At 41.3% G+C, this 72,089-nt stretch overlaps 2 protein-coding genes and 1 long non-coding RNA gene across 4 annotated transcripts; 2 read left to right on the top strand and 1 right to left on the bottom strand.

Annotated features, from left to right (window-relative positions):
- Positions 1–224: 224 nt before the first annotated feature.
- On the top strand, positions 225–15,550 carry LOC144529893 (transmembrane protein 106A-like). Of its 2 annotated transcripts, none has more exons than XM_078269253.1 (8): positions 225–397; positions 3,189–3,388; positions 4,170–4,233; positions 8,094–8,247; positions 8,921–9,061; positions 10,756–10,799; positions 12,548–12,601; positions 14,736–15,550. In XM_078269253.1, the coding sequence occupies exons 2-8, from the start codon at positions 3,211–3,213 to the stop codon at positions 14,854–14,856; spliced, it is 756 nt and encodes a 251-aa protein (XP_078125379.1). In that variant the 5' UTR covers positions 225–397; positions 3,189–3,210; the 3' UTR covers positions 14,857–15,550. The 2 variants fall into 2 exon arrangements, with proteins under 2 accessions (XP_078125379.1, XP_078125380.1); XM_078269254.1 differs by lacking the exon at positions 225–397 and adding an exon at positions 414–748.
- Positions 15,551–15,565: 15 nt separating this feature from the next.
- LOC144529894 (uncharacterized) lies at positions 15,566–34,168 on the bottom strand. Its single transcript, XR_013503061.1, has 6 exons — positions 33,772–34,168; positions 28,268–28,401; positions 25,083–25,175; positions 20,936–21,002; positions 19,741–19,820; positions 15,566–17,708 (listed from the first exon to the last, which is right to left on the bottom strand). It is a non-coding gene; the product is annotated as an uncharacterized LOC144529894 (long non-coding RNA).
- A 698-nt stretch (positions 34,169–34,866) lies between these two features.
- LOC144530247 (ADP-ribosylation factor-like protein 4D) lies at positions 34,867–38,709 on the top strand. Its single transcript, XM_078269734.1, has 3 exons — positions 34,867–35,046; positions 35,806–36,452; positions 37,683–38,709. Exons 2-3 carry the CDS (start codon positions 36,027–36,029, stop codon positions 37,845–37,847), a joined length of 591 nt encoding a protein of 196 aa, XP_078125860.1. The 5' UTR covers positions 34,867–35,046; positions 35,806–36,026; the 3' UTR covers positions 37,848–38,709.
- The last annotated feature ends 33,380 nt before the right edge of the window (positions 38,710–72,089 follow it).

Genomic DNA, 72,089 nt, shown 5'->3' on the forward strand with positions numbered 1-72,089 from the left:
AGGTACATAATTAATTAAGGACATTGTGTGGGAAATTTGGGACACTAAACTGCACGTATACCTTAATACAGAATTGTACATAAGTAAATCAGACCATATCAAAATACACTACTCACTGTATCGCTAAAGTAAGCTAGTTAAACCTGAGTAAAATCATGGATAGTCTTCTGCATAAAAAACGATATCAAAGAGATTTACTTTGAAAGTTTCGACAGGAAGTGTTTGTGTGTTGTGTTCCGTGTGGAGAGACGGAGGAGAGTAGGAGGTGTGTGACAATAAACGGCCACCTGCACCACCAAATATTAGCAAACAAGAAGACATCGTTGATTCCCAGCAGACACGACTGAAACTAAGGACGCTGTCAACATTTTAAAAAAAAACGAAGCTCAGCTGCTAGGTAAGCGTTCAGCACACAGTGACAATATCCAACTACTGAGGGACATCTGGAGAGAGGCGGAAATGAAAGTACGACATAAAGAGCTTGTTGCGACTGTAGACTACCGTTACACTGCAGAAACTAACCTTAACAAGAACCGACAAGAATAACATGACGTCTAAAAGGGGGATGTTATTTCTTCTGTGCGCAGTTGACAACAAATACACAAGTAACCATGTTTTTATAACTCGTTAAATGAGACTTAAAGAACGCCACTTTACAACGTATTTACCCGTTCAAAACGTGCCTGTTCCAAACGGGCCGAACTCTTTAGCATTATTTTAAAGTTGAAAGCTCCAACTTAAACAGACGGTAAGTAACTTTACATGTAGCTAGCTAAAGACATTGGGCTGATATAATGCCTCTCTTTTCACTTCAGTAAACATGTGAATGCAGGACTTGTACTGTGCGGTATAAATAGTTTTGCTGTTAATAGTTAGCCTAAATAAATACTTAAACGACTTGGTTGAATAGGGCTGGGCAATATATCGATATTATATTGATATCGTGATACAAGACTAGATATCGTCTTAGATTTTGGATATTGTAATATCGTAAATGGCTTAAGTGTTGTCTTTTAATGGTTTTAAAGGCTGCATTAGCCTACAGTAAAGTGATGTACTTTTCTGTGTTACCAGACACTTCTATTCTAGCTCTGTTTTCTAGCTCTTCTATTGTTTTTACCTTTACCCACTTAGTCATTATATTTACATTACTGAAGATTATTTATCAAAAATCTTATTGTGAAGATATTTTGTTAAAGCACCAATTGTGTATAACCCTATATCGCCACAATATCGCCATCGAGGTATTAGGACAAGAATATCGCGATATCTGATTTTCTCCATATCGCCCAAGCCTGATGGTTGAATAAAGCTTTATTTCAGATCTCACCTAGGTATTAGAAATTCTACCACATAGTCCAATACCCTTATCATACATTAAGCCATCATTTTAGTTTCATTCAAATAATTAAATTTCCATTTCCGTCTCTAACATACACTCACACCTACCGTTCTGTTACATGTAAATGCACTGATAATAGCGTGACATCACAGGTTTTTAAATTGCTTTTCTCGGCTAGGGGGAAGTCTTTCAAATATAAAAAAGTCCATGGGTTAAAAATTCAGAATATGTAATCCTTTTTTGTTGCCACAGGAGGATTTTTCGTTCCGATATGTAATTGCTGAACGTGTCAATTCAAAGGACAGGTTACATTCTTCCAGTCTGTCAACAAACAATAGTCAGGTGATCATGTAAAGATTTTTCCTCCTGTCCATACTGGAAAATACGAGATCCCTTCTAAAAGTGACTTCAGTGTAAGTGATAGGGGACAAAAGCCACAGTCCTCATTCCATGCAAGCATACATTCCAAAGTTCAGAGGAAGCTAATGTCTGGCCCACACTTAAAGATTTGTCAAATCTTAAAGGAACACGCCGACTTATTCACCGTATCCCCCAGAGTTAGATAAGTCCATACATACCCTTATCATCTCCGTGCGTGTTATAACTCTGTCTGATGCCCTCAGCGCTAGCCTAGCTTAGCACAGATCTTGGAGGTAACCGGTTCCAACTAGCCTACTGCTTCCAATAAGTGACAAAATAACGCCAACATGTTCCTATTTACATGTTGTGATTTATATAGTCACAGCGTGTACAAATAACAAGGTCACATGAGACACGGCCGTCTTCTAACCGTATACAAACTGGGAACTATATTCTCAGAAGGCGAAGCACTGCTACTTTGGCGGAGTGATTAGCGCCTGAAAACACCTGAAAAGCACCGTTGTTAGTCTCTGCTCCTCACCACGGCGCTTCTCAGGTGCTGCGAGCAAATCCCTCCGTCCAAGTAGCAGAAGTAGCCGTGCTTCGCCGCTGTGTTGCTTTTTTTTAACGAAAATATATGTTCAAACTCGCTGTATGTGCGCATGAGTATTTCCGTTTGTGGTTGTTACCATGGTGAATGAATGATTGCTCCATTCATGCTGCCTTTTTGTAGTGGTGGTGCAGGCGCTTAACTCTGGGTGAACCTACTCTGAGTTGATTGAACCAACTCGCATCAGCTGTTCTGGAACCGAAAACTCAGAGTTTCCCATCTCAGGGTAAATCAACTCAGACATCAGGGTTAGACTCAGAGTTTGTTGAACCTCCTTCCTGAAACGGATCCCAGGTCTTCCTGTTTCTCCAATATCATTCAACACGCCGTCATAACCCCAGAATTCTTTTCAAAACCCTGAAACCGTTAACGACCCTCCTAGCCAACAGACTGAAGCCACCCCAATGATCTGTGAGACATTTTTTAAGACTTCTTTACAACCAAAATAACAACTGTGCCTTGTTCAATAACTTTCAGCACCTTTCACTGTGCACTTTAAAGGACATAACGGCCAAATCAAAGTCCTTTTTAGATTTTATGGCTGCAAGCGTTCTCAGATTTGTTGAACAGTGTTGGTCCGATGTTGGTAGCGATTGTAAATAGATCTCTGTCTACTGGTTTTAGAGAAGACTGTTTCATTTGAGTTGATTTCTTATATTTTTGATACCTTTCAATCAGGTTTGTGTGCACGCCATAGCACTGAATCTGCTCTAAACAAAGAAACAAACAACCATTTACTTACAGTATCAATCAGCTGGTGTGCTGGCTTAGGAACTGTCAGCTATGAGCTGAGATAATAGCCGAGCTTGACTCCGTGACCTGCCAGAACTTACGCTTATGCTTCATATCTGACCGGGGTCTTTTTTTTTTTGGTAGTTTTTTTTGTGTCTCTTCAGCTATGGGGGGAGTTCCCAGCAGGTGTGATGGTGGCAGCGGGGGGGCGGGGTCACAGCACAGTGGGAGTCGCCAGGACAATGACAGCCGGCCTATAATTGAGAAGGATGACAGCAGGAGACGGAGCTCTGGAGAGACGGCGCACTGTCCCACCTGCCAGGGTACTGGACGTATACCCAGAGGTAACACACACACACACACACACACACACACACACACACACACTCACACTCTAATAAGGAGAAATAAAGACGTTTTTCTCTGGCAGGGTGCTGGGGAGAGCTTTAGCTTTGTTACTGGTTGCACGGCATTCGTCGTTGGACTGCTCATGACTGTTATCCAAGATGGCGCCCGCATGTAAACATGAACGCTACTGTCTTAATAATCTATCTTTTTAATAAACTGTCTGTACACTTACAAAGTTCTCAATGCTTCGGTTTGCATGTAGGGACCCTCATTATACTACCGTTGAAGTGTGGTGATATTTTGAGCCTTGTTAGTGGTGTAGAAATAGTGACTTACCATGTGCCCCGAAATCTAGCGTTAGCAGCTAACCACCGGTTTGCGGTAGCTTGTTTAAAGCTAGAGACGCATTCAATTAGCATGAAATCATGTCCCAAAGAACTTTCGACTCGGTACACACATTGTTATTAACCCCTAGGTTCATTTTGCGCCGCAATTGTCGTTTTAAATAGAGCTCGACTGATAAATTGACAGCATATCTGAGTTTTTTTCAGCCTCAAAATCGCTCCGGCTCCAGCGCTTACACAAAATGAAACGCTGATGCCAAAACTGTTTTTAAGAACTAACGCAGGATATCGTGGTTATTGTTGTGGCTTGGCACTGACACTAGCATTTCACTTTGGCAGTTGAACACAAACCTAAAAGGATCCAACTTCTCACAATATCAAACCTGCTCCTACATCATCCTTGATATGAAACCATGTTCCATGTGTGTTACAGGTCAGGAGTGCAAGCTGGTGGCTGTCATCTCCTGTAATGACCAGAGGCTGAGACCCAGACACACGTAAGAAATAAATACTCAGCACCGTAATCACGCTGTACATCTACGGAGAGATTCAGACAGCAGACATGCTTTTAAAGCACGCTGGGACCCATTCGTGTCAGACTAGTGGACACTGGTCAAACCCAGGAAGTGACCTTAGCAGAGGGGACAATATGGTTTTGATGTCATTCTTTGGTCACGCATGCAGACTCTTCTCTGTTTCTGTCTCTCCTCTACTCTCCGTGTGGGTGTCCTCACGTATATACAGAGTGGACAGCAGAGCAGAGAGGCTGCAGAGGAGACAACGGGCCTCATTCACCAATCGTTCTTAAGAACAAATTTGTCCTTAAACCCCACTTACGCAGTTTCCACGAGAGTCTGGCATTCACCAATGTCGTGTTAATTTCGTCAGACGAGACTAAATATGTTCGTCAACGACCTTTTTTTCTTTTCTTCCCATGACTAAGACGAGACGATGACGAGACTGCGCCAATGTCCAAAAACGCTGACTGAAATGGTTACCAGAAATAATCTCAGAAATAATTTATTTAAAAAAAAAAAAGACTAAAATGTTTTGACTAAAACTTGACCAAGATGCCTTGAGTTCTCTTTTGACTAAAACTAGACTAAAATGGCGAGACTTTTAGTCGACTAAAACTCGACTACCAAAAAAAGATATGTGAATGACTAAATATGACTAAAACTTACAAGGACGTTTGGCACAATTCAATCCAATTCAATTTTATTTATAGTGTCAAATCATAACAGGAATTATCTCAGGACACTTTACAGATAGAGTAGGTCTAGACCACACTCTATAATTTACAAGGACCCAACAATTCCAGTGATTCCCCCTCAAGAGCATGCATGAATGCGTAAGTGCGACAGTGGCGAGGAAAAACTCCCTTTTAGGAAGAAACCTCGGACAGACCCAGGCTCTTGGTAGGCGGTGTCTGACGGTGCCGGTTGGGGGTGTGATGAACAATGGCAATAATAGTCACAATAAAGATATTGTAATAGTTAGAATAGTTCATGGTGTTGTAGAGCACAGCAGGGCGTAACAGGGTGTGGCAGGGCGTTGGCCGGACATAGCAAGTCGAAGCCGGGCATTGCAGTGCGTAGCAGGGTGTAATAGGGCACAGCAGGGCGTAGGGCAGGACCACGGCGACAGCTGCCACCATGATGTAGGTGCCATCATGATCCAAGATGATGATGCTGGGCGGAAAAAGAACATAAGGACTCCGGGGAATAAGCTCCCCGGAGCTATGTTAGTAACAAGCATTTCTGTGACACGAATACACACAGATGGAAAGAGAGAGGAGAGAGAAGCTCAGTGTGTCCAAGGAGGTACCCCGGTAGTCTAGAACTATAACCGCATAACTAAGAGCTGCAGAGAAGGGGAGATAGGGAGGCTGTGTTCCGTGATTGTGGCTACACACCTTCCCCCGCCGGTCTAGGCTAACGCTGCGACTCATTACTCCCTAAGTATATGTAAGACTAAGACTAAATTAAAAATAGGTGACAAAATGAACACTACGCCAATGTTTTCTTATTTGGGATTTGTTCTTAGGTAAGAACAAAATCTATACTAGGCCTGCACGATTCGGGGGAAAATATGAATTACGTTTTTTTTAGCTTAGAATTGATATCACGATTCTCTGCCACGATCTTTTTCTCACAAAGTGTAATGTTTATTGCACACATGAACCATGACAAAACAAATTGGCAGTACCAAACATAGATTTATTTTGGCACCTATAGCACGTTGAGCATCACCACCAGCCTGTAAACACAGAGGCTTCAATGAAGAGAAGGGAGAGCACTTTAAAACCTTTTTTATACAGTCTATGTTTAAAACTCACAGAAGAAAGTAGTAGCGTTTGTGATGCAGTCGGCTCGTAAAATGAAATGAGAATCGAAGTCATAAAAAAACAATTATATAAAAAAAAATTTAAAAAAATTATTTAAAAATGTAATCGTGAACAGGGTGAATCGAGATCGCGATTTTATAACGATTAATCGTGCAGGCCTAATCTACACACACTCAAGAGCACTCTTATGCACAGTTGAGAGCGGACATGTTTGCCCCAAATAAGTAGTTATACCGTTTTCATCCGTTCTAATTTAAAATATAAATATTTCTTTTCTTATTTTGTAACTAATTATTTTCATTATTTTACACATAACTTTGTTTGTTTTAATAAATACACACTACACTACTACTACTACTACTACTCATTCGTAAAGCACTTTGAATTGCCATTGTGTATGAATTGTGCTAAGCCTGTCTACAGTACTTCATCAGTTCTGCACCCTTCTCCGGACACAGCGTTCACTGCACGAGTAAATGCCATAGACTGGTAACGGTCTACGGTAATTTCATTCCATGCATCGCTTTTATTTGCTGCTCTGTATCCACTGCCTACGCTACTTAATATGATGTCTCGTTTTTCGCTAACTCCCTGCAGCAGTACCTCCACTTCAGAATTACTAAAAGTCTTTCTTTCTTTTGGAGTCGAGGCCTCCACCGTCTTTGCCACGTCTTTTTCGACATTTCTCTAAGTGTGCACACGGCCCTGCCATCTCATGCCTTTTTATGGGAATTAACGGGGCGTACAAGCTTTCAAACTTACGATTACATTGGGATTCATCAGTCTAAGAACACACCTGCGAACAATTGTGCTGTTTAAGAACTTTTCTTAGGATCTTTCTTAAGGACCAACTTAAGGAAAAAACGTAGGAAGATATTGGTGAATGAGGCCCAGTGACATCTGGTGAAGTGATGAAGCTATTATTCGAGTTAACGCCAATTTTGCTTGTTACTGTGCGTGCAATAAAAACCTTCCGTGACTAAAAAGCCAATAAGAGTAATTTACCAAAGCGCGGGCTCAACAAGCATAAACTCGCAGAAAAAGCTATATTTTCAACCGTCATGTCTGCAGTCTGACGTGCACAGCTGATAGCCAGAGACAGCCAGATGTTGCAGTGTATGATGGAGACAGACATAACAAAGGGTTGTTCACGACCCAATAACAGTCTGCCGCCTACGTTACATTAAATACCTCATCACATACAAAGTTGTCTCTAGCTGTTTAACAGGCAAGTTCTAGCAGTTCCACGTATAAAGTATGTTTTTGATACTGAAACATTTTTCCTTCGGTTTATGAGAATTAACACTTTGCAAAGCAGTGTTGTGTAACAGTTTTAATCTTAGCTTAACCTCCAGACGCCCAGAGCAAAGTCTCCCAACGTACAGCCTGCCAAAGGCCTAGCATGAAAAGCCTAAGAAGCATATTTTTGCTGCAAAAGCCATGAAGGAGGGTAGGCTGACGCATGTTGAACCATAAAGATAGACCACCAACACAGGTTTAACCTGCGTTCTGATTGGGTTCTACGTTATAACATGAGCATGCTGGTCTGAGTTTGTTTCATTGGACTGAAATGGACTGATGATGTTTTGTAGGGCTGGGACGTAATGCATTCGGTTTGCGTTGCGATTCCAGAATTATTGCGATTCGCTAGTATTGCGATTATCTTTTCCTTCTTTAACAAAAACAAAAGTTGAATAATACATTTCTAGAGACAATATATCATGAGACATTTCTTAAAACTAACTGTTTTCTAAGAATCACTTGTCAGTCAGTCAGCCTGACATTTATTTACTTTGTAAAGAAGAACGTAACATTTTCTGCTTTCACTCTGTTTTGCTGGAAACAGATATGATGTAGTCGCGGTACCGTAGAAACAGGAAATATTTAGGTCAATCATTGGTAAAAAATAAATAAATATCTATTCTAGGGAAAAGAATCCATACATTCATTGATTTTTTTTCTTTTTTTCCCACCCCTAATGTTTTGATGATCTGTTTCCTCCTCTCTCAGGAAGCTTTACGTTACCGTGTCTGTTGGTGTGTGCCTCCTGGTCAGCTCCTTGGTGTTGTTCTTCCTGTTTCCTCGCTCTGTCCTCCTTTCTCCGGTAGCCGTCAAGTCGTCCTTCGTTTACTTCACTGACGACTACGTCCAAATTAACATCACGGTGGGTAGAGAGAGAGGGAAAGAGGAGTGAAAGCTGGGTTGGATGAGGAAAGAGAAGTGAAAGGTGTGAATGGACCAGGGGCAGCTGTGTAAACTGTACACAAAGTGAAGCCAAAAAAAATCTGGGTCGCCCCCTGGTGGCTGGCTGCAGTGTAGGTCATAAACCCCGCCCCCTCCACGTTAGTGGATGGGACATGGACCACACTAAAAGTGCACTTTTCCAAAGATGGGTTCTGTCATTTTAGGTAGTTCTGATCGCACCGATGTTTGTTCAAGTGTTCATTTTTTTGGATCAGTTTGGTATACTACTTATTTGATGCTATAAAAACTGGGTGAAACGTCATGATTGACTGCTGGGATTGACCGCCGATTGGCCAGGCGGGTGTGTGGGTGCGGGACTTTGATACCGCGGCTCCACCGCCCGATCACTACTGCGCAGAGTCTGGCCGCAAAATTACACGATGGCAGCTCCCGTATCCGGGACAATTTGGCTTCACTTTTGCACAGTGGGAGGACGTGGGCGACGCGTCCTCCATCTTGTCTATGGGATGGAAGGATTGATCGAACGAGTCGTCATTTCTTTAATTGTTATTTCTTGTAGTAACAATGTAACCTTTTCTCATTTTAGGGCGATGAATTATGTGTCCTAAAATCCCAACTGTGTTTCCATGCAGAATGTCCTGAACATCACCAACCACAACTTTGCGACGGTGCATGCCTACAATCTGACGGTACAGGCGCTGAACTTCGAAATGGTGGTGGGAACCGTTTCCATTAAGAACGTCACCTCTCTCAAACCTCTATCCATCATAATGGTGAGACATCCTCCCAACCTCACAGGAACACATACGTAGTATCATCTGGGGATTGAACACTATACTCTATCTTAAAACATAAGCAAGGCACTAAACCCCCAACTGGGCAGCTTCCAGGTGTGGATGTGGAACTATGTTTTTTTTAGTCAACCTTTATTTAACCAGGTAAGCCGATTTGAGAACAAATTCTCATTTGCAACGACGACCTGGCCAAGACAAAGCATAAATGGTGCGAGGCAACATAAACTTACTAGAGACGGCCCGATACCATTTTTTTCTTCCCGATACCGATTCTGATACCTGAACTTGCGTATCGGCCGATACCGAGTGCTGATCTGATACCAGTGTGTCATATATTTAATTATGTTTTAACAACTGTATACTACTATCCCTGTATGGATATGATATTATTTCTATCTTTGTCAGTCTGGCTCAGGTTAAACTCTTTGTGAAACATGAACAAACACAAACAATGAATGCCCCAGAACGTTCTTTTTAGTTTGACAGTCAGTTATAACGGAAAAAGAACATAAATAAACTACTTTAACGTAGATTTTCTTTAGGGCTTTATTACGTGGTATCGGATCGGTGCATAAACTCCAGTACTTCCCAATACCGATACCAGCGTTTTAGGCAGTATCGGAGCCGATAGCGATACTGGTATCGGTATTGGAACATCTCTAAAACTTACACATTAAATACACAAAATATAAACATAACAAAATACAGTGAAGAATCTACCAAAAATACCGGTCTAATATAAAGTCAATAAACAGTGCAATGTGATGTCTAAGTAGTATGGCATTAGTCCATTAATGAGCATTAATAGTCCAAGTAAAAATACTGAGTGAGTACAGAGTCTATATACAGTTTGTGCAAATGGAATAATGCAAAAGAGCATTAAACAAATATTAAACAAATATGACAAGAGTGAGAATGTGCCTCTATGCAATGGAGCATAACATGAGTGTGAACAGGGAACTCCTGAAAAATAGAGCCTGGCTTTCAGCAAAGTCTTCCTGGTTCAATTAAGGATAACCTGTAGGCGATATGGGATGGGGGGGTATGAGGAAAAAGCATGTCCCTTGTTAACCTGCCATCTCCCCTCTCCATCCATCCATAGTCTAGTCTGCCTGACACAATGGTCCTTTATTTGACTGAGGGGCTGTGTAACCCTGGATCTCATCTATGTTGAGTTGGAACATCTCCAAGGTCTTGCACAAATTGCACATTCCTTCATGTCTAATACATTTCTACCCCAGAGATGGACTGACATATTATTGGTTCGGGTCTTGTCATAGGATTTGTTGACAATAAGAATAATATAGACTCTCACCAGCATTAGCCTTTAACATACTCTTTACACGGTGAAAGGTGGCGCATTATTTTGTCTGTAGAGACAGGAAAATATACGTAGAATGCAGAAAACTTCTGATTTTGAAGTAATTGTACAGTCATTCAGTAAAAGTTGTTGCTTAACATGTCTGATGTAATGAAACAGTGGAACGTTGTTCATTACATTGTAGCAGTTTGATTATTTCACGTGATTTCACATACACTTTGCCATATTGTGATGTGGGTTGATCCTCTTATTCATATTGTGCTATTTTAATGAATGTAACTTGTTGGCAGTGTAAATACTTGTGGGGTGAGGCATGGGAATGATTTGCTTTTGCCTCTTTCCTTCCTTCCAGTACTCCTTTGTGATCCCCATCAGGCTGAAAGACCCTGACCTGAGGTGAGCTGCCATTCTTACTCACTTTATCTTCTTCCTGATTGTAAAATTCTCTCAGGCACATCTTTCGAAATAACAGCAAGTTGTGGCGCCGGGCCTGTTTTGACCTGGTAATTAAAACATCTAATCTGAGTGGTCGGATCACAGTGTGGACAGCTTCAAGGACAGGTGTGAATGCACCCAGGACGCATTGAGATCTGATTACTCAGACCACATTCGGAGGTGGTCTGGGCCGCATGTGGCCACATACTGTATTTACAGCAGTGTGTACATACGGGAGTGTGTCCTGGTCCACATTAAGGACCGCCTACTCAACTGTGAGCAGAACGATGTACTCGTTCAAAGTATTTCTCATGTGACAGAAACCACAGAGTGAATCATGTCTCAGACAGACTGTCGCCAGCGCTTTTTCAGAGGAACAGCTGATCTTTATACTGTACACATTGACACAACCAGCCTATATGCAAGATGTTTTTTTTTTTTTTTGCATATAGAGCAGGGAAGTGAGATCTGATAACAAGTGGTCACTCATGGCACATGTGGAGATGGCCAGGTGTGAACCAATGTTCGTACAGCTGTCCACTAGTGATCTGATCACTCAGGACAGATGTTAAAACCAGGTCAAAACAGGCCCTTTGTCTGAACAACGAAGATGTTAAAGGTCAGAAACGTGTTAGGAGGTTGGCCGTGAAGAGAATACCTTAGGCCAACCCCTGTAAGTGTCTTTGGTCTGAAAAGAGAAAGGGAGTTTTGAAGAGTTCATTATTTTTGTCAACCTTTATTTCAAAGGTAAAAAAACTAAATTAAATGTTGATTTCAATTTTATAAAAGTTGTAAAACATTAAAAGAAAAATGGTGCTCATCCAAGTGTATTCCAGCTCTGTTTACAAGATCAGATGGAGTTGTTGGTTTTGAATTACACATGTATGCTGCACACTGGTAGATGACGGGTGGGACAAAATATCGGCAATATATCGTTGTCCTTTTTCTTGCGATATGAGAATAGATATGCTGGCGCCAAATATGTATTTTTTTATTAATAAAATAAAATGCTCTGAATAGATTCCCCTGCTCCCAGCGTCGCTACTTCTCGGCTCCTCAACGAAGAGGAAGAAGATCTCGGACAGCCGTTTGAGGAAAATAACAGATGCACCAGCCACGTTTAAGTCTAAAGTCTGGTCCCACAGTTGCTCTATGGTTCTGTAATTTTAATATACAGACTGGAAAACTTGTAGAACCTGTTACAGTAGCTTACCCAGTGGCAGTAGTAGAGTTAGCTTTGTCTTCCTGGCATATGATGAGTTTCTGTTTTAGCTTAGTGTCTGTTTGGGTGTTTACCATCTCCTTAATCAGTTCAAAACATGAATTATTCTAGTAATAGTGTATAGACTCTATATAAAGCCCACGATACACAGATACAGGAAACTACTCTGAGTTGGGTTCGTCTCTGACTTGAACAAATATCAGCGTGATCAGAACTGACAGAAACCATCTTTGGGGAAAAATGTATTTGACGTGTGCTTAGATTCTTTTGTTCCATGTCTCATCTGCTAACATTGGGGGGGGCAGGGTTTATGACCTATACTGCAGCCAGCCACCAGGGGGCGATCCATATGTTTTGGCTTCGCAAATACAGTCTATGCATCAACCCCTGGAATAGTGTGATTATTGCGTTGTATAAATACTGTACTATGCCATTTGTTTTGACACCACCACTCATTGGCTGTTTTTACCACTCTTTTTCTCTGCAGGAACTACTGTAAGAAAGCTTCCTTGCCGGTCCACATTCTGTATCTGCACTTACAGTAAGTATTGTCATGTGTTCAGTAATGCAGGGCTTAAAGTATTCCGGCACTGTGCCAGATCTCCGGCGTGCGGCTGTGAGGAAAAAATAAATACAAAATTGGGAACTTGCATGCGGTTTATTATTTTCGAGTCAATTCATTTCACCTACCAATCATATGAGAGGAGCGCAGCTCTAACTAACGCAGTGCTTAAGTACTAAGTACCTGGTGCCCGATTTCTGGCATATGACTATTTTAGAAAAAGTTATTAAATTAAAAACCACCAATGAAACGAGTTCTAGCCAATCAGATGCAAAGTAGGGCGGGCCGAAAAGCGCGAGTGTGCTAAAGGAGGAGCCAGACCCACAGTGCCCAGAGCCTCTTAGCGTCGCCCACACCAACCATCAGCATTCTACTGGCCGCTACTTTGGCTCTAAAGATAGAAAGGTAAGAGCGGTCGCCTAAAATTCAGAAGGTTGGTGGTTCGATCCCTGGCCCTGCAGTTCCATGTCGAAGTGTCCTTGGGCAAGACACCGAACCCCAAATTGCTCCTGATGCTGCGCCATCAGTGTGTAAAGATGTGTGAATGCTGCCATACGGGGTGGCACCTTGAATGGCAGCCTCGGCGTGAATGGTTCCTGTACTATGTAAAAGCGCTTTGAGTAGTTGTTAAGACTAGAAAAGCGCTATATAAATACAGTTTCCATCAGAGCGACATCTACATCAGAGCTGCTCCACCTGCTTTGGAGGCCGAGGCCCGTGTCCAAGTGGCAAAAGTGGCGAAAAGACCAAAGACACCCAGTATGTGCATCACAAGATGTATTTGAGAACTAAAGTTATAGAGAAATACTAAAGATTTCAAACCGCTTTAGGGTCTTTAAAGGACCTCCTGTAAGAACTGTCCAAAAAAGTAGTTTGTGCAATCAAAACTCTTGAAAACAATATGAATATTCTCCATGTTTCCACTTCTATTTACTTTGCTGCTCGAATCTTCAAACAGAAGTTATTCAGGATCATTCTAAAGGCTAGTTTCACTGTTAGCAGTGCTGAGACTACTGCCAGGGAACAGAGGAATTACTTCTGCCCCAGTTTGTGATGTGAAGTCAAAGCTCATGTGACTCTCTTAGTGAACAGATAAAACCATCATCCACAGAGTTTCAGTCACGTACTTCAGACGGCCTTTATTTGATTATACTTCAAATACCAACTGTGTGACTCCATGCAGCATTCAGGAACAGTTTGAATGCTGTGTACATTTCACTACTTTGAACTTTAAACACTGCTGCTGCTTCTTTGAGTCGTACGGAAAGAGAGCAGTGTAAACAACATACAGGGTTTGTAAGTGCTATTTAATAGTAATGTAATAACTATTTGCTTAGTACATACTGTGTATACACACACACTTTCTGTGTAAGTCTTATTTACATGCCTTGTTAAAGGATAAAGTAAACCAGCAATGTGTTCTCTCGTGTTCTGTCGCTTTCAGCTCCAAGCCCATTGGATCCTGCTGAAGACATGAGTCTTTACAAAACCCATCACACATACTGTATATAGTTTCATTTTTTGAAAAAGGTTCAGTACTTTCCTAAAGCAGCTGGTCACTGTAGTTTTTTTAGGAGGAAATAATGCATTGGTTCAGGGCTATTTTCAGCGGCGGATGAATCTACATTTGGTGCTCTAGTGAATATTTGTGGCGGTGGAGAGATTATATCTCCACCCTGGCCTGGGAGCGCCTCGGGGTCCCCCAGTCAGAGCTGGCTAATGTGACTCGGGAAAGGGAAGTTTGGGGTTCCCTGTTGGAGCTGCTGCCCCCCCCCAAGACATATACACAGAACAATGGTACCACTAGCAAACTCATGATATGCATTAATACCGAAAGTTGAGTTGCACCTTTGCGATCACCCTCCAAGACATGTCTCAGTCCTTTCCCCTTCTGGGGTTCACCACCTGCCTCAGTCTTAGGTACCCTGTCCCGCATGTTCCCTCTGTAGAAGCTCCACCCTTCACGAATTGGTCCACAAAATACTTGACCATTGATTGTTCTTTCAAGAAAACATTTGATCATTTCCAGGTTTTATTTGGATTCAGTAAATTGCTCACGTGCGCTCCTGTAATCAGTATAATTCTGCTATGTTTTGTCTTCCTTTTCCTGCAGGATGTCTATGACCGTGTACTACCTGGCCCACTATGAGCAGCTCTCCCTGGAGACGTACGAGTACATCGACTGTGGAGCAAACAGCACCGTACCACACAGTGTGCAGCCTCTACCACCCTGATGGATGGATGGATGATGGATGGATGGAAAGGAAAGATGAATCTGAGTGACTAAATGAAGAATGGACTATTTATACCCCCATCCTATTGTGAGGGAAGGATAAGTACAAGTGCACCACTCTCACCATCTCTACCTTAATCTACCTAGTACAGTGAACTAAACCCAGAAAGAAAATTGACATTGATTGGATGTCGATAAAAGGCCAACGGCAAGGTTAAAGCAGTGAGGATACTGTGACCGTATGAAAGTTGGATCAGAAATGCCCCCCCGAGCTTTTGTTATTGAAAGTTATCGGTTATGTGAAAAGGTTGTGGTTGTTTGTGTTGAAAACTGTCTGAAAAGCCATATTTAATAACTGCAAGAGCATCTAATATTGCTTAACTATGTTTTGTAATTGTTACATGAGCAGAAAAAGTAAGGTACTTTACAGGTATCGCCCAATTATCGGCCTGGCCGATTATCAGGGCCGACATTTGGCAGATTATCTGTATTAGTGTTGTATTTTAGTTAATTAATTAAAAAGTACGCTACTTTGGCTCCGCTACAGCTCTGTAAGCAGACACCTGCAAACACACTGTTAACATGTTAAGACTTCAGGAAGCTATTTTTGTTTTTATTTAATCGTTTTTTTTTTTTTTTTGTTGATTGTGTATTATGTTTAAAGTTTCAGTTTTATTAAATAATTGCTTAAAGCATTTAAAGGTCCAATGTGTAGGAATTTCTCCCATCTAGCGTTGAGATCATATATATCGCAATCAACTCTCTCGCACCACGCAGTTCAAAGTACGTATTACAGCTACGGTAGCCTTCACGCTTCAAAAAGCCGGTCTCTTGCTCTTTTCAATATCCTTTTTCTTTTTCTGGGTGAAGAAGAAGACTCCTGTTCCTGAAATTTGGATTTTGAATACGTGTGGTCCTCCATGTTTCCTTCTTCAAACTTGCCGGGGCCGGGAAGCTACGATACCCATTAGCAGCATTAGCAGCACCCTGTGAGTTTATCATGTGACAGCGAAAACGCGAAAGGCGGAGCAGTATGTCCTGTATGTCCCTTACCGGCTAACGTAGCTCAAGATGGAGCATGAATATGGAGAGTCTCGTTATGGAGATTTTCTGACCTCTCCAGTGATGCGCTTTAGGACTCAATATACAAACACAGAAGCACAGAGAACACAGAGGTGGTTAAAGTGATATATTGCAAAAGTTTATGTAATTAATTACAGGGAAGTTACAGAGAAAAAGTGTCAAGGTCTCACCAGATCAGTTTTCCCCAGTAACTCCCACAGAGAGGTTTGTGCACATCGATTTTATACTGTCACAGAACAAAAGAAATCCTTTCTGATTGGAACACAGCCACAAACAAATGTCTCCTTATCCTATGGGAAAAAGTCTCTCTACAATACTCTATTATCATTGGACAAAAATCCTCAAGCAACGTCCTCTCTGTCCGATAAGAAAACAGCATTTTTCCCCCCCACTGGTGACCTTGACATATACATCAGTTCACATTCAGTCCACATACATGGTGTTTCTGTCCAGTCTACAAAATGCCTAGTTCCTGTCACCGGCGCTAATAAAACGACATGGGCCTCTGACTACATTTCCATATCACAGCTCAGTGAGCAGTGTGAGCATTTTTGAACATGATGCATACATTAACAATGTTCAAATGATTAACAAAACTCAAAGAATCATAATTCTTTTAACAGTCTACCCCAGTTCATGCAAATGCAAATGTAAAATGTCAAGCCAAAAGGAATACTTGGAGTTGATGGTGGCGGTAAATATTCATGAAAAAGGACATTTTGATAATGAACAACTAAACACGTTACACACTGGGCCTTTTAAACAAATTTCCAAAATGTTATTTTTGACTAAAAGATTTAAATTTTCACTGTAAATGCATATCTGTTGCAAATATCTGTTATCGGTTTCATTCAACTACTACTAATTGGTATCGGCCTTGAAAAACCCACTATACACTACAGACAGGGAACGAGTTTGAAGAATACAGGGAAATAGTATCTTTCAAGTCAAATGAGTCTGTAAGAGTCCAGGAACGGGGGTGTGCGATCGTTGGCTGAGAGTTCAGCGTGTGTGGTGCTTTGCCTTGGCAGGAAGAAGGTAAGGAGAAGGTTAAGGTTGCCAGTTCTTGGCTCTGGGATCTTTAAACCAATTTGTGACTTCCAGTCTTTCACTCGGCAGGATTTGGTGAGCAGGGCCTCACCCCACAGTGTCAGCCAGCGTCTGACTACCTGATGATGTCTAGCCTGCCTGCGTTGATTGAACATTATTTCGGAAAATGTGCTCAAGCTATTGCGAATCAATGAACTTACTGGCCTGTTGGTCCATCAGTCCTTCTTTTTGTGAATATTTGCTGAATATGCGTCAAGTTTGTACAGACAAGACTAAGAATTGACTAGAAACTACACCGACCACTGTCTCCACTGTTGGTAAATGTGAATAGAACAACAATAGACAAGTTACATTTCCCAGATGACTGTGAGCTCAGTTGTGCTTGGAGAAGAGACATGTTCTAAGTTACATTTATCCCATAAACCTAATATAGAGCCATTTGTTCTATTGTTGCTTCTGTATTTGATTCTATAGTATTTCATTAATTTCTTATTTTTTTTATTTATTAGTTGCTTTCAGAAGCTAGGCACAAAATAATTTCACAGATGTAGTGTGTGTGTGTGTGTGTGTGTGTGTGATGGTTGTAGAGATGTGATTTGAGAATCTCACACTGATTCACTGATAAAATCCAAATGCTGTTCAGAGATCCAAACATGGTCCATTGAAGTTGTCAGAGAACGTTCCTTGTCTTCTTCACCACTGCTGGCTGTACTGTGAAGACTGTAAGATAAACAGGCATTATTCCCTAGTGTAAATGCTCAAAATGTGCTCTGATTTTACAAGCAAGTTCTATCCTGAGATAGGTGCCAAATAAATAAATACTTTTATGGCATATTAAATCGGAGGACCAATTGTTTTTTAAAGGACATAAAAATCTGAATGCCATCAGGCCTGTTAAATACACTGAGGGCGATCTAACATAACGTTAAAGCCGGGCTCAGAGTATCTTGCACGGCAGCTGGATTCTCGCAATATCACCATGTCACGCGCGAATCGCGGTATCACATATCACAAAAAAAACCCATCTTGTCAGGCTTCGTGTAATAGGCTCATTGGAGATGAGCTGCACTTCGCCTGTAAAGTGGACAAGAGCAGGCGGCGGCAGCAGCGGGCGGTGACCTAAAGACGCGATCAAGTCGGACAGTTTCAGAGATGGTTTTGTAGCTGTTTCCAGCAGACTTCAGGCTGAACAGGAAGTCACAGAAACACTCACATCCTGTTAGGTCCGATTCCGATTTAATAAAATGTTAGACCCATATTTCAAGTCTCCAGTTGTTGTTGTTATTATTATGACAGAGTAGCTGTCAAAATGCTCTACATGCGATCTGTTGCTGATGATAATAACAACAGACTGTAGATGATCTGTAATCTGAACAGATTTAGTCTTCTAAACTTCTAAATGTCACTCTCAGCCACGTGTGTTCTGTACAGAATAAGCCTTTCAGTCAGACAAATGGCAAATTAAAATCCCTCTGATTCAAAAACAATAAAAAGTTTATGTAAAACGTCATCATGTTGAGTCGATTCTGAACCAATCAGCTGTTGGATCAGCTGAGAGCCAGGTGTTTCCCAGCATGCCCCTGGGTCCGCCTGGGTCTTCCGGTCGGTGGAAAGCAACTGCGGCGCCTGGCTCTCAAACCTGCGGCCGCCTTGATCTCGTGAGGTTATCGTTGCCTACGTGTGCATGAAGTCAGAGCGAGTCAGGATCAACTCAGGCACAAATCTACCCAGCATGCATTGAGCGACGATCGCGGGTAATCGATTCTGCGCAGGCCAGCTGGCTCATCTCCAACAAGCCCTATGTGTTTGTGTCCGATCAGCAGCTGACAGAACCAATCGGCGTCCGGCGAGGAGCTGCTGGCAGCTACAGCCGTGGTTTGGGTGTGTGCGACTGTTTGTTCAAAACAACAATGGCGGTCGTGATAGACAGATGGCTCATCCAATCACCAATGACGATTTCTAAAGTGGATCTGTGTAACAAACCATCTGGCTCATCATGTTATCAGACTACAGGAGTTTCTGGACGCTTTATCTCCAATTCCTCCCTCCTAATAATCGGCAGAGAAATCTGGTCCTGGACCAGATTTTATTATCATATTACTAGTATCGCATGTCCAGACCTTCCTCCACAGCGCTGCAGAGGAGGGTCTGGTTAGTCAACACAGCATTCCTGGATGGGAGAAAAACCATAGTCCTCAGAAATCCACCGTTTTAGAGTTTAGAGCGCCAACACAAAGGAAGAGGAAGTTAACAGACATCTGGTGAAAAGAGGGTCATCCGGCGGAATTTCTGGCGGCACCGGAGCAATCCCGGAAGTGGAACGACGTGGATATAGACTATCAAATTACAAACCGGCTACATGACCACGGTGTAAACCACGTCATGTTCTGCCTGTTGCTAGCAGCGCCACCCCTCGTCTAAACCAAACGGAGTATTTCCAGTAAGTGAGAACGCGTCTGACACAGACAATCTCCTGTTGTGTGCTACATGTGTGAAAGGCAATCTTCGGACAATCTGGACACGGCTTCTGAATCCTCTCAGATGTCATGGAGAGGAAGATAAAAGACGGTGAAGGTGCAGATACTCAGGGGCGTAGCACAAAACTCTGGGCCCTGTAGAAAGGCATTTTCTATGGGCCCCTCCCCACATCCACAGCTATTCATTCTAGCATCTTTTTGGGCCCTCCTCACATGAGGGCCCTCGGTACTCAGTTTCCCCCCCCCCACAGTCTGACGCCCCTGCAGATACTTACTGAGTATCTGTTGGAGATCTTGGCACTGTAATGGACCGGTGTCTTTAGGTTGCCCTTACAGTGGGGACAATGGTCTCCAGCTAGAAACATGGAAACAACGCATGAAATTACTGAACGCATGCTTACCAACTGACAATCAATCAATAAACAGCAATACAGAAGAAAACATGCCATCGGAAACCATAAAATCAATGAACAGAGTCAGGTATTAAAACAAATAGACAATATGATAAAAGTCTCTTAATGTTGTGTCATGTGATCTAAATTTATTTGCGTGTGTTTTCTTAAGTTGCAGTGCAGTGGCCCCTCAGGGCCACCGTACATTTACGCCTGTGAGATGCAGCTAAGATGCAAGCCCACCAGTGCAGACAGATTAAAATTAGAGTTTAGCTACCTGAAATTTACTGCGTGAGACTAGCAAGTAGAAAAAGCATCGGACACACTTGCGGTCAAGTCTTTCGAAATTATGTTAAAGCAGAGCTCAGCAGCAAACGGCAGACAGGCACGACTAACTGCTGAACATAGTGGAGCATTTAGCATCTAAAGAGACAGATATTGTTCTCAGGAGTTGGTGGAGACTACACCAGAGCTAAAATGAGAGAGAATATTGGACTCTGTGTTTTCACACCTGGCTCATTTGGAGCGTTTCCCCCAAAGATCGGTTTAACTGGGCATATATAGTCTCGCGTTGCCAGACCTTCCTCCACAGCGCTGCAGATGAAGGTCTGGCTAGTCCACACAGCATTCCGGGATAGGAGAACAACGTGCTGTGGTTTATTGGCATTTCTTTAAACCAATCACAATCGTTTTGGGCGGTGCTAAGCGCCGGACGGAGCCACGGTGCCTCTGCAAAATAGCCTCTGGAAGGAACTTGTTTTGGTGGAACGTGTACGTTCAAAAGTAGTTTTAGTCGTGCAACAGAAAACTCAGATTGGACAGATAGTCTAGCTAGCTGTCTGGATTTACTCTACATCACCAAAAAATGTGGCGGTTATATCCCATGTAGCCTATCTTTTGAAATAAGAATAATAGAAATGAAATGTTAGGGCATGAAACCAATGATCTGTTGATCTTTACGAATCAAGACTCCTTAGTCTAGTCAGCAGTCAGTGCTGAAAAAAAAAGTTTGAATCGTGGATTTGGAGAATTGTGATACTGCTAGTTCTGAATATATCTATGTTAAGAATAATGATACCTGTTTGTTCTTGTGTTGTGGTTGATCCGGTTGCATTGCAGCTGGTCTCAGAACTCTTCTGCAACAGCTGTAAAGGAGAGGGTGAACTAAACACTCCAAATACAGCGAAAGCAGCGGAAAAGAACACAGTTGAAGGTAAAATATGTGCCGTATTTTACTAAAAAACAATGTGTAGACTAATACAAAAGAAATCCCTCTCAATCATCACTTATTATGAGCCACTAGAAGTGTATGGTGGTATCTGTATCTGCAGAGGTATTCTGCCTGGAGTCTCTCTTTTCTTAACATTTCGCTGTGTGCAGGACGTTTCTGGGCGTCAGCAAAGAGCCTTTGGGCCCCTGGTGGGTGTGTAACCCCCAGCCAATAACGGCATGCAAGTTGTGCTTTGATTTTAGCTACCTGTTTTATAACTTTATTGTAATGTTATTATCACATCAGAAGCTAACCGGTCACAATCTCCACAAAACAGAACACATATTTTAAAGGTCCCATGGCATGAAAATTTCACTTTATGAGGTTTTGTAACATTAATATGAGTTCCCCCAGCCTGCCTATGGTCCCCCAGTGGCTAGAAGGTCATAAGGAGCAAGGTTACCTCCCCTTTCTCTGCTTTGCCCGCCCAGAGAATTTGGCTCGCCCATGAGAGAGAGAGAGACATCATGGCTTGAAAACAAGCAAAGTGGCCAAGGCCACACCCCCACCCTCCACCTTGCCCCCCCCTCTCTCTTCTCCTCAATAGCTACAGACCCTAAGGAAAGCTCATTGTGGGACTGGCTCTAGTGGCTGTAATTCTGCACGAAGGCTGAATTTCGGGAAAGACACTTCAGATACAGTATTAGGGGACCACTAAGGCCTATATAAAAGAGACTTCAGATACAGTATTAGGGGACCACTAAGGCCTATATAAAAGAGACTTCAGATACAGTATTAGGGGGACCACTAAGGCCTATATAAAAGAGACTTCAGATACAGTATTAGGGGACCACTAAGGTCTATATAAAAGAGACTTCAGATACAGTATTAGGGGGACCACTAAGGCCTATATAAAAGAGACTTCAGATACAGTATTAGGGGACCACTAAGGCCTATATAAAAGAGACTTCAGATACAGTATTAGGGGACCACTAAGGCCTATATAAAAGAGACTTCAGATACAGTATTAGGGGACCACTAAGGTCTATATAAAAGAGACTTCAGATACAGTATTAGGGGACCACTGAGGCCTATATAAAAGAGACTTCAGATACAGTATTAGGGGACCACTAAGGTCTATATAAAAGAGACTTCAGATACAGTATTAGGGGACCACTAAGGTCTATATAAAAGAGACTTCAGATACAGTATTAGGGGACCACTAAGGCCTATATAAAAGCATCCAAAAAGCAGCATGTAATGGGACCTTTTAAACGCCAACTCATAAGTTTCATCTAGTGCAAGATGACACACAATCTCTCAAATAGTAACCTCAAAAGGATTTTTTTTCTGTTTAATACCGTATTGGCCAGAATATAAAACTAGTCTAGACTTTTGAACGTCAACATACTGTACATTCACGACAGCAGATGGCACCAAACAGCGAGCCACCTGGCAGTAAGGATGACGTTCTGTGGGAGGAGCCAGTTGGAACCGGAGCATGACGGGAGTGACGGCAGAGTGAACTGGAGGCTTGGGCCACACCTGAATGTGACATGCATCCTGTTTTAATATCCGATTCCAAACCCAACCTAAGCCCGACACAGTTAATGTAAAGTGAAGCACTGAGTTTGTGTTACGCTGTCTAGAGTGCGGCTCAGGACGCGTCGACTATTTTTTTCCATTTGTCTGTCCGGGGACGCTGCTGAAACTGATGTGGCTGGCACAACTCTAGAGACACAATATCTCTGGGGACTGGCTGAAGGTAAGTAGTAAGTAAGTAAGTAACATTTATACTTTATAGAGCACTTATAACAGACAAAAATCACAAAGTGCTTTACATAAATAAGAAGCCACGGCTGTTGGGTATGGAGCTCTCAGCCTCCTGCCGCAACTGCGACTGCAGGTCGAACGTGGGAGCAAAGCCAGATCTGGGCCTGTCCCACAGACTGTAAAAAAAGATAAAGGACGCAACTCCACTTTCTCCCACTGTGCAAAAGTGAAGCCAAAATATCTCCGATATGGGAGCTGCCATCTTGTAATTTTGGAGCCAGAGTCTGCGCAGTAGTGATCGGGCGCTGGAGCCGCTTTATAAAGTCCCGCCCATACACCCGCCCGACCAATCGTCAGTCAATCACAGCTGTCAATCGTGACATTTTCACCCTGTTTTCATAGCATCAGATAACTAATTAAAACCAAACTGATCAGAAAAACGAACACTTGAAGGTGAAGATGTATTTAAAGTGTACTCTGATTTTTTTTTTTTTTTTTTTGTGGTCCATGTCCCATCCACTAACTTGGAGGGGGCGGGGCTTATGACCTTTACTGCAGCCAGCCACCAGGGGACAATCCAGATGTTTTGGCTTCAATTATAGTCTAGGATGGTCAGGCTGTGCTGCCGTCTGATATAGTGGCATTACTATTACATTGAGACAGTTTCATAACCGGTGATGTGAAAGCCCCCTTACTGCATTATATTCCATTATATTTTGAATTGTCACCTGCCTCCTGAATATTGTGTTTTCCTTCACATACTTAAAAATGTTTTCACCATAAGTTGGTGCATAAAAATGTATCAGAATGCATGTAAGGAAGTGTTTAACACTCAAAATGTCCCACTTTATATACAGTATATCCCCCAGAAGTAGCCTGGCTCAGCCCTCCTACGTACGTCCGCTCAATTTTCATTTTCCTTCAGTACTCCGTCTGGGTTTGCAGTATATTCTTGGATTTTCTCCGGCCAAATATTTGGCATTCCAATCAGCCAAAAGAGGGAGTGGCTGAGAACGATGACGTTGAGGACGTGCACTAGAAAGATGCGAGCAAAGCCATTTGGTCCGTTGTGGCAATGGCGCCGAATATCCAGAAGTTAAAGCCCGAGCAAGAACAATGTTTGCTGAGTTTTGTTGGTGGCCATGATGTTGTGGCCCTCCTCCCCACGGGGTTCGGGAAAAGTGGTGAAGGAGTTGGCTAAGGCTAACGCTAGCGATGCTAATGCTAAATATAAGCTGATAGTTGTCGGTCTCCCCTCTTGTTGCACATGCGCATGACATACATCTCGACCAAACGTTAGCGATTGGTTATGGCAGATTCAGAGTGGCTCTGGGCAGATCCAATAGAACAAAATGGATTTTGCAGAAGATAACTTTGAGATTTAGTGAAATCCGTTGTTTTGGATGCATTTTTATTTCAACATGGATATCTATTTTTAGTCTTTTGAATGCCTATAAGTGCCATTTGATCTAAGGGGTGTCTTATGTTGAAATAAGTCTCGACTTATTGTTTCTTAACTCAGAAAAAAAGGTAACCATTAAATCCAACTAGAAAAAAAAACAACATATGTTGTGTCTAAACCATAGACATCCATTTTATTTTTGATTCTGAACACATCCTGGAAATCAGCAACTGGATACAAGCTGTCAGATTCACACAGGAAACGAGTTTGACCCCATGCTGGGGTGTCAAATGTCCCTTCTCAGTTTCCAATCAGCCCTGCTGTTGTTCAATAATAAAGTAGACCAGACTGCTGCTGGATCACCATCAGCAGAACCGTCTATATGACTAGTTTTGGAAGAAATGTCTTAAGAACTCCACCGTAGAAGTTCCATTTTTAACTGTAACATCAGGGATCCACCACAAACTGTAAATGAAAAAAACGCTGTTTTAGATTTTTAAATGATTGCTTACTCTAAATCTACAACATCCCTGCAAATAATTTGGCTATTTAAAACATAATTGCGTTGCAATTCCACCATTTGGCCGCTATGTCCACTTTGCTTCAAAGCCCAGTGTACTTCCTGGGGGCCTGGCACTAACATACACGGCCGGCCCGGCTACCAAACCAAAGAATAGAGAAGCTCGGATAACAACACACACAGAGGGAGCGTGACTTCATTCTCTGCTCAGGACACCATTACGCCACTATATCTTTACAAAGCACGTATTTGTTAGTTTCTACATTAATGTTCTGAATGTTGCGTAATAGTTGTTAATAGCTTATTACAACACTATTTACCTGCTGTTTGTCTCTGGCCATCCTGCGGTCTAGAGCACTCTGACGCCGCCTGGCCTCCCAGTGCATGGCCGACATCCTGATGCACAGCAGCAGCTACAGGAGACAGTCACAGCTCAATGTTCACTATGGAATGATCTGACTTTGTTTATTTTGTAGGGAACAAAAACTGTGGTTTGCTCATGCATTAGGTCAAATTAATCTCACATTGCCAGACCTCCCTCCACAGCGCTGTGGAGGAAGGTCTTGTTAGTCCACACAGCATTCCTGGATGGGAGAAAAACGTGCTCTGGTTTATTGGCATTTCTTTAAACCAATCACAATCGTCTTGGGCGGAGCTAAGCCCCGGACACAATGACGGTGCCTCTGCAAAATAGCCTCTGGAAGGAACTTGTTTTGGTGGAACGTGTACGTTCAAAGGTAGTTTTAGTCGTGCAGAAAACTCCGATTGGACAGATAGTCTAGCTAGCTGTCTGGATTTACCCTGCAGAGATCTGAGGAGCAGTTAACCATAGTCCTCAGAAATCCACCGGAGGTTAGAACGCCAACACAAAGAAAGAGGAAGGGGACGGACATCCGGGCGAAATGAGGGACATCCGGCTGCAGCTGAACAATCCCGGAAATGAAACGTCGTCAATGTAGACTAGGTTACATTGATAATAATATATAGAGTAGGCTATATAAAACACAATGGCAAGACAAATGTTAAGTGTTTATGGAATATTTAAACCTGCAATAACAGATTGTGTGGTCATTTGGGGGGCAGTGGAGACCAGGTGTAAACACAACATTGACTTATCACCTTTTCAGTTGATAAGGCTAATGTGATAGCAAACAGTTGCCTATTTACTTTTCCAGCAGACACAGAGCAACATTAGCATAGCATTAGCGCATAAAATATCTATCTCTCTGCCTACTAAATACTGCCTGGTAGCGCTCCACGGAGCTGTTGGTGATAACTCCTTTCACACAGATGTAGTCATGCGGTCCGCATCGGTAATATAAAATATTGACTATATTAAGTGTAGGTGGTAGGGATGAGAAAATCTGTTCACCCTTCATGTGGAGTCCTACTCAGCCTGTGAAAATAGTTGTAATCAAGTCAAGTATTTCCCAGGGAAGATCTTGCGGAAGATGCTATTGAGTTGCATCATGGGAAATGTAGTGTTTGGGGCTGTATCGATTTTAACCAGCGGTGGAAGAAGTGTTGAGATCTTTTACTTCAGTAAAATTACTAACACCACACTGTAAAAATACTCTGTTACAGTAAATAGTCCTGCATTGAAAATGCGGGTAAGTATCATCAGGAAAATGTAGTTAAAGTATTAAAAGTAAAGAACTCTCCTCCCATTGTAGAAAGTGTAAAGGATCCAAACAGTTGTGTGTTTAATGGTCTAATCATTTCAGCTGGACTTGTAGGCCGTTATATTGTTGGCTAGTTTCATTTATTTATTAATAAAACATCAGATTTTATAAACTACATGTGTTTTGTGTGCAGAAATCTTAATGTGTAAAGTAACTAGTAACTAAAGCTGTAACAGATGAATGTAGTGGAGTAAAAAGTACAATATTTCTCTGAAATGTAGCGGAGTAGAAGTAGAAAATGGCATGAAAAGATAAGATTCAAGTACAAGTACCTCAATATTTGGACTTAAGTACATTACTGGAGTAACTGTACTTACCACTGATTTTAACCATTATGTTTTTTATGTCTATGCTAACTGGCTGTTTGCTGCGACCTTATGTCGAACAGACAGACACGAGAGTCGTATCAATCTTCACATCGAATTTCCCAAAATGTGAAACTATTGCTATAAATGTAGTGCAGGCAGCATATAAAGAAGCTGGTATAACACTGAATCTACTGTATATCAGCTGATAAAACAGCAACAGGTATGCTTAAACTTCAACTTTTCAGGTGTCAAAAGTTAGCAGGTAGCTTAATCTATATATATATAGATATAGATTAAGCTACCTGCTAACTTTTTTTTATATATATTATATGATACGATATTTTGTTGTGATACCCCGATCATGTTTAGAGGTACACCTGCTTCCTCTCTGTCTAACTGCATTGTATGTAGAGTTTTTGATCTGACATCAGAGTAACCTGATACACTTTAACGCCCAACCACTGCCATCAGCTCCTCTGATTACTGATCTCTTCCTGTATTACCGGCTCGCAGTGCAACACACTGACTATCCTATCACAGCTAATCGCTAGTTTGACCCTTTTGTTAATAAGATGGTTGTTACATTTTATCACTGTGTCATGCATTTAAATATGCCCAGCGTGCATGGACTTACACTACCGGTCAAAAGTCTGGGGTCACTTAGAAATTTCCATTCCAGACAGAATACCAGCTGAGATCAGTTGCATTGTTTTTTGTTTTTTTTTAACCAGGGCAGCAGTTTTCAGATTACATTATGTGCTTACATAATTGCAAAAGGGTTCTCCAATGTTTTCTCAGTTAGCCTTCTAAAATGATATCAGAACAGAATGTGCTTTTGGAACATTGGATGAATGGTTGCTGATCATGGGCAATGTAGATATTGCATTAAAGAACAGCACATAATGTACATAATGTAATCTGAAAACTGCTGCCCTGATTAAAACTGTGACCCCAAACTTTTGACCGGTAGTTTACATTAAATATAAACCAGATACAGAATGGGGCACATGCATTTAAAAGTGATTCTACAAAAAGGCCAAAAATGTAAAAGTTATAATTTCATGTGACTTTTTTCCAACCTTTGTGTCTATTACAAAAATCATCTATTACTCATAAGGTATGTGATTGTAACCCTATGTGAAAAATCAAAGTAAAGGCTAACTAAACACTCATTTCTGAATTTGTGGCAAACATAATGACATTCTTTGTGAGCCATTTCATTTAAAATTGACATCTGGAAACCTTAAAAGCAAGAACAAGAGTACCAGTTATTAACTGTGCAACTAAAGCTCTTTGGTGTCTGAATCAACATGACGTAACATATGAGTCAGAGGTATTCATTTTGTGTAATGTGCAAATACAGTGCGTCCTTACTATCTAAAGGTGAGACTCGTTGCCATGGGATAAAACATGCAATCCTTTGCTCTAAAATAAAAATAAAAAAAATGAACATGGCTTTCAGCAGGCAATACAGTTCAGAACAGTGATGTCTGAGAAATAAGAGTGTTTACTGACCTGACCCGTGTCCTGGAGAGAAAGCAGCTGTATTCTCAGTGGAGGACTGGTGGAGGCTGAGGTGTCAGTCTCTCTTTACCTCTGTCCTATCTCTGACCTTGTTAAGTGGAGTTTCCAGGCAACATAATGCTCTCCTTTGGTAAGAGAGAAGCAGAAAGGTAGGGTGGATAAATCATTGTTCGCTGTGTGTGTGTGTGTGTGTGTGTGTGTGTGTGTGTGTGTGTGTGTGTGTGTGTGTGTGTGTGTGTGTGTGTGTGTGTGTGTGTGTGTGTGTGTTTTTCTTGTTTAACTATATTCGTGGGGTCCCAAAACCGGGAACACAGTATACTTGTGCGGTCCCGACAGCTTTGTGGGGCCAAAATGCTGGACCCCACAAGTTTAAAGGGCTGTTTGAGGGTTAAGACTTGGTTGTAGGATTAGGGTTAGAATTAGGTTGAGGGTTAAGGTTAAGGTTAGGCATTTAGTTGTGATGGTTAAGGTTAGGATAAGGGGCTAGGGAATGCATTATGTCAATGACTGGTCCCCACAAAGATAGTGAAATGCACTATGTGTGTGTGTGTGTGTGTGTGTGTGTGTGTGTGTATTTACTTCCTAATATACTAGAACACATGAATAATGATGCAAAAATGTGGAAGGACTGAAGAGAGACAAAAGAGGAGAAGAAAACAGAAACAAAGGATGAAGAACACTTCAGTCCTGACTGACCTTGCAGTCTGGCAGAAACAGGTTATATTACAGAAAACACAGTCATATTTTATGAAAACAAAAATGCGTATTCAATTTTTTAGGCAATACTGATATATATTAGCAATTTTAAACAGTATATCATAATGTATGATTTAACTATCAGGCAAAGAAATTATCAAAATATCAAAAAGCAAATAAATTCAATCAAAAACATACTGTACATACTCTTCCCTGCTCCTCAGCTTCTGGTTTGAATCTTTCAAAACACATACATAAAGTGGAGATATGTGTAAATATTACAGGTCACACCACGTGTTTTCCCTTTACAGTAAGCTTGGTCCGGTTTGATGGTCCATCAGGGCTGCCATTCCTCCTGCGGACAGCAGAGGGCGCTGCCACCCTGTGCCATGAGGAATGGGTGCCAGTGTGGCTGACGGAGCTGGGATCAGTTTAGCTAATTCACCACTTCTGGATAAGGAAGAAGAGGCCCCTCTCATTTGACCTACAAAGGTTGTTAATTCAGGATGATCTACGTTCCAAACTAAGACTTAAGACAATATAGTGAGAGAAGATGGCTTCAGTGTGGGTGACCAACAGAAGAGTGTCTGAGCAGGTTTTCATGAGTCTGGAACTTTATTCTGAAACAATTGAACAATGCCTGGCTCTAACCTGAATGTAAATGCTTAACTAGTGCTGGGTAATGATTCTACAGCAGCTCTCTATTTTTGTGTAATTTGGGGTTATAAACCTAATTTTACAGCAGCGATCTTCAACAGGAGGTCCGGGACCACTAGGGGGTCCTCAGAGTCAATGCAGGGGGGGGCTTCTTTTTCTTTTTTCTGGCTTTCCGGCAGACTAGAAGCCTTGCGGCAAATTGCTGCCTCTCACAGGACAGTTTATTATGTATACTGTACTATACTATATACATATACATCCAAATGTATGATCAGTTTCAGTGGAGTAGTCCTGTTGCAAAGATAAAATCCATGACTGCTTCCACTATCTCAAATTGATGCCCAAGGGGATTTAGTAAGTCTCTCAATGTCATGTTCTGTATTCCCATGTGACATTGTGTGGCAAAGTGAACAACTGTTCTCTTTCATTTTTGTATTGAAAACAGTCAAAAAGTACATGTTGAACAGTTTGTTGCTGTTTGCAGGTTCCACAAAGTCCATCCTCATGCTTGCCCATCTTTGCTAGATCCCATGCAAGTCAACAATGCCCGAGTCTCTCATGCACTGTATAAAGGCTTTAGGATGCCCTACATGTTATTGTAGGCCCAGTTTAATATGCAACTTTATTTTAAACAATATATGTAGTAGGGGGTTCCTGCTCCGTCTCTCTTTCAGTTCAGGGGTCCTTGGCTTAAAAAACATTGAAGACCCCTGCCTTACAGATATAGCTCCATATCTTCAACATCACTACTACAGCAGCTAAAATAAACAGCAACATTTTGAACTAAATAATCCCAAAACTCACAACTCAGTGACAAAAACCTCTTCCACCACTGGTCAGCGTAATACAGCATAGGCCACTAAGGCACATTACTGTAATAATTGTTTGATACTGGTGCCAAAGTACCAAAGGTACAGTAACAATACCGAAACAATATGTTTTACTACCTTACTTGGAGTTTTTTTCTACAAAACCTTACATCTATTTTAAAATACGTATGTAAATAAGTGTTTAGTTGTGGTGTGACGTAAAGCAGCTGTAAAGGACATTTGCCTTAATAAGATATTAGCTAAATTAGGATTTAAAGAAAGAAATGTATCAAAACCAAGAATAACTACAGAATCTGACCGAGCATTTGATGCCAGGTTTCGACACTCGAAAAGCATTTGTTTATTTCAATTGCAGTGCTCCAAATGTATTGAGACACAAAACCCAAAACCCATCCCTGTGGGACTGAACCGAGAGAGAGAGAGAGAGAGAAAGTTGAGATTAGGTTTGTGATGCTTGCTGAAGTGACTACACAATTTTTCCAATCTGCCACCCCCACCCCCCATTAGATGACACACACACACACGCACACACACACACACACACACACACACACCAGCATCTGATCTTCCATGTTGCTGATATAATCAATTTTACATCAGAATCTACAAATGATCTGACAGCAGCGACATCCCATTAAAATCATGAACATTGTGGCTCCTACTTGTCTGAGTGCAGCAGGATCACACTGCACCAGCAAAATGATTCAATACAATTGTGTCTGTTGTGAATATTTTTTGGTGTCCTCCCAAAAATGCATGTCAGATTTCACCATGCTCAACAAGCAGTCAGTCAGCCTGGCTCCAGTCAGTCAGTCAATAGGTCAATTATTCAACACACACGCACACACACACACACACACACCCACATCGTTATCATAATGAGTGTTGAGTATCAGGAAAGAACATAGACCATTATCATGCAAATCAGCGGACCCATTATGTCATAGATGGCTCATTCTGACCCATGATGACCTGTCGGCACTAGATACAACTCTTTCAGTGGCCATTGTAGCGCCTTTCATTTGGACACGTCTGGCTCTGAGGTGAAAAAGCAATGTTGCTTGCATAATTATTCATTTTTGCTTGTTGTACAGCTGCTGTTGATGCAGTTTCTTCTTAGCAGCGGGGGAAGAAGTATTCAGATCCTCGTACTAATACCACACTGTAAAAATACTCTGTTACAAATTAAAGTCCTGCATTGAAAATGTTAGTAAAAGTGTGTAAGTATCATCAGGAAAATGTACTTAAAGTATTAAAAATGAAGAACTCACCTCCCATTTTAGAAAGTGTAAAGGATCCAAACAGTTGTTGTGTTTAATGGTCTAATCATTTCAGCTGGACTTGTAGGCTGTTATAGTGTTGGCTAGTTTCATTTAGAATAAAACATCAGATTTTATAAACTACATGTGTTTTGTGTGCAGAAATATTAATGTGTAAAGTAACTAGTAACTAAAGCTGTCAGATGAATGTAGTGGAGTAAAAAGTACAATATTTCTCTCTGAAATGTAGAAAAATGTAGAAAGTGGCATGAAAAGACTCAAGTAAAGTACAAGTACCTCAACATTTGTAGGCTACTTAAGTACAGTACTTGAGTAAATGTACTTAGTTACATTCCACCACTGCTTCTTAGGGATTGTACAAAATGTACAGAGTCATGACATCACGTCCGGGCTAGCCTCTGTTCCACTAGCTGCGATCTGTGTCCCTGCCTGGGGTTCAAATAAATCAGCTCCACTACAGCAGTTGCTATTACAAGTTTCAATCTTTGGGATTTTACTGTAATAAAGAGTACTTTGCGAGCAGCACAGGTACTTACATCATCAAAAATGGGTTTTGTCCATATCCATACGATTTCCCAACACTCTCTTCTAAAGCAATCTTTTATTAACTTGTACAGCCTTTAGTCCTCTCTGTCTGCTATTAAAGGGTAACTTTTTTTTAACCTGGACCCTATTTTCCTATGTGTTTGTGTGTAAGTGACTGACAACAATCTTTGACATTGGTCCAGTATTAAGCATGAACGCTGTAACCAGCAGCCACAGACCGGGCTGCAATGTAACCCTATGGGGCAAATGTGCATCGTCAATGTGGTCCACTAAAAGTGCTTGTTTTGCCGCTAACAGACTCAGATTATTATTCTAGGTGTCTGACAACATTATGGAAAGGATCCCTACAGAGAGAGACCTTTTTAATACCTCTTTAAGACCTTTCTGTTTAACCAGAAACAGCTCTGAGGTCACTAGTGCTAAACCCAACAGACTCCATTTGAAAAAACAATACTTTTAGCGTGTATAGAGCCAACATATTTTCACATGTATATCGGTAAACTATGTGTTTATTTCAAACAAAACTAGAGTTGTGATGGTTGGAAAAGTGGAAAGACGACCCAAAACGGCTTTTCATAGTTTTATTTTGTTTCTGTCGACTTTGAATGAAGTGTGTTTTATGATGCTAAAATCACTGTTTATTTACATGGAGTCTGGTGGCTTTAGCAAACGCAATTTAGCAGATGTTTTTATGTTTAAAAAAAGGATCTTACTCCTTAACAGTAAGGTCGAACCTCCTTAGAAATCCTTTCCATAATGCTGTCAGACACTTAGAATATTCATTTGAGCCTGTCAGTGGCTAACCGAGCACTTTTGTGAACGGAAATGCAAGCTGGACAACTGCCCTATTAACTTACATTGTAGCTTGTTTCACAGCTGCCGACTGCAGCGATCTCTCTTAATACTGGACCAATGTCAAAGATTGTTGTTCCCATCAGTCATTTAGACACAAAAACATAGGAACATAGGGTCCAGGTTGAAAAAAACTGTAGTTACCTTTTAAGACATGTCTGAATTCGCCACAGCCCCTCAACCATGAATGTTTTATGAAATCACTCTTCTGTAAAGCTGTGACATTCAGCCTGAAGGTCTAGGGATTCTGGGAAATTGTGCTCATTAAAGGCCGGTCAAAACTAAAATACTGAATATTAAAATCTTTCTTTATTGAGACACACATAACGAAACACGTCATAATGATGGGTGAGGACATGTTCCAAAATTGCATTATTACAAACATCACTGGGATTTTGAATGAGATTTTCTCACAACAGAACAAAAACCTGGAAGTTTTGGTTTCACTCTGGCTTGGCAAGGGGAGAGGGGCTGAACTTTTTTAAAGCAAGGCCCTCTTCAGCATCATTAACATTTTCTTTGACTAACTAAAAACTGAAACACTTGCTCCTCAATATCTTAAAGCAACACGCCGACTTATTGGGACCCTAGCTTATTCACCGTATCCCCCAGAGTTAGATAAGTCCATACATACCCTTCTCATCTCCGTGCGTGTCGTAACTCTGTCTGACGCCCCCAGCGCTAGCCTAGCTTAGCACAGATCCTGGAGGTAACCGGTTCCAACTAGCCTTCTGCTCCCAATAAGTGACAAAATAACGCCAACATGATTCTATTTACATGTTGTGATTTGTATAGTCACAGCGTGTACAAATAACAAGGTCACTATGCTTTTACTATCTAGTAATTGTTGACTCTATTACTCCAACTCTGAGTGAACTCCAGGAAAACTCTCTGCTCCTCACCACAGGGCTTCAGGTGCTGCTAGCAAATCACTCCGCCCAAGTAGCAGAAGTAGCAGTGCTTCGCCTTTCTGAGAATATAGTTCCCAGTTTGTTTACGGTTAGAAGACAGCTGTGTCTCATATGACCTTGTTATTTGTACATGCTGTGACTATACAAATCAAAACATGTAAATAGGAACATGTAGGCAAGGCTAGTTGGAACCGGTTACCTCCAGGATCTGTGCTAGGCTTAGCTAGCGCTGGGGGCGTCAGACAGAGTTATAACACGCATGGAGATGAGAAGGGTATGTATGGACTTATCTAACTCTGGGGGTTACTGTGAATAAGCTAAAGTCCTGATAAGTCGGCGTGTTCCTTTAAAGCAATATAACACTAGCCAAGTAAATTGGTACAATTCACTTGGCTAGTGTTATATTGCTAGTGTTATTAGCTAGTGTCATTGTAGCATATAAAACTGCCCAACAGTATGTAAAACAGTTTAAATGTATTTTAATTTGATAGGCTACTCTAAACTTATTTGTAATTGAGTATTTTTTTATTATTATGGCATTGCTAGTTTTCCTCAAAAGGTATGAATAGGCCTACTTCTTCCACCGCAGCATAAACATAGCTATGATTACACAAGTCTGAAAACATTCAACCATAAACGGATTCAACCCTGTAGCCGACAGGAAATAATGAACCCACAGTCACAGGGAAAGTAGCCTACTGTTAATACTACAGACTAGGGATGTGTCTTCCATTGCCCCAGTCCTCTCTTTCCGCCCCGCCCACCGTGGTCCAGCCTGCTGCTGTTACGTCAGCAGCGGGGATTGCTCGTGCTTTTCCCAGCGCTGCACCTCTCTCCTGTTGCCAGTCGTCGTCGGACGGACCAACGGCATAGTTACACGACCCGGGCTTTGGAAACGATTATCGGGATTATTTGGGCGTTAAAACTTGAATACTGTTCGCAAATTCGTCGTACTGCAACAATGTTCACTAGTTTAGGGAGCTTGGAAGTTTCGAGAGGTGAGATATATATTACATTTTTTACACCAACGTCTAATAACCCTAACGTTGCGTGTGTTGACTTTGTTGGAGAGCGGTTCTCAAGCGAAAACATTCCTTTGAGTCCTTCCGCCGCAAAGCACACTGTAAAGAGAAGGATAATATAGTTACTTTAAAAAAAATTTTTTTTAATGAATTTTAACTTCGTAACTAAATTGTAACTTGTTTAACTACAATTGTCTCTTTATCCGTTTTCCTTTTGTTCGTGTTTGAGGCCGTGTTTTTAACCGAATTACAAGCATTAATGTTATCTAACGTTACCTAGCATTAGCATTAGTTGACGCTACCAAAAGCCTGAACAGGCACCGCAGGATTTCTCTGCCGCTGTATGCTGTTTTTCCAGTTCTGTGCAGGGGAAGCTAGAAACAGAAAAACACCGCAGCTCCTGACAATGCCTTTTGCTTTGCAAACAAATACAATGGCTCACCAATTCACTGTGCAGTCTGTCAGAACAAAAGCTTTCTAAAAAAGTTTAACTTGCAGTTTTTACACAAAACCAAGTATATAGTTTAATAGAAACAATTGTTGCACGGGATTTTTATTACTGGTTAACTCTGCAGCCTATACAAAACCTACATGCATGTCTTTCTAAAGTTACAAAACGCAGCTTAAATCTCAGCTAATGTTAGTCTAATTACTGTCAGCCCAGTGCCCTTGTTAAAATAGCTGACTCATGTTTTCCTCGCCCTCTTTTTTTTTTTTTTTTTTTTTTTTCTCCAGTGCCCTCAGTGACTACAGCCGCACCAGCCTTTGAAGTGAGGCCAGGAGTGTGAACTGCTCTCCAGCCAAACCGGCTCCTCCTCCTCCTCCACCTCGGCTCCAGACACACTTTTTTGTGAGATAGTGGGAGTTCAACGAAACCAAACCAAAGGACTCCGCCAAAGGACATAATTTAGTCCTTTAAATCTTTAGAAGGAATACCCACTTAACAGGACCTAAACATGGGGAACCAGTTAACAGAAATTGCCCCTAGCTTCCAGTCTCTCCACGTCGTGGTAATTGGTTTGGACTCTGCAGGGAAAACCTCCCTCCTCTACAGACTCAAGCTACGGGAGTTTGTCGAGACGATCCCCACCAAAGGCTTCAATATGGAGCGGATTAAAGTGGCTATGGGCAACTCGAAAACCAACAGCACCACGTTCCAGGTGTGGGATGTCGGCGGCCAGGACAAACTTCGGCCCCTCTGGAAGTCGTACACCCGAAGGACCGACGGGCTGGTGTTCGTGGTGGACGCAGCCGAGGCAGAGCGCATGGAGGAGGCCAAGGTGGAGCTCCATCGGATCAGCCGCTCGGCGGAGAACCAGGGGGTGCCCGTGCTGGTTCTGGCAAACAAACAGGACCTGGATGGAGCCATGTCCGCTTCAGAGGTAATTATTGTTACACGAATGGTTGGTGTGTTTTGTCCACTGTATTGTGGACAAAACAAGATATTTAAAGATGTCACTATTAGGGATCGATCAATACTGTTTTTTCAAGGCCCATACAGATTATTAGTAGTTAATGAAACCGATGACCGATATGAGTGGAATGTTACGCACTCCAACACAAAACTTGAAATGCTTTAAGCAATGATTGATAAATGAGAAGCTTTCAACATGATACCCAGTAAGCGAGAGTCATGGGGGGGGGGTTGGGGTTAAGTCAGACTCAGTGGTGAGTGAAACTGAAGCAGATGGACAGTCACAGAGCTGTAGCCGAGCCAAAGTAGACCACTTTTTAATTCATTAACTTTATCGGTTATCAGGCAAATGAAATGCTGATACAGATCATCTGCAAACTGCCAAAAAACGCCCCGATAGTCAGCCAGGGCAGATAATCTCTCTCTATCCCTAGTCACTATACCGGAGATGACATCTAGATGTTGTCTAGACAAAGTATTGCTTTAGTCTACAAAAGGTAGGTAGACCGACCCACCAGTTGCAGAATTTCAAAGCAAATTCATATTTTTTCCCACAGTGACAGCGGAGGTTCCTTTAAACACTGCTGCCATTGTGTCTAAACCGTGCGCTGTTATCAGTATTAGTTGCTTATCCTTCATCCTCCATCGCATCAATCCCTCTATTTCCACTTTGTTTATCAACAACATAACAATTATCTGGCTTTTTAAAGAAACTTCAGACACTCGACTGCCATGACATTTTTCAGTGGTATGAACGTGCACCGCTGCTGCCAAATTATGAACGCTGCAGCTAAACTTCACGCCACCATTAATATCCTCTGCTCTCGTGTTTCACCCTAAAAAAAATATAAAAGGAAGACTGGCCTAGTTTTACGCTTGTAGAGCGGACCTCCATGGCGCATACGGACCACTATTGCGCTGCCCTCACGCCTGGTGTAGCCAATGTTGCTGCTCCGCAAACGGATTAGCATACATGTTCAATGTTGCCTGTCTGTAGCCTCTCCACACACATGCACGGAGCAGAGAGTGAAGTTGTTTGTACCGGTTACATTATTATAGTAAGGTAATCACCCTCAGTGTTCTAATCCGTCAAAATGACAGATGGTCTTCAGATTGTTCCCCCAATGAGGGGAAATATTCAGTGAATGGGACCTCTGGTTGTGACTGACGTCCTTGTCTTGTGCCTCCTGTGTTTCAGGTGGAGAAGGTTCTGGCTCTCCATGAGCTGAGCTCGTCCACGCTGCACCACACACAGGGCTGCTCGGCGCTGGATGGTCAGGGCCTGCAGCCCGGCCTGGAGAAACTCTACGACATGATCCTGAAGAGGAAGAAGACGCTCCGACACAGCAAGAAGAAGAGATGAGGCTGCAAGATCGCTGCGGTGCTTGGGGACAGATGTTACTTTTTGAACTACTACTTGTCTGAGGACCTCCTCAGCAGCCACGTCTGAGACACTTCAGTGGGTGAAACCAGAGGGAAGCTGTCAGTCCTCCAGACAAGTTGTAAACTTTGGCTCTCAAGTCTGTTCCAAATGGTAACACCTTCCTTCACCATATAGACATTTGGACATCTGCTTCCTTTGGGATTGTGTCTGCTCTTGAGCACTCCTCCCTCTCCCCATGTCCCATCTTTAAAGCAGCACAGCAGAGAGACTAAATGCCCCAGAGGGGCAACAGAGGAAAACCTGTGCAATATATGAATGAACACTCACTGATGCATGAACACTCACTGATGCACTAACATCAATATTGAAGGATATTTTGAACCAGTACTGTGGTGCCAACAGAACCCTGCAGGCCTGGCCTGAGCAAAGTTCCTGTTCCTTTCAAGTTTCAATGTTACACTTTACTCCAAGTCTTTATGTTGCATGATGTTCACCCAAATACCTCTTTGGGGATATTAAGACAACACTTTTGTTGATCAAAAGATATGTTAAGATTATTCTAGGTTAGAAACTGCCCAATGTTCAGTTGGCACAGCAGTTAACACGTGCCACCGATGTGACATTTGCACACTTACAGTATGCACTGAGGCTGCACAATCCAACAATACAAGTTTAGATAGTTTTTCACTCCTTACCAAAGTTGTTTGCTTGTCACACTTAGGCGTATTCCAGGGTTTGCTGGATGTTTGGTTGGTTAGTTCAAACATTAGTTTTTTATATTGAGTACATTGTGTTTTGTAGAATGTCAACATGAATAAATTATTGAGCAACTTTGGCATTATTTGCTTGAAACATGTCTGTTATTTTACATGCCTTATTCATTACACATTGACTTAAGACAGCTGAGAATTTGACCAACCTGAGTTTTAGAGGATTCAGTCACGGTGCATTAGGGGGAATGGGAGATGGTATTGTCTGACAGGTTCATACTAATGATCCATCCAGTGTTGTCAGAACATGCCTTTAAACACATCAGCAGTGCTCCCACAGCATACACAGCTACTGTTATCTGGAAACGATGAACTGGGGTCCGTACCAGAAAGCAGGTTTAGTGAAAACTCAGAGTTTGTTAACCCTGAGATGAGGGAAACTCTGGGTTTTCTGTTTCAGAAAGAGAGGTAACTTAACCTCAGAGTCAGTTACTATGGTAACTGAGTCTGTGAACCTAACCTGGTCGGGAGCAGGTTTTCTTCAAGAAACTCCAGGTTTCTTCTCTCTCATTTCCTCATTCATTCATTCAGTCTGTATCAGGTGCATTTTTAATGCAGTTTGTTATCTGCACGAATAAACACTTAATAAATGAAACTTATTGTTAGGCAGATTATAAAACGTTTCATGTTTTCTCAAACATGTCGTGTCCTTTTGTCAACGATCCTGTTGATGAAAAAGCTGTATTACTTCACAGAGAGAGAGATGATATTGAGTCCCGACTAAATGTATTTTCATTTCCACATTTTTTCACAGTCCATCAGATATGTAGATACCTTATCCGTCCTCATATCACTAACATCCACCATCGTGGACAGGCTTTAACATCCCAGCAGATTCTTTGTGTCACATTACGGCAGTTTTCTTTATAACATTGGTGATGCGGATCATACTGTAATAGTAAAGCCACTGTATGCAGAGCCGTCAGAAAAGTGTGACTCGCTCTGAAACGTTTTTTGTATTGTTCCCTGGACACAAACCAGTGAGAGCCATTAAAAAGAAATAAATGTTTATAAATTATAGTTATGTTAATGATCATGGTGCTGCAGCCTCAGAATGGGATTAGTATAGCTTTTTCGCCTGCAGCATTGCACCTAAATGAAATTATAGGTGTAATACAATTCCAGTTTTCACCAGTAATATTATCAGTTAACTGTGATTAAATATGAAATGAATACACTGTTAATGCTTACGCATTGACTCGAGCAGCAATTTTCTCCCACACCAATTCTCTCTCTGTTGCAGCACCAGCCGCTGTCTTGCTTTTTTAACTAAATACATGTTCAAACTCGTTTGTACGCATGAGTATTTCTGCCGACCCGTTTGTTTGTGGTTGTTACCATGGTGAATCGTAGTATCATGGCTCCATTCATACTGCCTTTTTATTGTGGTGGTGCACGCGCGTGAACCTACTCGGAGTTGATTGAACCAACTCATATCAGCTGTTCTGGAACCGAAAACTCAGTTTCCCATCTCAGGGTAAATCAACTCAGACATCAGGGTTAGACTCAGAGTTTGTTGAACCTCCTTCCTGAAACGGACCCCTGGTGAATGATGGATACTGCAGGGCGTTACACATAACATACTGGATACAGCTGTACAAAATAAGTGACAATACATTCCCTGCCCAATAAGTTGAAATCCAGTGGCCATCAAATACATCATGTCTTTGTGAAGCTTCTAATGTTGGGACTGTGTTGAATCAACTCTTTGGTAAATTTGAGCTTCTCAAAAATGTCTTAGATTACAACATGCAAGTTGTTTTTGTCTGAGCACATTACAATGTAATACAATCAGTGCTTGAAATGGGCCAGTACTCACAGGTACAGATTTGCTACTTAGAGTAATGACCAACTGAGTACTGTTTCTGATGTTACTCTAAATATTTCTTATTGTTAACAACTCCCATAAAAAAGGCCAAAACAAAAAATCAGCTGGTCCGTTGCTAAATATTTCCTGGCCTACCACCCTGTCTGTGGCTCTGAGATTCAAGCCCATTGGTTCCCACTTGGTTCCATCTGTGTGTGTGTGTATATATATATATATATATATATATATATATATATATATATATATATATATATATATATATATATATATATATATATATATATATAAATAAAGTTAATTCATGACCTCTGAAAATGTAGTTGTGACAAAAAATAGGGACTCAAAGCCTACTTGTTGGCCTTTTCAAGAGCTTTTGACTACTTGAACTGGTTGAAAGTTCTGGAAATGTGTGGAGTTAGGATAATATTTGTTATAAGTGCATAGAGTAGCATGAATCAAATATGAGAGGTTTGGTCTTTCATGAATATTTGAAGGAGAAATGAAAGCAAGGTGTGAGCAAGGTAGACTTCAAACGAACATACTGTACACACAGGCAGGCAGGTAAGCGCGCACACTCAAACATACACAATAGAAATCAATAATAGTGGCACACTATACAGAGAGAGAGAGCCATAGTAAACCAGTAAGCCAAAAAGGTATCCAACTTATTTTACAATATCCATTTAAGAAACCTCCTGTGACCTTAAAGATGTATTAGGCATCCCTATCAAGACACCAACGCCTAACGTCTAAAATGTAAATGTTATTCTGCAGTAATCATACAAAATATGGATTTTAGTTCACGATGGCATTTAACTGACACTTAACTGCACACTGGAACTTGTATTGTTGTTAATATAAGGCTTGTTGATATAATGTTATAATGGTGACCCTCTGGAATCCAGCCAGTGGAGATCACAAAGGAATGTTACAGCCCAGCCCCCACCCACATGACTTGTCTGTTCTCTGTTCTCTGATACCTATTCTCGCTTTACCAGACCTTCCCCCAAAGCACGCTGGAGGATAGTCTGGCTACTCCACATAGCATTCGGGGATGGGAGGAAAACGTGCTCTGGTTTATTGGCATTTCTTTAAACCAATCACAATAGTCTTGGGCAGTGCTAAGCACCGGTGAAAAACCGCAGTGCCGCTGCAAAATAGGCTCGGAAGGAACTTGTTTTGGTGGAGCATGTGTACGTTTTAAAGTTGTTTTAGCAAATATATGATCTTGGTACCCCTTTCTCACAGAGGGCTCAACCAGGGTTGACTGTGTTTTTGAAAGGGTTGATCGACTCGTTGTGAAGACAAGACCAATTATGTCATTTGTTGGAAATTGGGGGGTGGGGCGGTCTCTTTTTGCGTCATATTTAGACGCAATTGGTCGGAACTGTTGGCATTACTATTTGATGCTCTGGGTCTGGACCCTAGGCGTCACTGTTTGACGCCCTCGGGACTCAGGTCTAGGATTTTGGCGTCAATTTTAGACACGTACGTTTAACTGACATGCGGCACAAGAACGGGAACAGCTAGGTCTGGGAAAAGATGGTGGCTGGGTTACAAAATGTACGTCTCCTGGGTGAAAGTCCTGTGATGTTTGATCCATCCACCACCCCAACCAACTTCCTTACACAGCTTTTGGTCTTTCATGCTACTCACTACCGTTGTCTCTCTTAATACTACGTCATCTTACGGTATCTGATGCTGAAAGACACTGACCAAGCATTGGTATTAGAACTAATTTGCTATGAGAACAGCGGTATTTGCGAAGTTTGCACAGTGGCGAAAGTGCCTGGATGTTCAGCGGAGTTGCAGTTGAAAAAAGCTGCCCGCTCGCCCGAGACAGACGCATGCAGCCGATATTGGCCCCTTAACACATTGTTGGTTTTGGTCTTTTCGTGGGATTTGTTTTCGATAAAGCTACATCTATACTACTACGTTTCGGCAAAAACAAATATTTAGTTTTGCCTGGCGTCCACTCTCCTCCCAGCCTCAGAGCTGGAGGTACTGAAGATCAGATCGCCGCCCAACCCCCACCAGTCACTTCTACCAGTTGCCATATGTTAAAACCTGCAGTCTAATCCCCACGTCCAATTTATACAAACGCCATACGCATGCTAAATATGACACTAGTCAAGCTACATCTGGCATTTTACATGCAACATCTGTTTGTTTCATCCAAATCTCAACTTGATGCTTTTATTTTTTTTGCATGGGTTGAGTTCATACACAACAATTTCAAATGTATACATCATTTATATGAAACATTATTTGAAGATACTTTATTTAATTTTCATGTTCATTTATTCTGCTTGTTAAAGTTTTTAGTAGATGTGGATAATTGTTTGACGAAATGACCACATTACCTTATGACCTCTGATTCCAACACTTGTGTGAAGCCTTCAGTTAGAGGTAACTCTGCTCTGTCCCATCTCCCCTAGAGTCTTTCAGTCACTGGTCCAACCCTCCTGGGCCCACTTAGCCTACTGCGCAGTCAATCCAATTATCCCTTATTGGAGGCTCCCTCCTGCTGCGACTCAGCTGTTAGAGCAATGAGTAAGTAGCAGGATTATTGAGTCAGCAGAATGGACAGGAAAACCCTCCCCATGAAAAGTCTTTAGCCAGCGAGAGCCCACTTCAATTTACTCAGGCTTGATTAAATTACCATCTTTTCATTAAATCTTTCACTTTCTTAGGTGATCTGCTTTTTTTTTGGGTCTAGTTTGCAATAGTATCACATTGCTAGACTTATCTCCACATAAAGTCTGGCTACACCACAGACACATTCTTAACAGTAAACCAATCACAATCGTCTGAGCTCCGGACGCAGCGCCAGTGGCTCTGCAAAATAGTCTCGGGATTTTGGATTTTTGGTTTTGGTGAAACATTTGCACCCCGCAAAAGAAAACACCGTACCACATACAATATTAAATGAAGTTAACTGTTGACACAATACAGTAACGTGAGCTATTTAAATTAGCAGGATACATGGTCAAACATCATTTGCTCTTCATCCCAGTTAGAGAGGAAATGCCGTAAACCAGGGATCTTGAACAGGGGGTCCGGGACCCCTAGGGGGTCCTCAGAGTCAAGGCAGGGGGGCCTCCAAATTATTTTAAATTTTTGGAAAGCTTTTTCAAATAATAAAAAGTCTTAACATGAATCCAACATATTATTAGCAAATATAAATCCCCACCGATGATAGGCTGACTGGCCTATAGGTAAGGTAGTCACTAAGGTAGCCATCCACAGATACAGTTCATCCTAAGGATTCACTGTGTATGTATGTTTAACACTAAAACATGATTTATAAAATCATGCGAACAATTATAAGGCTATTTTAAAAGCTTGTATAAAAAGTATGTATAAAGCCTTTAGGATGCCCCTGCATGTAATTGTAGGCCCAGTTTAATATGCAACTTCAGTTTAGACAACCTATGTAGTAGGGGGTTCCTGCTCCGTTTCTCTTTCAGTTCAGGGGTCCTTGGCTTAAAAAATGTTGAAGACCCCTGCCGTAAACATATTCTTTGTAAATCTTTACAATCATTCCCCGAAAGATCCAAGCAGGCCTGCCTTGTTGCACGGTCCAACTGTTTATCTAAACTTGACATTTTAAGAGTGCAGCTTGCTAGCTCGTGGTTGTTCTTGTAAACTACTTCCTAGTTACTTCCAAAACTAGGTTGTTATCAGTCGGTTGGACGCAAATAGTTTTATAAATAAAGTAAATAGTCCATCTTAGAGCTGAACACTAAAACTTAAATGTAACTTTACAGTAATTGTGTAATGTGACATTGCAGGCTGGTTGGCGGATGCCGGTTACGGCGTTGTCACTCAATACTGGACCAATTTTCAAAGATTTTTGTTCACATTAATCACTTAGACTTCAATGCATGGATATTACCCTTTAACATAGTTTCAGTCCAGCACACAAGTCAGGGCAGCAGTGGCCAGCTGTCTCCCATTAGCTGTGGTTGCGGCTACATCTCTCTCTGGAGTTACCCTGGTACAGATGTCAGCAGGCCTCACCACACACAGGATCAGGACCAAACCCAACCAGATGTCTAGCTCTGGCTCTGCTTCACTTTTTATCTTCACTCTCCATCTGCCTTTGCGCCTCCGTTCTTCTTTCTGCCTCTGCTCAAGCTCCCTGTGCAAAAGAATCATACATTTAGAAACATTCTTCTGCATTTAACAGTTTTACTGCCTCCTAACTTTTAATCAATTGGCACAATTAATGCAATCAGTCACCATTTCTACATTAAGACAAACATCTTGTCACTACATTTGATTACTCTCATAGCCACATACAGAGATTAGTTGACTTGCTTCCCTTTTCTTCTCCGTCTCTCCTCTGTGTGTATGCCATACTTCCCTTCTTACAGCAGCACAGTAATTGCAGAAAGCTCTGTGGTTTTTGATTAGTATCTACATGTCTGTCCGTCCACCCAAGCCAGGCCAGTTAAATGGAGGCTCTGGCTTAACGCACCATTTCAAATGAGACATGCCTTCCAAAATAGAACTGAGTGCATCCAAAACCCAATGTTACCACAATCTACTAAAGCATTAAAAGAAAACCTCCACTCTCCACAGTCCCAGGCTTATAACTGCTCTTGAATGCATCCTGAATTGGTTACATTGTGTAGAATAATTGATACAATGTTTTTTTAGGTAAAATGTCACTCTCATTTCTTCATAAAACATAAAGTTAGTAACTGCTATATGGCAGCTGTCCATGTTAACCAAGAGATAGCCTCTCAACTCATTCAGAGGACTAGTCATCCAAGAAGTCACTGAAAAAATACAACAAATACAACGATGGAAAGCAGTGAATGGCAGTATATATATGACACAATCACACCCATCCCCATCCCCATCCCCTGCTCTCATGCTACGTCTACATTAAGCTGGCCTTTGTATTTGCATAAAAGGATACTTTGCTGATTTTAAATCCAGCTCTGTGTCATGGCAGTGTGGCCATAAAAAAAATATTGTTGTATCAATTCTTCTACACAATGCAACCAATTCAATATGCATTTAAGAGCAGTTACAAGCCTGGAACAGTTTGCCTTAGTGGAGAATGGAGGTTTTCTTCTAATGGTTTAAGAGATTACGGTACTAATCGCAGATCATGACTGGAGGAACCAGTGTGTTTTAATCAGAGGGTGTAACGCAACGGCAAACACAGCCCCTCCCTGTGTAGTCTTTTTGCTCAGCCCCGTCACTGGAGCACCAGATGGGAGAGTTTTCCCAGCTTTCATGTCCTGACAGATCTGACACTACAATGGCGCAAGTAAAGTGAACACAACACGGGACTTCTTAGTTCACTCAGATTTATGTTGTAAAAGCTTTAAAAAAGTGCTTACTCAAATAGTTAACTTCGTTTAGTACAAAGTATTGTTTGCGCCATTGTTTGGACAAACCTTTTGCGTGTCTGTGCACATGTAGACCAAACACAACAATGTTAGAAAGCAAGCCCTGACATTAAAACGCCTCCTAAAGCTGAACGATGTAACAGACACCGCCTAGTCCCTGGTAATTAAGATGACACTGAAGTGTTGAAGTCACTTCTCCTGCAGAGTTGAGTTAGCATAAACCAAGATTCTATTACAACAAAAAGAAGGCTGCTTCTTTATTGCATGGATTGTGCTACCTTCCAGTATATGTCAGAAATTAGTCAGACATGATGCAGCATGCTTCAATGGGAATTTCGTTTTGTTGCCAATTTTGCAAGACCAATTTTCTCTATTCCCGACGGGGGAGTCCATTAATTACCTGATACCTGAAAGGTCACTGACCCACTTATACCATGGCCAATTGCCAAAGTACATTTTTTAAGACCATTCATTTATAGTTTCATGTGTCATCAAGTCTTTTGCAAACAACAGGTTTTCGGTTTCCCTGGTAACACCTGAGGGTTTGACTAACTAAACCTGGTACAGTCATTCCCATCCCATAAGGTTTTTATGCAATGCAAACGTCCACTGCTCCAATAAATTGGACAGATCTTAGATATGACTGGCAACAGGAGATATTTATACTCCGCTCAGCTCGTGGAACCTTTTGGCTCCGTTACGAGATGTTAGCCAGCTAACGTTATGCTAACAAGATTCAGAGTCAATAACATTGCGTGCAGTTGACAATCAGTGAATATAATTAGACAGTATGCTTAACAACAAGACAAGCTAGCTAAACAGCTGTGTCATTGTCCCCAAATCGAGATTTTCACGAACAGACGATATGCCAAGCGTAACGTTACTGTCGGCCGCAGCCTGAAGTAGCGAGTGGAACATCTAACGGGATGTGAAACGGTAAATGTGATATTCAGATTATTATTATTTAAGGACATAGATATCCACAATAACATTCCTACTAGTAATTTATTTTTTAAGATTACTACAACTTTGATTGCACTAGTCAAAACTAAATTTAACATCATTAAATCCTTATGTATAATGCCCAAACCTCATATATCATCAACATTCTGGTATACTGGGCATAAAGGAGGCAGCATGTAGACTCCGCCCGCTACTGGTGGTTGCCATGGTAACGTTAGTAGCTTTAAGCTTTACGTCGTGACCGATGAGACCCAATCAAGAGGCGAAACGTTGGCGTCAGTGTCTGTGTTGCCAAAAGTCTCCGTTTGGGGCCGTTGAGACTGCAACACAACCCCGCAGATTCCAAACCAAAACGGGTCAGAAGTGTTTCCAAATGTCTCCAGTTTAGGGGCTTGGAAACACCAGAGCAGGGGGAATGAGAGGGGGAAACACCAGAGCAGGGGGAATGAAAGGGGGAAACACCAGAGCAGGGGGAATGAGAGGGGGAAACGCCAGAGCAGGGGGAATGAGAGGGGGGAAACGCCAGAGCAGGGGGAATGAGAGGGGGAAACGCCAGAGCAGGGGGAATGAGAGGAGGAAACACCAGAGCAGGGGGAATGAGAGGGGGAAACGCCAGAGCAGGGGGAATGAGAGGAGGAAACGCCAGAACAGGGGGAATGAGAGGAGGAAACGCCAGAGCAGGGGGAATGAGAGGGGGAAACGCCAGAGCAGGGGGAATGAGAGGAGGAAACGCCAGAGCAGGGGGAATGAGAGGGGGAAACGCCAGAGCAGGGGGAATGAGAGGGTGAAACGCCAGAGCAGGGGGAATGAGAGGGGGAAACGCCAGAGCAGGGGGAATGAGAGGGGGGAAACGCCAGAGCAGGGGGAATGAGAGGGGGAAACGCCAGAGCAGGGGGAATGAGAGGGGGAAACACCAGAGCAGGGGGAATGAGAGGGGGAAACGCCAGAGCAGGGGGAATGAGAGGGGCAAACGGAGGAAAAGATATTCCTTTTTAAACCAAAACTTAGCAATGTAAATGTAGCCTAAAATGTAATTGTTACTAATCATAATTTTAATTTTAGATTAATCCAGTCTAGCTATTAAATGTTAAAACGGCCTGCCATACTCCCAGTGTTTTATGTCCTAATTAAGAGTACATGCATTTTAGTTTTTTGATTTCTTGTAAGATTTTTCATCATTTTTTAGATTATATTGGTGCTATTTGGTCTTTATTTGACAGGGCAGCTTAACCCTCCTGTTGTTCTCGGGTCAAATTAGATCCATTTTCAAAAAGTTTCTATATGAGAACATTTGGTTTTCTTTCAACCAAATTGTCAAAAAAATAATGTGGATGGTTCCATGCAACGCTCTTCACAAGTAAAATAAATCAGTTCAGTACTTGGGTGTTTTATTCAAATTTATAGCATTTGAAAAAAAATTGATAAAATAACGTTGAAAAAAGTGACAAAAATGTCAGAAAAAGCTTCAAAAACGTGGGGGGAAAAAAAAATAACTTTGTCAGGGAAAAGTGACAAACGTTGGAAAAAGTGGCAAAAAAACATCAAGAAAAGCTAGAAAAGTTTTCATTTGAAATTTTGACCCAGAAAAACAAAAAGTTGCACGGTCGACAGGAAGACAACACAAGGGTTAAGACAGGAAAGGAGGAGAGGGAGAGAGGGAATGACATGCAGCACAGGGCCGCGGTTCGGACTCAAACCTGGGCCGCTGTGGTAAGAACGGAGCCTTAGTACATGTAGTGCACTCTCAGCCAGGTCAGGTGAGCTACCATGGTGCCCCATGCCCCTGGTTTTACATCTGGGGTTTTTTTTGTAGACCTGAGATTACCCTAGCTTTGTTTGAAACCGTTCCCTATCACGGAAACAGTGCACTATATAGTGTGTTCGCCATTTTGTAGTGGTGTTCAAATTCTCCGTGGTTAATTTCATTCACTATATAGTCCACTATAAAATACCCACAATGCACTACGTATGATGTACCCTACATTTTACTCCCGTATACCACAATGCAACGCAGCCGCGTTTTCCCGGAGGAGAAGAAGAAGTAGAATGACCCGCGGAAACTGAAAAGGAAAAATGTAGCGGGCTTTAGTTTCTAAACAGTGGAAATGTAACACGCAACATATATAATACACAACCTTTTACTTTCCTCCTGGGTGCTCAGTTTGTTTCAGGGACATATTAGAAGTATTTTTGTATCGGTTTGTTTACATGATGCTGTTCACTATTTAATAAACACTATATATAGGGAATAGTGAGGGAGTGACCCCGACTGAGCATCCAGATCCGTTCTTAAAGGAACAGTTAGATAAAAACACTGATACCACTGCCATGCATGTATGGTGAACATTAAGCTACAGCCAGCAGCTCAATAGCAAAGGGAACCAAATCCTCTGTTTCACACTTTGGCCTCTGTACCGATTAAACAAACAGGATATAATGGAATGTGCCGGTAGATGGATTCTTCGAATAGGCGTTCCCTACAATGTTGACGTATTGCTTCAACTGACATAGATATGATGACATGATAATGCAGTTTGGATGATTTTGACATAACTTTGTGATGACTCCTTCTGTTCTTAATATCTGTCAGATAGAGGCAAAGGTCAATGGCGTGTTGACATTTTTGGGTCTCATTCAGTTAAAGGAGACTTATCGGACAATACTATCTCTTTATTACATTTTTAACAAGCCTGGGTCGTACTTTATTTTCCGGTACATTAAAAAGACGTAATATGCCGTACTTTGTATCAAATTAGACCATAACTATAAATATCTATCTCTTATTTATGTACTAATTGAAGGATAATTTGGGCGTTTGGCCTTAATTTAGGGTATAACTGTTTGTTTTCTGTCTAAAAAAATGACATTATTTCTAGTTATGGTCTAATTTGATACACAGTAGGTCATATTACATCTTTTTTATTTTTATTTTTTAAGATTATTTTTTGGGGGGCATTTTAGGCCTTTATTTCCACAGAACAGCTGAAGACATGAAAGGGGAGAGAGAGGGGGAATGACATGCAGCAAAGGACCGCAGGTCGGAGCCGAACCCGCGTTCGCTGCATCGAGAAGCAAACCCCTACACATGTGCGCCTGCTCCACCAACTAAGCTAAAATAAAGTGCAACCTAAGCCTGCATCACTGCATGTGTACCTGAGGCAGAAGATCCAGTTGATTCAAGTTTCTCAGGTGAGCCTATGCTGGTATGACAGCTCTGCCCCCCCTCTGAGGCTCACCTTGTTCCCTATTGTCATCCACTCCATGGCTGTACACAGTCAGGAGGAGCCCTGCAGACGCAGCTGGACTGACGTCAAAGGATTGCTCCACTATTCCACTCCTGTGGCTCCACACCCACCCAGACTACATGCAGGTGTTGAAAACAGGCCTGTCTTGATATATAGCAGCAGCATCCCTCCAGGCGTCAAATGCTGCACATCAGTGCTGTTTTAGTATCAGCTGAAATGCAGGTTGGACTGGTTGAACTGCTGATGGTGATGATAATGCATAACCTGAGTGTGAAGAGTATTATTGGTCATGCATGCTGACCAGTGGTGGAATGTAACTAAGTACATTTACTCCAGTCCTGTAATTAAGTCCAAATGTTGAGGTACTTGTACCTTACTTGAGTCGTTTCTTTTCATTCCACTTACATCTACTTCTACTCCGCTACATTTCAGAGAGAACATTTTTACTTTTTACTCCACTATGTTTATCTGACAGCTTTAGTTACTAGTTACTTTACACATTAAGATTTCTGCACACAAAACACATGTAGTTTATTAAATCTGATGTTTTATTCTAAATGAAACTAGCCAACAATATAACGGCCTACAAGTCCAGCTGAAATGATTAGAACATTAAACACACAACTGTTTGGATCCTTTACACTTTCTGAAATGGGCGGAGAGTTTTACTTTTACTTACAACCTGGACCCTATTTTCCCATGTTTTTGTGTCCAAGTGACTAATGAGGACAACAACCACATTGGTCCAGTATTAAGAGAGATCGCTGCAGTCGGCAGCGGTGAAACAAGCTGCAACGTAAGTTACAGTTTTTCTTGATTGCTTTGACCTGCTTAAACAAACTGGGCTCCACTCGGTTTTCATCATCACTGTCTCAGCAGAGCAGAAGACACCTTTTGCAAATGTGTTAACCCTTTCTCATTGGATTGACACATTTCCCCCCACCCTTTTGCAGAACAGTTAACACGGATGTCATTCAAGCAGTCCAAACTCCATTGTTTTAAGCTATGGTAACCAAACAGAAGCTATCAGTTCCTAACTATTAGCAACTACCTACATCAGTATGACATCACTGAAGCACATGTTTGACACTCCTTCACACAAATCTTCAAATAGCAATCAGTCTGCAGGCCTTAAAGGTGCAGCGTCTGTGTTGTTCTTTGCCAACATGGATGGAAGAGGTCAAAGGCAGATGAGTGTGAGAGGAAGAGGTAGAGGAGTCCGAGTGCGAGGTGGAGGTATAGTTGGAAGGGCTCAGGTTTCTGATGAAATTCGGGCAACTGTTATTGATCACATTATCAATCATGGCCATGTGGCCCCATCATCAAGACAGAAGAGACTGAGTATCAATAGTGGCTATTTCTTATACTCTACGGTAATAGATGTTTATACTTTACTGTAAGAGATTTTATTTTTATTTTCTTAATTTTTTATACTCTAATAGATTTTATTTTGGTTTACATGTATTATGTGTAATATTGATAGTATTTCAGTTTTCAGCCACAGTTTGAAAATAAGAATCAATGGAATCAATAAAATGTGCATCAAAGCATTTCTGATTCTGGATCCAATTCTTTGCAAGAAGGCAAATATGACAACAAATGTCACTGGCATGAAAGCTACGTCCAGTAATAGGCTACAGTGACAAGCAATGGTGCACTGATTCACACTGAGTGCTGTATTTAGTATTTTGGTGTCCACTGTGTAATGGTTGATTGGAAGAGCTCATACACTTGTTTGCAAGTTGTGTTGTTTGAAGGCAAAATTAGCTTTTGTTGCATATTTTAAATGTTTTGGCACGGTTAGAGCCTTTTGCAAACAAAATGTGTCATTTAGACCATGAGTGCCACTGTTTCAGCCTGTGTGTTAACTGTTTTGAAAAATGTGGAGTTTGAGTTGACTGCTGGGTCAAACAATCAAGAAAAACTGTAATAGGACAAATGTGCAGCTTGTATTTACCTTCACAAAAGTGCTCGTCTAGCCACTGAATACTTAGAATAATAATCTGAGCCTGTAGTAGTACGTAACCCAGGCATTTGTGTTGCAGACAATTTCAGTTTCAACCTCAACACCAGGGCCCTCCTCTAAAAGCCCCAGCTCAAATGCACTACAACTGGGAAGACTCCAGGCTTGTGCTTTGCTTTTGTTGGCAAATTAGTTTTTCTCAAAAGAGCAGTTGCAAGGTTGCCTGCTATTAAAGTGCAAGTGTTAGTGAATAGGCATTTTGGGACATTAACACTGGCTCCAATCTTTTTAAAAGCTGCCTTAGTGGTAGAATAATAATGAATAATTTTATAATTTATACTTTTTATTGATCCCCAGTGGGGAAATTACAATTACTAATAGAAGTCACACAGCACATTTCTCAACATTGACATTCTAAAAGTTCTTTTGATTTACAAAAACTTAAATGTCTATATTACATTATTGTTTTTCTTGATTGTTTGACCCAGCAGTCAACTCAAACTCCACATTTTTCAAAACAGTTAACACACAGGCTGAAACAGTGGCACTCATGGTCTAAATGACACATTTTGTTTGCAAAAGGCTCTAACCGTGCCAAAACATTTAAAATATGCAACAAAAGCTAATTTTGCCTTCAAACAACACAACTTGCAAACAAGTGTATGAGCTCTTCCAATCAACCATTACACAGTGGACAACAAAATACTAAATACAGCACTCAGTGTGAATCAGTGCACCATTGCTTGTCACTGTAGCCTATTACTGTACGTAGCTTTCATGCCAGTGACATTTGTTGTCATATTTGCCTTCTTGCAAAGAATTGGATCCAGAATCAGAAATGCTTTGATGCACATTTTATTGATTCCATTGATTCTTATTTTCAAACTGTGGCTGAAAACTGAAATACTGTCAATATTACACAAAATACATGTAAACCAAAATAAAATCTATTAGAGTATAAAAAATTAAGAAAATAAAAATAAAATCTCTTACAGTAAAGTATAAACATCTATTACTGTAGAGTATAGGAAATAGCTACTATTGATACTCAGTCTCTTCTGTCCTGACGATGGGGCCACATGGCCTAACCCTGCAGACTGATTGCTAATTGAAGATTTGTGTGAAGGAGTGTCAAACATGTGCTTCAGTGATGTCATACTGATGTAGGTAGTTGCTAATAGTTAGGAACTGATAGCTTCTGTTTGGTTACCATAGCTAAAACAATGGAGTTTGGACTGCTTGAATGACATCTGTATTAACTGCTCTGCAAAAGGGTGGGGGGAAATGTGTCAATCCAATGAGAAAGGGTTAACACATTTGCAAAAGGTGTCTTCTGCTCTGCTGAGACAGTGATGATGAAAAACGAGTGGATCCCAGTTTGTTTAAGCAGGTCAAAGCAATCAAGAAAAACTGTATTAGAATTAGAACTGGAATGCTCTGTATTTCTGTGAGCAAAAGTATTCCTGGGAACTGTGCTCTAAATCAAAACTGCCACATCTCTGTGGATAGTCAGAACTACACACACACACACACACACACACACACACACACACACACACACACACACACACACACACACACACACACACACACACACACACTGTCTGTTTCTCATGTGGTAAACAGCTGTTGTAGCCTCTAGTTAATGATGCAATGACACAAACTGTTAAGAAATTAAAGATGGACTTTTATATGTGTGGCAATGTGTGTGTGATTGTTTTGCCAGGTAGACTGGTGATTTGTTTTACTGCTGTTAGCCCTGTGGCAGTCTATGAAATCTATTTGTGTATGTCTGTGTGTGTGTGTGTGTGTGTGTGTGTGTGTGTGTGCGTGCCATGGTTGTAAGACAGCAGGTCTGTTGTTTGGGGAATAACTTAGTCAGACAGACTGAGCAGAACAAAACAAAGCGCTCCAACCTTGGAGGGAGAAAACAGATATAAAACCACAGTGTGTGTCTGTTTCTCGCTCAGATGAATAAGCTCCATAATACATGTTGAAACAAGAGTGTCAGCTGAAGTGTTTTGGAGGAGCAGGTATAAAATTACAAATGTAAAGCTGTATGTGAGTCAGCTGTTGGTGTAGCAGAGGACAATCCACTGTCTCTTTACACCCACTTTTTTACTTACAGATGCAGCAATCTAAATAGTCGGCTGGCCCAGGCGGATCTCTGCTGGGTTGAACGTGCAAAGAGATGGCATTATTTATTAATTTTTTTTTAAAGATAACTTTAAGGGGGCTTTTTATGGCCTTTAATTGATAGGATAGCTAAAAGGCAAGAAAGGGGATAGAGAGGGGGGATGACATGCAGCAAAGGGTCAGATTCAAGGACTTAATGGCCTAACTCAAGGCCTAAATTGGGAGCACACTCTAGAGATGGCGTTATTGAGCAGAACTGCAGGACAAACTGACAATGTTTTTCCCACAAAGAAAGACTCTGCTCTGATTGGTCAGTGTTTCCAGTCTTCCCCGTCTGCTCTGCTGGTGTCATTGTAGTGTCATTGCAGCAGGGAATCACTGTAACTAAACAAAAATGACACAAACCCTTGATGTGAGAAGAGTAAGCAGGAAGGAGGGTCCCCTGAAGTATCTTTACATTTACACTTGTAGCAATTCCGTTGACGTATTTGACATTTAAGCTTCGGCGATTTTATAACAGCTAAATGAACACGAAGCATTTAGTGTTTAGCTGCGACAGGCACACAACGGAGGTCTAAACACAACAGAGCTGAAGCTAGCCAGAAAAACGGATCCAATCCCCAGGAGCCAACTGGAATCTCTTCTCAACAGACAACATGATAACTACAAAAAAGACATGTCTACCCTAATGCAGCAGTCAACCCAGTCTCTAAAGGCATCAGTTGAATCACTGGAAACACAGATGGTGTCATTCAATAGCTGCCTAGCCAAGACAGAATCTGTAGTCACCGCCACGGTAGTCTAAATCGAAGACATCCCACTTCCGGGATTGCTCCGGTGCCGCCGGAAATTCCGCCGGATGTCATTCTTTTTATGCCAGATGTCCGTCCCCTTCCTCTTTCTTTGTGTTGGCGTTCTAAACTCCGGTGGATTTCTGAGGACTATGGTTAACTGCTCCTCAGATCTCTGCAGGGTAAATCCAGACAGCTAGCTAGACTATCTGTCCAATCTGAGTTTTCTGTTGCACGACTAAAACTACTTTTGAACGCACACATGTTCCACCAAAACAAGTTCCTTCCCGAGGCTATTTTGCAGAGGCACCGTCATTGTGTCCAGGGGTTAGAGCCACCCAAGACGATTGTGATTGGTTCAAAGGAATGCCAATAAACCAGAGCACGTTTTTCCACGAATGCTGTGTGGACTAGCCAGACCTTCCTCCGCAGCGCTGTGGAGGAATGCGAAACTACTGCCAACGAAGCCACTGTGAAGTCCTTACAGTCCAAGGACAATGTACTAATGCAGCGGCTGCCGGATTATGAAAACAGATCCAGGTGATCCAATCTGATCAATCATACTAAACGTACCAGAGGGAAATAAAAACGGGTTAGACCCAGTGAAAGTTGTTTTAGACCTGTTGGTGGAAATCATAGGCCTGAGTGTTTTCACCAGCCCTCCAGAACTGGAGCGCACCCACCTCTCCCTCTGCCTCAAACCAAGAGAGGGGAGTTCAGCAGGGCCAAGAGCATTTGTGATCTGTTTCCATCATTTCCAGGAGGAAGAGGCTTTGAGTTGGGCCCAACAACATGAGTGCAAGTACCGCGGAGCTTCTCTGCAAGACAACAAAAATGTAAATACTGACACTGACAGAGGCAAGTGAAGCTTTCAAAACCTAATCTCCCAACACATGCATACACACAGCAGTACATAGCTTTGCAAAGTCAGCCCGAAAAAATTCACTTTGTTCCAAGGCCCAAATTCCTTGGCTAGGGACAAGCATTATTCCAAGCAGTCTGTACTACACAGGTGTAGAAAGAGGTGGAGGGAGTGTATCTGGTATTCAAGGAATGTAGCCCGACTGGTGTTGTCTGCATACCTCACAGCACTTCGTCCCTCCCTCACACACTCTGGGTATCTGTTTATGACCTATTCTGATCTATACTGAAAACCAGCGGTGAATGAAGTATTCACCGTAAAAAAGACTCTGTTACAAGTAAAAGTCCTGCATTGAAAATGTTACGTAAGTAAAAGTATTCAAGTATCATCAGGAAAATGTACTTAAAGTATTATAAGTAAAAGTACTCAATGTAGAAAGATTCTCACATTTCAGAAACTGGTAACGATCCAAACAGTTGTATCAGTCAAGTGTTTAATTGTCTATTTCAGTAGGCCGTTATATTGTTGAGTTTAATTTATAATAAAAACATTGTATTTTATAAACTATATGTGTTTTGTGTGCGCAGAAATCTTAATGTGTAAAGTAACTAGTAACTAAAGCTGTCAGATGAATGTAGTGGAGTAAAAAGTACAATATTTCTCTCTGAAATGTAGCGGAGTAGAAGTAGAAAGTGGCATGAAAAGAAAAAGACTCAAGTAAAGTACAAGTACCTCAACATTTGGACTTAAGTACAGTACTGGAGTAAATGTACTTAGTTACATTCCACCACTGCTGAAAACACACAGGAATGTGTGTATACATACTGTAAGTATTCACACATTTAAAATCATCTCTCTTGGTTTGTATTTCTATGTGTTATCAGTAAGAATATACAGTACACTTTCTTTCAGCTGTCCTTCTCATTTTAGGGAGCTTTTTGTACAACCTTGAGACAAATTCTTGTAATATGGAATGTCACACACTGAAACACCAAGCTGGCGCAGTTTTAATCTCACACACACACACACACACACACACACACACACACACACACACACACACACACACACACACACACACATATATATACTGGTCAGTTTAGTAGACAAACTGTTTTAGGTTTTAGAAGGACAGGACTGTCTGTCCATTGAAGAGACTTGTACAGACATTCTACTTTTAGCTGTGTGTGTGTGTGTGTGTGTGTGTGTGTGTGTGTGTGTGTGTGTGTGTGTGTGGGTGTGTGCACGCTATTTACCTTTAACAAAGGCTGATGTAATACATGTACATCTCTGTACACAGGAGATGACATAGTTGAGTGTTTATGTAAAATGTATGTAAATAAATGAGCTCACACACACACACACACACACACACACACACACACACACACACACACACACACACACACACACACAGCTGAAAAAAAGTACTAGTATTACTGAACAAGTGTGTTTGAGAACATAAAGTAAGCTGAACAAATATTACTGTGCAGGTATTGTTTAACAGGGAAAAACAAAGTGTTTGGCTTGTAACTTCAGAGCGTGCCTCGTTGTCTCCTTTGTGAGGCGTCACAAAAGACAAGGCTAAAATAGTGCTGGTTCTAACTGCTAACAGGACTTTTCAAATGTCTACACATACATGTACAGTTACTCTTAGGGATGCCCCGGTTGATCGACCGCCGATCATTATCGATCGATATTTACTAAAAACGCGTGATCGGCATTAATCTCTTCTCGCCGACGATAATCTACTACACACATAGAGTTAAACGCTCTGCGGAGAACAACTGCGTGCCTGTGCCCGATTGCCTGTTCATGTGAAGTGTAGCCGTCCTGTGGCCGCCTCCCACCCACCTCATTGGCCAGGAGTGGTAGGTTGCTCAGGCGCGCGCACGCTACAACAAACAAAACAATAGTTGAAGAGTCGTCACCCAGCGGAGCAAACAAACTCTAGTCCTCTTGAAAGCAAACAGAGATCCCCGTTTTCAGGCAGTTGTTTGGTCGACTTTCAAACCAGAGCATTGGAACGAAACGCTCCAGGGTTCGGTTACAGTAAAACGTTAAAAAGCTCAGGTGTGAAAGTAAACCGATGTGTGAAAGAGGCTTAAATCTGTGAGATTAACGGTTGTGCAGAGCTGAAGAGAACTGTCTGAACAGTTGTTTTAAAAAAATAAAAAAAAAGAACTGAACTAAAGAGAAATGTAAGTTACCAAATGGGAAATCGAGCTGAGCTGGGACCAAACTGCAGTACAAAGCATTTTATGTGACAGTGGGAGGGGGCAGAAAGGATTTGGGGTACCCAGGGTCACAGTGGGGGGTGGAGAGACCTCCAGCATTGGACCTCTAAGCTAATTACATTTTCTCCGTACTGAACCATAATCCATATGTCAGCCTAATGTCTCTGGGTAATGCACACACACACACACACACACACACACAGAGACACACACACACACACACACACACACACACACACACACACACACACACACACAGAGACACACACAGACACACACACAAATCTGCATATACACGCTAATTTGGGTGTAAAAATGGTAATAGAAACACAGATGGAAGGATGGACGGACAGACAGACAGATGATTTGAAAAACTCAAATTTGAAAAGCTGTGCTGGCTGAGCGGAACCCTTCCCCCCCCCCCCAGCCGTGTTTATGCTCTCCAGCACACACTGTTGTCTGTTTCTGCCATTTAGTGAGACATCCTGTCTCCTGTGGAAGTAATTATTGTTGGTTTCCTCACAGACAACAGTGTCCACAAACAAACACAGGAGACAAAAGGTTCGCTCGCTGGCTTGATCCTCTTTGAGAGGTCCCTGTGACCTCAGATAAACCCTAAATCACACACACCGGCCTCGTCTTGAAATGGCAAAAGAAGTCACATAAATCCCTCTGCTGTGACAGCCGTGCACACTGGCCTGCCCCCTTGAAATCCCACAGGTCGTAAGAGAGGGACCCCGGTGCCACAGTTTTATGGCCACTCACTGAGAGGTAACACCTCGTATTCTCTCTCTGCTGATCTCTGCTCTTTGTCCCCGACCTCATAAACACTGCATTGTGTAAGGGTTTGTTTAGCCCTCATTTAGTCAGGGGAAATTCTGCCCTTCAGAGATATCAGAAGGGAAGGAGAGAGGAAGGAAAGGAGAAGGGAATGATGGAGGGAAGACGATTGAAGATTGAATGCCTTTTCTATAAAGACAACACTGAGTATGTTTACATGCTAACTAAGGCTACATTTACATTGCTCTGTTTTGGTTTAAAAAAGGAATATCTTTTGCTACATTTCCCCCTCTCATTCCCCCTGCTCTGGTGTTTACCCCTCTCATTCCCCCTTCTCTGGCGTTTCCCCCTCTCATTCCCCCTTCTCTGGCGTTTCCCCCTCCCATTCCCCCTGCTCTGGTGTTTCCCCCTCTCATTCCCCCTGCTCTGGCGTTTCCCCCTCTCATTCCCCCTGCTCTGGTGTTTCCCCCTCTCATTCCCCCTGCTCTGGTGTTTCCTCCTCTCATTCCCCCTGCTCTGGCGTTTCCCCCTCTCATTCCCCCTGCTCTGGTGTTTCCGAGCCACTAAACCGGAGACATTTGGAAACACTTCTGACCCGTTTTGGTTTGGAATCTGCGGGGTTGTGTTGCCGTCTCAACGGCCGCACACGGGGACCTTTGGCAACACCGACACTGACGCCAACGTTTCTCCTCCTGATTGGGTCTTATCGGTCACGATGTCTCGTTCTCTAAGCTCTTTAAGCTTCTAACGTTACCATGACAACTACCAGCAGTGGGCGGAGTCTACATGCTGCCTCCTGTTTATGCCCAGTATACCAGAATGTTGATGAGATATGAGGTTTGTTAGTTTAAACAGAGATAAGTTATTCTACTGGAGATATATACACTTGGTGCACGGAGATCACTTTTGGCTCAAAACTCTGCTTAAAAAACAAAATGTAGCAATGTACATGTAGCCTAATATTCCACTATTATTCCGAATTTGATACGGGTGATGTAAACAGCATATTCTGTTTAGATATTCAAAATTAGGCCTTTTTCTAAATATAGCATTTTCTGGTTAAGACATGTGAGATACTCTGTATTATTCAGGTATTTAGAAGCATTCTATGGACATGTATAGCCTGGGAAAACCCTGATGAACTTCTGGCAAATATTAGATTTGCTCTGTAAGTCAGTCTGGCCAAGAGCCCATTCAAGCCCATTTCCAATTTTTCCAAATCGAGGCACCAATCACAACCGTTGAGGCGGGCTGTACACGATGACGATAGCGCAGTGACGGCAAGCAGCTTCTTGTTTACATTCAACCGAAGCGCAGCAACCCGTTGATGCCGCTGTAGCTGCTACGTCACCCGGATCGTTGGTCTGATTGGTTGAAGGACTATCCAATTGCGCCCAGAGGCATTTGAGCGGCGTCCGTTGGTGACGCCCCTTTGGAAATGGGCTGTGAATGAATCTTCCCCAGACCCACTCTCGGTTACCAACCAGGCTAGGACATGTATACAGCGCATTCAGAATATGCGACTCGCTCTGGGTTTCACCGCAGTTTGTGCAACAGTTGTGCAGCAGTTTGCAGGGCTGCGCTGGAGATGCACGGCCAAAAGAAAAGCCCACATCTCTGGTTGGAAGGAGAAACACAGCTACTTTTAAACATTGTCAAAGACTCGGATATCAACAGGGTTTTTAGTTTGAGCCGACCTTTTCAAGAAGCTGGTTGAAGGAATGAAAGAGGGACGCTGTGTTTGCACGGTCAAACAAGTCTGCCACCCCTGGAAAACTTATCGGAAAATATCCGATTCTTCATGTAAACAGGAATATTAGTGGAATATTTATTTTCATTAGCAGCTTAGTCGGGATATTGACTTTTTCAGAATAACCACAAAAAAACAGAATATTATGTGCATGTAAAAGTATGTCATTGTTTTTCACAGCCAGATGCCTGTTTTGTTTGTGTTTTACACACTTCAATACTACCCCACCCCCATCTTAATTTAATCTCCTCCAGTAATTGCAGTCTCAGCAGGAGGAGCCCACCAAAGTTGGGGTGTAGCCGGGGGTGTTGACGCAGGCTTTGTGGGAGGAGGAGAGGAAGATGTGGAAGAGGCACAAAGGATAGAAGATGACGAGGGGTGCAGAATGAGCAGGAACCGGTACAGTGGGAGACAGGCAACAATTATTACATCATTGTCTAATTGCAATTTTTTGTTTAATCGCAATACATTTAATCTGGGGGGGGGGGGGGTTGGTAACGATTAGTGTTTTGTTGGATAAGGATACATGTTCTTTTCTTAATTTTATGTTCGTTTAAGCAAAAAAATACAATACTTTAAAGAGGCATGGTTTACTTCATAGGCTGTGTGTTATTAGACCATTATCTGGGTCACATGGTAGTGATATATAACTAAAAGATGTCTCCTGGGATTCCTTTCATTTTGTTTGAAAAAGTAACACATATTTTTTTTAAATTTGAGAGAGATAAGAGACAATTATATAGTTAATCGCAATTATTTCTGAATCAATTAATTGTACAGCAACATTTGGAATTGCAGCTCTAGTGGGAGACTTCCCAACGCTTTATTCAAAATACTACATATTGCTGTTGAGATTTATCTGTTGTTCTGCCATCCTTATAAGCATTAATTTATCTTTTCTTTTTAAAGCGTTTTACTAAGATTCTAGGTATTAACTACAGTTATGTTAATCCAGCCAGAGATACACACTGAACCAAATCTTTCTTCTTTTTCACCTTTCGCTGGTTACAGAAATATATAACACTAGCCAAACCATTTAGCTGGATTCTAGTCTTGCATTGCCAGACCTTCCTTCACAAGTTTCTGGCTAGTCCACACAGCATTCTGGGATGGGAGAAAAACATGCTCTGGTTTATTGGCATTTCGGTGCCTCTGCAAAATAACCTATATATATACATATTTTCCTCATATCATGCAGCCCTAGCCTGACAAGACAGACCCAACATCAAGATGTTGGGTCTGAGAACTCACCATTGGTAGGGCTCAATCCGAGGGGCAAGATAAACGGTTGTCTTTCAAATTCCCTCTGCACTCATAGCCAACCAGAGCAACGCTAGTTGATAGATTAAACTTTTGCTGTATCCGGTCGGCAAAACGCCGAACACATCTTCTTTTTTTAAGAATGACTTCAGTGCTTAACTCCAAGTCTTCCAGAGTCGCGGCCAAAGCCGATTCGAAAGACCGCTGTTCACCAGCAGCAGCAGTCATCTTCTTTGTTTTCAAGTAGCAGGGAATTCACGCGGAACCGTCGCAACTCTGCCGTCCTTATGTTAAGCCTGCCCACCGACTCCTTACACGATGTGATTGGCCTGACCAGAATTTGGTTTTTCCAGCTCGCGAGCGCTAGGGTGCGTCTAGATTTCTAGGCTAGTGCAGCCCTACACTGGAGACTAAATGAAGAACAGTCACATGGCTCTTTAATACGTCAGCTATCACTTCCCCAAAGAGTTTCCAATTCAACAAGCAGTTCATCCACAAAGTCCTGGCTTCACTGACCTCTGGAACACCACCCTCATTTTCTCTGTTTCTCTTCCAGAGTTTAAAGTAGCATGTTGAGGCCACAAAAAAACTTGTTTATCCTTTTCAAAGACTCCATTGTGCTTTGTGATTTGAAATGTCATCATATTTCAGCGTGTAACTACTGGTTGTCTCAGTACAGAGAGTCTACAAAATGAAAGAGTAGAGCAGCGTGACACATTGGCATAGTCACACTTTGGTCCGAGTCCAGCAGAAACCCTGCAGCGGTTACATTTTAGAGGATCTGGTTTATTTGGTTCCTTCTGACATGTATCCTTCTGTATCATCAGCAGGTTCATATGTTTACAGGAAACACGTCCGAAAACTAAAAGGAAATATAATAATAATAAAGACAAAGCTGAACAACGTCCAACAATATGTATTAACAACACAGTTCACTCCCAGCGTGTCAAAAAACAACGCTTGGTCAAGGGGCCCTTGGGCGTTAGTTACTGACGCAAAAAGTCTCCTTTAGCGTCTTTTTTCAACATGCAGGTTAAAACCACTTAGTTAGGGTTAGGGTAGTCTCGCATTGCCAGACCTTCTTCCACAGTATGGCGGAGGAAGGTCTGGCTAGTCCACATAGCATTCCAGGATGGGAGAAAAACGTGCTCTGGTTTATTGGCATATCTTTAAACCAATCACAATTGTCTTGGGCGGTGCTAAGCCCCGGACACAATGACTGTGCCTCACAAACTGTATACACGTTTGCCTGTTCTTTTGTCATTCCTCCATTCCTGTAACAGCACAATGTGTAGTGTTGTCTTCGTCAGCTGTCTGAGGGCAGAGAGTCACATAGAGGCTCCTGTTACACCTGTCAAGGTGCCTGCAGTGACACAGGAAAGGCTGCTTAACTCTGACAAACAAAAGAGACAAAAAACTCAACGAAAAAAACATGTGAACATTTTTTAAAATAGCTTAAAGCTAGTTCCATGACTGTTGGCTGCAATAAAAATATCGAAAAACTAAACCAAATCAATATTAAAGGAATAGTTTGACATTTAGGGAAACATGCTAATGTCTTTCCTTGTGAGAAGTCTAGTCTCCTGTTCTGATATTTAGATTTTTTAATTCAAGAAATATATTAGTTTGACATGGAAGCTGTGTGCAAACAGGAATATATATAGGCTATATTTATTAATAAAAAAAGAAACATGCATCCAGAAAAAGGGCTTTTTCTGGAGGAAGAAAAAGGGCAGGTGCTCAAGCCCCTTTTGATGTCTATGTGTTCACGTGCCTGCTACAGACTGTTTTCATTTTTCATAAGGAGACAAAGAAAGTGTCATATCATATTTGGGTAAAGTTTCATTCCCATGGGTTTAGTATTATCAGGTGGTATGAGTCTTAACAGAAGTTGGTTTGATGGATTTGACAGATGTGATGGATTTATACTGGATTAAGATCTCTGAGAAACTCTACAATTACCACAAATCACTAGATTTCCTCGGGGAAGACTAAAAGCCTGTAAATACAGCATCAACAATAAAGTTGAGGCGACATCTGCAGCTGCTAAAAACGTACATTTGTCTGTGAAGTCTGGACCCTGGATGGCTCTCATATGCAACAAAATATTCTCAATGTTTCATTTCTTTGTTTTTTTTTCATTCTCTCTCTCTTCCCTCTGCAGGACCACATGTACATATTTTATGAGGTGTTGAACAACCTCACACAATACATACAGTTATCTGTACTGCTCACAGATGGGCTATCACTCTGCCACATCAACATGCTGTATAATGCAGTTTCAGTGTGCGCACACACACGCACGCCCGCACGCACACACACACACACACACACACACTTTCTCTCTCTCTCTCTCTCTCTTGCTCTCTCTCAGTAATCTCTATTGCTTATGATTTTCTGGGATTTGTTTCCCAGATGTGATTCTCTGCTCTGTGTCAAAACAGAACCCTCTTTGTCTGAGACACATGGAGGAGAGGAAAAAGAGAAGCAAGAGAAGCCATAAGTCTTGGCCATCAGTGCGCACGCACACACGCACGCACACACACACACACACACACACACACACACACACACACGCTCAAGATTGTACGCATAAACTCCATTGTCCTCCAGTGTAGCATTTCAGAGTTTCAGGAGCAATTATGTTCCAAAATGACCTTCCCTGTAATCATGTCATTAGTGTGTGTGGTTCCTCTGTGCCTCGACAGCTTTTGTCTTTACACACGTTGCAACGTAAGGAAAGAAGACTGTACAGAGTCTGGCAGTCACACACCTGTCTGACTCACATGAATAGCTTCTGTGTTTTAGAGCCAAGGAGATGAAAGGTGAAGGATGGCCTGTGTGTGTGTGTGTGTGTGTGTGTGTGTGTGTGTGTGTGTGTGTGTGTGTGTGTGTGTGTGTGTGTGTGTGTGTGTGAGTCACGGTGAGAATGTGTATACCTGTATATATAAGTGTTAATGTTGGTAGTAATTGGTTACCTACATTGGAAAGTAATACATTTATGTATAATTATATATATATACATACATATATATATATATATATTTATATTGTTTTTGTTTTTACTTATCAACATGTGTGTGCAAGATTTAGCAGGATTTTCTGTTTTCAAATGTATGCTAAAAGGAAAAAAAACAATAAGAAAAAGACTGACACAAAAAACACACAGGAAGTGCCATGAAGCACAATGAAGCGCTGTGAAGCCGACGGACAGAGAGAGTGACACACACACACCACCCACCCACCCACACACACACACACACACACACACACACACACACACACACACACACACACACACACACACACACACACACACACAACGGGGAAAGAGAGAGGTTCTGTAGAGTGGAGAGGAAAAGGATCGCTTTGTATGGCGAGTGGATTGTGTCATTCAAAGGATACCCAGGACAAGGAGAAAGAGCACGCTACCCGTCGCCGCCAAACCATGTGGATTTTTGAATTGATTTAATAGGGGGCGAGTGCACATTAGAAACATTTTCCGACGGTGACGTGGTGATGGCGTATATTAGAATTCCCATACAAATTTACGCCTACTAAAGACATCTAAACTAAGTACGTCACCTTACAAACGTGTGAAACCAAGGGGGTAAGCATCTGTCAACAACTTATAGCTCCTATGGCGCCATTTTGATGCTAAGAAGCACTCACCCGCCATTCCATTGACTGCCATTCATTTTGGCGCCACTTTGACAGCGAATAACTTTACATCTGAAGCGTTTAAAGACTCTATTTGTCCATTGTTTATTTCTAAAGAAACACGACAATGTATAAAAGGCTCCATTACCTTGTATCTCACGTTATGCCTCCTTAGCAGACGTTTTTGTAAAAATAGGCTAACGATTGTGTCATGACCACGCGACTTACTGTCGCATAGTAGAGGAATTACCGTATAGTACAGGAGAAGCTCGCAGGCAGTTTGGACTTACATTAGCTGTTTAAGTTTAATTACTAATGTTAAGTATCATTTTAGTTAGCAATAATTAGCCTGTGCCTATGTTATTTCCTGACATATAACTACGCTCTCTGTCTCTGCAAGACTGGGAATGATTGAGATTTCTCTTGGCACAGCTACCAGAAGACTTCCAACTTTCAGACAGGTTGCTCACGTCACATTTACGTCGTTTCTCTCAGTTGGAGGCTGTGCAGTAACGCTCAGCCATCACCGGAAAAGTGCTTCTAAAGGCCTTCACTGGTCTCCGTCCAGAGCAAGATCTGTTGGTCCATTCTTATATACTGTCTATGTGTGAAACACACGTCTTCACTATCTAAAGACATCTGAACGAAGTCCGTCGTCAGTGTGACTTTTCCCCTAAATTTATTGATCACTAGAGTATAGTACATAAATTCTCATCGTTTAGATTCACATTTTGTTAGTGTTCTTATGCTTACTTTCTGGTGCTTGTGTGTTACTAATTAATGTGTGGCTAATAATATATCATGCTTATAAAAATGTATTAAAATGATGAATGAACACTCGGAATGTTTGTTCGGAATGTCTCTATGGCAATAAGAGGCAGATGCTGCCAGCATTACCTACTTTAGCTCAGCTGTCCAAACAATCATAAATAAAATAGCAATTTGAAATATTTAAAGAAAAATCAACAACAATCATCAACTGTCTTACGCCTTAGGACCTTAAACGAACGTACAGTCACAAGATACTGTACATGATCAAAATCATAAAAATAACATAGCTTTTATATATTGTGATATATATATTGTGACCCAACAATATGTGGAATTAACAGTAAGGGGTAGGAATACAATATATATTTACATTGTGGCACAGTATTAACAGTGTTTATGATTGCTGTCATAGAACTGCAGAGTTCAGCAAGGTTAAGGGGAGGAAGCTTTTCCTGAGCCTGCTGGTGCTGAAATGGAGAGTCCTGTAGCACATGAGGAGGGAAATAGCATAGTTATAGTATATATCATAGTATAGTATGTCGAAAAAATGAGTAAAAAAAGTTATAGTATAGTATGTTGAAGAAAGTAATATAGAATGTCATAGTATAGTATGTCAAACAAAGGGATAAAAAGTCATAGTATGGTGTGTCAAAAAAAGTGATAAAAAGTGATAGTATACTATGTCGAAAAAAGTGATAAAGAAATTCATAGTATAGTATGTCAATAAAAGTGATAAAAAAGTCATAGTATAGTATGTCAATAAAAGTGATAAAAAAGTCATAGTATAGTATGTCAATAAAAGTGATAAAAAAGTCATAGTATAGTAGTATGTCAACATTTTTCATAAAATAGTCATAGAATAGTATGTCAAATAAAGGGATGAAAAAAGTGATAGTATAGTATGTCGAAAAAGGTGATAAAGAAGTCATCGTATTGTAAGTCGAAAAAAGAGATAAAAAATTCATAGTATATTATGTCAATAAAAGTGATAAAGAAATTCATAGTATAGTATGTCAAAAAAAGTGATAAAATTTGATAGTATAGTATGTCAATAAAAGTGTTAAAAAAGTCATAGCATAGTATGTCGAAAAAAGTGAGAGCATAGTATGCTGAAAAAAGTGATAAAAAAGTCATAGTATAGTATGTGGAAAAAAATATAAAAAGTCATAGCATAGTATGTTGAAAAAAGTAATAAAAAATGTCATAGAATACTATGTTCATCAAAGGGATTAAAAAGTCATAGTATAGTATGTTGAAAAAAGTGATAAAGAAATTCATAGTATAGTATGTTGAAAAAAGTGAAATAAAATTCATAGTATAGTATGTCGAAAAAAGTAATAAAAAATGTCATAGTATAGTACGTTGTAAAAAGTGATAAAAAAGTCATAGTATAGTATGTCGAAAAAAGTGATGAAGAAAGTCATAGTATAGTATGTTGAAAAAAGTGAAATAGAAGTGATAGTATAGTATGTTGAAAAAAGTGAAATAAAATTCATAGTATAGTATGTTGAAAAAAGTGAAATAAAATTCATAGTATAGTATGTCGAAAAAAATGATAAAAATGTGATAGTATAGTATGTCAATAAAAGTCATAGTATAGTATGTTGAAAAAAAGTGATATAGAAAGTCATAGTATAGTATGTCAAATAAATTGATAATCTTTTTTTTGTATACTACTGTTTGTCAAATAAAGTAATGAAAAAGAAACAGAATACAAACAGAAACTTTATTCTTATTCACAGTATAGTATGACAAAAAAATATTTGATTATTACATATATTGTCATTGCAGAGTTCAGGTATGGAGTCAAGGAAATGCAGTTTAGCATCTAACCAGAAGTCCAAACAGCAGTAAAGAGGAGAGTATGTACAGTGTCATAGAACTGCAGAGTTCAGCAAGGTTAAGGGGAGGAAGCTTTTCCTGAGCCTGCTGGTGCTGAAATGGAGAGTCCTGTAGCGCATGAGGAGGGAAATAGCATAGTTATAGTATATATCATAGTTTAGTATGTCAAAAAAAAGTGATAAAAAAAGTCATAGTATGTATGTCGAAAAAAGTGATAAAAAAGTCATAGTATAGTATGTGGAAAAAAATGATAAAAACAGTCATAGTATAGTAAGTCGAAAAAAGTGATAAAGAAAGTCATAATATAGTATGTCGAAAAAAGTAATGAACAAAGTCATAGTATAAGTATGTTGAAAAAGGTGATGAAGAAGTCATAGTATAGTATGTCGAAACAATTGATAAATTAGTTTTTTTTAGTATACTACTGTTTGTCAAATAATGTAATGAAAAAGAAACAGAATACAAACAGAACGTTTATTCTTTTTCACAGTATGGTATGACAAAAAAGATTTGATTATTACATATATTGTCATTGCGGAGTCAAGCATCTAACCAGAAGTCCAAAAAGCAGTAAAGGGGAGAGTATGTACAGTGTATATACAGAAGAAAATGTTGAATCAACAATATGTGGAATTAACAGTAAGGGGTAGGAATACAATATATATTTACATTGTGGCACAGTATTAACAGTGTTTATGATTGCTGTCATAGAACTGCAGAGTTCAGCAAGGTTAAGGGGAGGAAGCTTTTCCTGAGCCTGCTGGTGCTGAAATGGAGAGTCCTGTAGCGTATGAGGAGGGAAATAGCATAGTTATAGTATGTATCATAGTTTAGTATGTCAAAAAAGTGATAAAAAAGTCATAGTATAGTATGTCCGAAAAAAGTGATAAAAAAGTAATAGTATAGTATGTCAAAAAAAGTGGTAAAAAAGGTCATGGTATAGTATGTCGAAAAAAGTGATATAGAAAGTCATAGTATAGTACGTTTAAAAAAGTCATAGTATGTCGAAAATTTGACGCTCCTTGCAGCTGAGAGAAGCCAGCTTCCATTGAAAATGAATGACTTCCGGTATCTTTAGAAGCTCAAGTCGGCGGCGGTGTGTACGTACAGTAACTCACACTCAACCTTAAGGGAGCTACACACCATTTTCCAGCACAGTACCATGACCCCAGACCGGTTGCTGACTCATCCCAACCCCTTAACGTTCTGCTTCAGCCAATTACCATTTTAGAATTTAGGGTTAATTATATAAGGTGTGAATGCTGTGTCACTCTAATCCTGGACAATTGGCTGACTTACTCTGACTTTCGTGGTTTATTAGATCAGGGCCAATTAGAACGCCAGGCTAGGTATTAAGCCACCATTGTTTCCTCATGAAGCATTGGCCCGAGGCAACAATAGGGCTAATATTAGAGAGGCAAGCGTCTGCCTGCAGTGTGACAGCTTAAATGCACAAGTATTTCTCTTTTCGAATGTCATTGCCATACTGTGAACATGTTGGATGTATGGTGAGTAAACTGGGTGTCACTGTGTAACAAGCCAAAGTATTAAGGGTTTGTAGCAGCAACTAATGTAATAATATTAATAACTTTGATTTATATAGCGCATTTCATGAAATCCAAGGAGGCTTTACACATGTAAAGAGGGACAAAAAGAAAATAGGATAACACAAACACGGACTGAGAAGAAAAACTGGGCAGTAAATCACAGTGCAGTCTACTGACGTACAACCACATCACACATTGTAAAGTTATTTTATGAATTAAATAGACGAGATGTGCCTTACCTGTCAAGGAGGAAGAGGGCCAATTCAGGGTCGGTTTTGAATAATTTACAATCCCGTAATTGTCTCAATAAAAGCCCGACCAACTCAAGTTTTCGCCTTCCCTTTTAGCTTTGAGTTGTTCTTTGTTTAATTTCCTTTTGTTCTGTGATGGCCCTGCCCCAGTATCAGCCATAACTACAACAGATAACTTCTAAAATAAAATGAAACTACAATTAGGCCATTACAATTAAAGACATGTTTTCTGATCATGCACAACAAAACAAAACATTAACAATTAAAATCCCCCTTCCAATACCAGGGATATAGTGCCACCTGGCCAGCCATGCCAAAACACTCATTTATGTACGTTCCTCAGGAGTGTTTAACCACAATTTCTTTCCTAAATTTAACGAGTCGTTTAGCCAACTCACAGTCACCTGTTGGCGGCTAAACAACTGTAGGTTTGTGATTAAAACTGGTCACTGGAACTCGGACACATGTTATTAACCCCTAGGTTAATTTTGCACTGGATTTGTCCTTTAAGTGATCCCTGGTCAGTCCTTTCTTGCCATGTTGCTCAGAATGCAAACAAGCCGGCCACGTTGATGCTGATTGGTTTAAAGAAATGCAAACAACCCAGAGTGTTTTTTTTTCTCCTATCCTATAATGTATCTGTGGTGTAGCCAGACCTTACTCAGACCTTACTTACAGTGCTGTGGAGATAGGTCTGGCAATGCGAGACTACAGAAGATCATCAATGAGGAGAAAAGGAGCTCTTACATGATCCGTACTACAAGACCGTCCTTACCTTCAACCCTGACCCAGATGCCAAAAATATGTTGTTTCCCTGCAGTGTTTATTCTGGAGCGGGAAGTCACCCTCGTCACCCTGTGATTAGACCACATTATCTTGCTCCACTGCAGCAATATACTGTAATGGCTGGGTGTAATCACAGTGTTTATACGTGTGAGTGTGTGTGCCTCTGTACATATTTCAGTCCCCTGCAGTCAGACACGGTAAATCAGGCAACATGTCATTGTGGATCACTTACAAATGGTTTAAAGAAATACTGCGGAACTTTTGATATTATTGCAATTTGGCGCCCCTACAGTTTCAGAGTGTAATTCATTTAATTCAATTCAATTCAATTCAATTTTATTTATTTATTTTCGGTGACTCTCTCCTTTTATCTTGTTAGCGTTATCCGTGTCCTTCGGTCTCTTTGCCTCTGCCATGATGTCCAGAGCGGCTGCTGAACCTGGTTCGGTAGCCCGCTGGCTCAGCTCCAGTTTTGGCATCGCCGCCATCATTCACACCAATTCAATTCAATTCAATTACATTTTATTTATAGTATCAAATCATAACAAGAGTTATCTCAAGACACTTTACAGATAGAGTAAGTCTACACCAGCATTCAATGCTGCCGTGCTAGCAGTGTAAACACCAACACTCCCCCGTAGCCTGGTGCTCGCAGTCCTGGCAGCACTGCTAACTGAGCTAACTAGTTGACGGCAGCTACAGTTAGCAGGAGTTTGTGTTTAGCATTACTTAAGCAACGATGGAAACGGTAAATCACAGAGAGCCGAGGCAGAGCAGCTGAAGGGCATCAGAAGAAAAACCAGAAAACCTTTTTTTCAATGATCAAGTTTTACCAAAATTAGTGGTAGTGCTATAAAGCGTTACAGCACCTCACGCTCACCAAAGTTACATAGTGAGAGAAGAACAAGGGATTGGGGTGCTGAGGGAGAAGGACAGAGGCACCATTCTCCTTATTACAAGTCAGTGTATCAAAATAATTTGGTGCAATATGCAATACTGACAGCTAGCATTTAAAATAGTAACTGCAGTCCAAATTCAAGCTGCTGGAGAGAGTCGTCCCCCCGGCCCCTTCTTCCCAGACTTGAAGTTCACGGAGGTTGCCAGGTCTAGAACGCAGCATCCAACAATGTCGCTAGACGCTAGTCTCACATAGCCAGACATTGCTTCACAGCGCAGCAGAGCAGCTAACGTTAGATGCTGGCTATTAGAGCTGTCAGTCTTCCTCTATAATACCATTCGAATTTCATTCATTATTTTCTTTAATATTCGAATGATATTTGAATATTTAATGCTCAGATGCAGCTATAGATATAGTTATAAATATGTACTAAACTACTCAGGCTTATTCATTGTCAATGCCACTATAAGCATGTGGTTGTTGTTACACGTTCTGTCCACTAGAGGGACTTC

The sequence above is a fragment of the Sander vitreus genome, chromosome 15 (genome assembly GCF_031162955.1).
Source record: "Sander vitreus isolate 19-12246 chromosome 15, sanVit1, whole genome shotgun sequence".
Lineage (NCBI taxonomy): Eukaryota > Metazoa > Chordata > Actinopteri > Perciformes > Percidae > Sander > Sander vitreus.

Coding starts and splice junctions, on each gene's coding strand:
- LOC144529893 (XM_078269253.1), top strand. CDS start 3,211: ATGGGGGGAGTTCCCAGCAGGTGTGATGGTGGCAGCGGGGGGGCGGGG. Junction 9,062..10,755: donor AACCTCTATCCATCATAATG/GTGAGACATCCT, acceptor CCTTCCTTCCAG/TACTCCTTTGTGATCCCCAT. Junction 10,800..12,547: donor CTGAAAGACCCTGACCTGAG/GTGAGCTGCCAT, acceptor TTTTCTCTGCAG/GAACTACTGTAAGAAAGCTT.
- LOC144530247 (XM_078269734.1), top strand. CDS start 36,027: ATGGGGAACCAGTTAACAGAAATTGCCCCTAGCTTCCAGTCTCTCCAC. Junction 36,453..37,682: donor GAGCCATGTCCGCTTCAGAG/GTAATTATTGTT, acceptor CCTGTGTTTCAG/GTGGAGAAGGTTCTGGCTCT.